This window comes from Cibotium barometz, chromosome 3 (assembly GCF_041138505.1).
Source record: "Cibotium barometz isolate CiBa-2024 chromosome 3, ASM4113850v1, whole genome shotgun sequence".
Classification (NCBI taxonomy): domain Eukaryota; kingdom Viridiplantae; phylum Streptophyta; class Polypodiopsida; order Cyatheales; family Cibotiaceae; genus Cibotium; species Cibotium barometz.
Genome location: NC_141048.1, coordinates 29,106,861 through 29,178,949, shown reverse-complemented (window position 1 = coordinate 29,178,949; position 72,089 = coordinate 29,106,861). Strand labels below are relative to the sequence as shown.

Genomic DNA, 72,089 nt, shown 5'->3' with positions numbered 1-72,089 from the left:
TGTTTTAGCTTGGTCCTCTACTGTAATTGTGATCTGATTATATAACCAGAGTACCCGTCTAAAAAGATATAAGCCTCCTCGCCTGCAACTCTTTCAAGCACATGTTCTGAATACGGCAAGGGGTAATGATCTCTTTTGGTGGCTGCATTAACCTTTTTGAGATCAACGCACACTCTGAGTTTCCCATTCTTCTTTGGTACAATGACTATCCGGAGAAACCCATTCTGAGTGCTTAATAGGGTATATGAATCCACATTTTAAAAGCTTTTCAATTTCCTCTTGTACAATCTTTGCATACTTAGGATTCATTGGGTAGGGACGTTGCTGGACTGGTTTAGCAGTGCTAATCATGGAATTGTGTGTTGCACCACATTGGGTGGAACACCCTTCATATCATGGAATGCCCAAGCAAATATGTCCTTGAATTCTTTAAGAAGCATCTTAAGTGTAGCTTCTTCTGTCTTGGTGAGGTCTTGAGCAATAAAAACTGGTTTAGACTCCTCACCTGGATCTGTTATTTCTATCTCCTTAACTATCACCGGGCCATCGTAGACACCGCTACTCCCATTGGTAGGCGTTCGTTGGGCTTTTGTGTAGACGACTTTACGTTCCCCCGTAGTAAAAGATTTGAAATGCTCGGGTGCGGGGTGTAAGTCTACCGGTTCTTGTTGTGCCATGCTTTTTTCTTTAATTTCCGCTTCCTTTTGTTGCTGAGCTCACTCTCGGTTTTGACACCTTCTCGCAATACGAATTAGTTTCGGCTTCTCTTCGATTTCTAATTGGGCGATGTCATGAGGTTGCGGACTACACCACATGACACCTTGGAGGTATTCTCCCCAATTATCCACTAACTTCCGATGAGCGTCATATGCTCCTACATAACTAAGCCATTCTACAGTGGATCTCTCTTTGTTTATTCTAGCTCGTACATTAGCTCGATAGCGTTGTCGCTTATGTCTCGTCTTCTTCTTACCCAATTTCTGATTTTTATTTATATCAAATTCAGACTCACTTGATTGATCTTCACTTGTGCCCCCCTCACTCTCGGATGAATTGCAAGAGGTTACGGTCCTAGGCCTTGAGCATGTGGCTTCCACACTTGGGTGAATATTTAATTCATACCCCCTATCAGGCTCAGAGTCGTTTCTTCTTGAGATTCAGACTCGGAGTCGCATTGGTTAGTCTTTGCTACTTTCAGTGTCAAGGGAGTTTGCCACTTTCTTGCCATCAGAAGTTAAGTGCATAACACCTATCATGTTTACTGGCACTAATGGTGGCATATCTTTCCCCTCAGGTGTTACCTAACTTGTGCCTCTATTTCCCCATGTGTCTATGGTTGCCGCTAGGTGTACCCAATCTACGTTATCTGATTCAGACATGCCCGGTAGGACATCCGTTATAAGGAGAATCTTCCCCATCATCGGTCTCTTTTTTGCATGTATAGCAATACTTTAATGGGGCTGAGTGAATAGTGGTATCCGATCGATTATCAATGATAACCTTGCTTCCTAAAGAATGCGCGCGACCATTCTCAAGATCAACTCGAATGATAGAGTCCCGAAATTGTAAGACATGGTTTTTCGACCAGTCATGCACCATTTGTGCTTCCCTCATGAAAGGACGTCCTAAGATCATTTGATATGACATAAGATGCTTAGAGAAATCCATTACAATGAAGGTATGCCTTACCTTGTATCCTAGAACCTTGATCTTAAGGTCCCTTAGCATTCCAATAGGTTTAGCTATAGTTCCGTTTGCCATCTTAACCACTACGTTTGTGACTTCTAAGTGAGGTCTTTCCATAGATTCCCAACAGTTTTTAGTCACAATGCTCACTCCAGCACCACCATCAAGGATTCCCTTTAGAGTTAATCCCTTGGTAGTAATGGGGAGGGTTGTATCAGATTCGTCACCTTCAAAGTAATGTCCCAACTTGTTAACACTTTTATCTCCACTCTAATAGTTGGTATCAGAGCACGTTCTCTTGGCTCTCACTAAGGAAATTATTTGGGGTGAAATTTAGCCCAAAGGCTAATTTTAAAGGGTCTTCTAAAAGTCATGGGCTATTTTAGACCTAAAAAATGGTGACTCTTTTAATATATTATCCCAAGATAGCATTTTTGGGTAAATTTTAGAGGAAAAATCACCAAATTTATACTAAAAGTGAGCATATATCTTGAAAATTTTCAAACATTTGCCAAAGTTTCCTACAGACTCTACCGTCTATTAAAGAAAGATTCACCAACCCATCTCTACTTTGACCATAGGATATGCTCCTTATTTTTACCCTGGCTCTCACCCCCTTGTCATCTTTTCCTTGAGTTGCTTTTTTGATTGTCTTAGATTGAACTATCCTCTTAGGTGGAGAAGGTATACCATATAGTGTGGTAGTAACTATGTTAACATAGTTTTTGCACTTTTCTGAGCATTTCGGACGTGTTTTAGGGCTCATTTGCATACTGTAAGATTTTTGCAAGCATCTCAAGGGAGTGTCAGATTCGAATTGTTTTTGATCGATTTTGGATCTTTTGCAGACTAACATCAACATTTGGTGTATAAACATTGCCATTCTCATCTTTCATATTACATCTTCAAGCTCATCTTCAATAGATTCAACACCATTGTCAACATTATCATTGATTTTTGCATTCGTACTAAGTATCATTTCCACACTCTGCACTCTACAATTTTTATACACTGATTTCCATCGTCATTAGTGAGATCTATTGGTATATCAGCTTAATTAAGTGGACATTGATAGTACTTTAGATAGTTGGGGTATTTGCATTATGAGAGAATAGTTATTTGCATACTGAATGATAGGCAATGATGTATTTGATATGCTTTTTGCTGAGGATAGGCTTAATGGAAACAACTACCTATTCTGGTCCTATATGATGCACAATGTATTGGTTGCCAGAGGGCTTTGGAATTTTGTAATTAGCATTGAGGCCTGCCCTATCTTGTCAACACAACATCATAATATAGGTACTTGGGATGGTGATACGAGTTCTAATGTAACTGTGGCATTTGCCTCTACACCTCCCACAACAGAACAAGCTAGATGGGATGGCAGGGATACACAAGCACATGCATTAGTGATACTTTCGGTGAAAAGGAGCATTATTCCTCATATTTTCTTATGTAAAATTGTAAAACATGCTTGGGATGCACTTGTTATGCTTTACCAGTTACGTTAACAAGACATAAGTGTCCTCTTAAGTAGTTAAAGTTTAAGCATATGAAAGGGGGAGATTTAATGGATGAGTTCCTCTCACAAGGATTAAAGATCTCAAGGAGTAGCTAGCATGTATCGACGATGAGGCCTATCCGGACAGTTCTTTGTTGTGTATTGTTCTTGTAGCTCTACTGGATTCATACCAATTTTTTTGCATCTAAACATTGGAGTTAATCTCGTTATCTCAGCAAGCCCCACACGTGTGCTTTATAAAGGGAGATTTGATGGTTGATATATGGTAGTAGAAGCTATGAAGTAAACTCATAGTGATGACAAATGAATTGTGTGTAGAAGTGGCTAGCCATGTATCTTTATAGGCATGTATACACGAGGTGACCATGACATGAAAAACGTAGGTCCGCAGCAGTCATAGTTGGTGCCACCGTCTGTGGTATAGATTCAAACCATAAAGATGTATTGAAGGTTGCGTAGGTGGACCATTATGACATAATGGTCTAGTGTAGCATGTAGCCTATTGGGTAGTGTGCCAAATCTAATCCAAGCTGTCTCTAAACCATCTAGCCTCCTAAGCCGCCTTCCCATGTGAATACTGTGATACCGAGCACTTGAGCTACTCAACCATGGATACTCCTCATCATAATGGGGGTTGCACAAACATGAGCTAGCCGATGCTTGGACAATACAATATAAGGGTAGAGCATTGATATCTAACATTTGGGCATCTAGAGGTTATGAGGTTTGTGGACTACCAACTATGAGCATTTACAAGAAAGTAGTTGCATTTGGCATAGGACTAGCCCACTGTGGGAATTATAGTCACCAAGGGTTTAAAACCTTGCCGATGCTTGGACAATACAATATAAGGGTAGAGCATTGATATCTAACATTTGGGCATCTAGAGGTTATGATGTTTGTGGACTACCAACTATGAGCATTTACAAGAAAGTAGTTGCATTTGGCATAGGACTAGCCCACTATGGGAATTATAGTCACCAAGGGTTTAAAACCTAGTGGCATAAGTGGAGGCATAAGAGTGGTCCAATGCATGGCAGATGTGATTGTAGTTAAGGCATGGGCCTCAAGGGATGGTAAGTTTCAGGGGCTGCTGGTTTTTGTTTTAGTGTTGGCACATTTAAACCCCCCAGGTTAGTAATTATGTCCATTGTTCTTTCTCTCTCTCTTTTTTAAAGTTTCCTTATACCCCGAAACAACCTTTGTATGCACGAATTTCCTCTTAGACACTAAGGCATGTAAATTTCCTCTAAGAAATATTTTTTCTGAAATGTGCCCAAACCAGTGGTTTCCTAAATGGTTTCCTAAATGGCAGAGAAGGTCTCAAAACTTATTTTCCATCATTATCAAATCATGCGGTTTTTTTTTCAGAAAATGTTAAAATGACTAAAATTTTAGAGCCCTCTTTTGAATTGTTATAAAAAGAATATGGAAACAAGTTCTATGAGAGAGTTATAGTATTTTTGGAGTACTACAACTTCGCTTCCCTAACCCTCTCAAAAAGTTTTATGTTTGGTAGCTTAAATAGTGGTCTGAAAATAATTCACAAGCTTATTTTTACAGATTTTAGCGTGTTTTTTGCCTCAATTTTTGATCAACTTTTGAGATGGTTTGTTAGAGGCCATAACAATGGAAATCGGCTTGGTCTACTTAAGGAAATATTGAAAGAGCCCGGAAAGCTCTTGAAGATAAACATTAGAACATATTCACTGGCCTCACCATTTGGGAGATACGGGCTTAAGAAAATGACTTTTTTTCACGACGTGTAACTCGACATGATAGTCACAGTCGTGAAATCTTTGATTTTTTATGCTAAAATTTTTTAATCTTTTGGGTTTAAGATCACTTCCATTGGACTTTAACGGTCAGTCTAGAACATATAATCACCTTAACAACCTAAAAAGATGATTTTTTTCGATGTGATTTTCTCAAGAAAATCTTGGCGTGAATATGTAGGAAGGAGATAGTCGTGTTGTGAAAAACTCGAGATAGTCATGACCATGAAAAACTTAAGTTTTTTACACCATTTTTTTTGATCTTTTAGAGAACTTTAGAAGTTAGTCTCGATCATTTAGTCATCTTCTCATCCCCAATAGATGAAAGTTTTTTGACGTGATTTTCTCAAGAAATTCATGGCATATATATCTAAGAGATAGACTAAGTCTGGCCATTAAAAAAATCTGGCTTCACAACAAAAATATTTTAAAGATAAGAGGATGAGTTTTTCATGGAGTGATTTTTAAAACTTTTTTTCAGTGTGAATTTCTCTAGTTTTTCATGCTAGGATTGATGTGAATATCTCAATTTTTTTTTCAAGGTGTGATTATCTTTGGGTATATATATCACGCATGAATTCTAAAGAGAGAAAATCACACACTTTTTTTGAAGTTTTTATAGTCGTTTTTGAATCCGGGTTTATGTGGAGGGGTGTTTTGAATTTTAAATTAGTGGGTATAAAAAGTTCCTCCCAAAAAGGCAAGTGGGAGGAAAAACTCAACACTTTATGACACCTCTCTTATATTGTTATAAATGTCACCCAAAAGTAGATCCTATCCAACTCACAAGGCGTCTTCTCATTAAATGCACATTAGCCACTAATGAATTGTGAAAAATAGTGATTAAGAGTTAATCTAAGAATAACTCTTTCACTAAATTTTTCTCCTTTTGGAATCATTAAGAGGCTCTAATTAATCACTAATTATTAATTAATTCACACAACTAGATAAATCATTAGATTAAGCTAAGGTATATGTGTATTACTTAATATTTGAGTAAACCAATAATTAAAGATTAATTAAGCTCCTAATTATGGACTCTTCTTTTATAGATAACTATACAAAAACGGCTATTAATTTTATGAGTTTTGTGGGTTCATTTGGTGTATTATTGTATCAAAATACACCTAATCCATTTTTCTAAGCTCACTTTAATCCAAAAACCACTTTTTTTATTTTTTTAAGTTTTTCCACTCTATATCTTCACTGTTGGAAGATGGTTCACCCATGGCCACCCATGGCCATACCCACACTCATTAGAGAAAATTTATTTGGTGCATTAGGAAGCTTGATTTTAGACATGGGATGATATTTGGGACATTTATTGTATTTTCTTATATTTGATAGATTTAGAATTAGAGGAGTATGGTTTTTGTCATGGACATCATAGACTATGGTTTATGTGATTGTATGGATGTAAAAGGGCATTTGACATTTACAAGAGGTAGTAAATGGGTGAAGGAATCAGCTAGAAGAAGGTGCCTCATGCAAGAGGTAGTAAATGGGTGAAGGAATCAGCTAGAAGAAGGTGCCTCATGCAAGAGGGCAAGTGGAGATTCCATAGGTTGGAATCTACCTTACATGGTTGACCACACATGTGGAGTGGATGACACCATTGCTTATGTACTTCAAGGCATCCACCTTGGCCTATTTAAAGGCCCATAATCAATGAATGTATAAACAATATTTTGCTCAAAAACTCGTGTTCTCATGTTGTCTCTAAGCATGTGATTAAAGACTAATCGTTCTTATCAATTGTATGTCATCTTTGATGCTTAGCTTAGGTTTTGATCCACCATAGCTTGTGCACCTCTAGCTTAAGCTGCCAACCGTGTTTTACAAATATTCACTAATCTATCCCTTAATATAAAAAACCAATCCAAATAGGAGATTTAGTAAAAATTAAGATTTTTTTTTTCATGTTAAAAAATCTTTAATGATTAAGATAACTAAAATGGATGCTAATACTCTAATCTACTCAAATACAACAAAATCTTATTGGAAGTGCAAAAATTAACTTATAAAATATATGTTTAAAAGTACCAAAAAAAAGTTAAACTTTCACTAAAATGCTTCCTATTGCTTAATGTGATGTAACTACTGTAATCTAAGCATAGACTAACCTATGTGGATGCTACATAAATCATTACAACCAATATAAATATAATAAAATAAATAAATTAAGCTTAAAAATATTCCTTTCAAAATTAAAAAAGAGAAAAAAACACCACAAATTTCCATCAAACTATCTCTTTTTTTGTGGAAATTGAGTATTAGAGAGTATAGGCAACGGGTTCTACGTAGATTTAGAGAATAAACAATGGAAAAAACTCCCCACCATTGGCACCAAAAATGTTATGGCCCATTTTGGTCACTCCTAGAATCACATTCACAAGAGCTTACATTCATGAGCTACAACCATGAATGAGTTAATAATCGGCACTAAAAGTTTGAAACATTGTAGTACCACTATCGACAAGGTTTGAGCCATGAGGGTGAACTTTGATGTTCATGGTCGTGCTCCCACTCCTTCATTAGAGCTTTCCCCAAAGATAGGGTGTTTTATTACTCTTTTCATGAAGTTTATGGCACTATTCATTGAGCTTGATGATTAATCTAGGGCATGGAGAAATAGTGATTCCTATTTATAGGGAGGATGTTGCTATCTACCCCACGTCTGTGTTTATTTGGCTCATTTCTTCCCAAAGCTCTTGGCTTAAGGTAGATTTGAAGGGGCCTTTCTTTCTAAATAGGGGAGCGCTCTATTGAGTTCTAGTCCTTTGATGGGACCAAAGGTTGTGTGGGTTTGAAAGCGTATGGTTTGATACATTACAATAGTTAACTAGATTATCGTTTCCACAACTATCTCCAGAACGTGGGTTTCTCTTTGCCCATAAGTTTAAATGGATATAGACACGTGTTCTTTGCTCAAGTTTTTTTTAATAAGTTTAAGTTTTTTGGTGTTTTAAACCCTTTTTTTTCAAGCTTACATCTATAGGCTCAAATTTATGGTGGGCTCACATCTCTGGGCTCATAGTTCATGCTTCGTGGGCTTACACATGCCTTTTTTGTATAAAATAGGCTCACACATGTCTAGTGGGGTAGGCTCATGTATTGTGGGCTCACATCTACGGTCTCACACTTATTGACTCACATCTATGGGCTCACACTTATTGAATCACATCTTACGAACTCACACCTTTTGAGCTCATGACTCACATCTACTAGCTGGGCTCATAGAAATAGGCTCAAAGTTTTCTTATTTTATGAAATATACCTATTAAGTCTTGGGCATAGATTACAAGTAGTGCATAGAGCTCCAAGCCTACGATAGGGTTGGTGAGAACTATAATTGTATTTAATACTTTCAATGTTTCTAAGCCACCAATTCCAACAATACATGAAAATTTTTAATGTTCCTAAACTACTAATTCTACCAATACATGAAAATTTATGAAATACATGAATAAAAATTAAATTTCTCACTCTAATCCACACCAAATGGAGCTTGAAGCTTGTGTTTTCACAATGGATAATCACAAATGCTAAACTATTTCTTGATTTAAAATGCAATAAAATCAAATACTTTTGGGCTTTGATTTAATGCAATAACATCAACACCTTTTGGGGTTAGGAAACCGATTCAAATCACCAAGGAAATTAGGGTTTTCCCCTTCCAATTATGAAAATAGAATGGATAATGAAAACAAGCTTTAAGATAAAATACAAACAAATTTAACACATCTAAAGCTCCAAAATCGTATGTTTTTTGAAGTGTGACCTCCTAATCAACATCGAGAAATATTGGGTGATCTCAATGGACAAAATAACGGAGCTAATTCCTAGGCTAGTTCCCCTCGGTGGTGTCAAATATGTTCAAGATAAGAGCTTGCCTTAGCCTTTGATGAATCAAGCATCGTTTGTTTTTGTCTTAAAAGCTCACAAGTATTCTACTGCAAGGGAATGAATTTAATATTGCTTAATGTCAAAATTAACTTGTATACAAATGACTAGCTTTCACACTATGCCAAAAAAAACTTAAAAATAGTGCATTGGCACTAGTTGTAGTCTTAGGAAACTATGTAGATGAAGTTATCACTTTTGCATTGCCATTAAGCTCAGCGTAAGGTTGCTTTTATAAAGTCTAACTCCATATAAAAAATAGGTTTCTACTACCTTACCCGCATAAGTTGGCAAAGCACCTCACGATAGGTCAAGTGGGTGAAACCATGTCAACCTAAGAAGTGGTTAATAGGATCTTTGTGTGATATAAATAGGTTACTAGTTTGTTCTTACTGAGAATCAGTAGATACTGGCACAGGTAATAACCCATCAAACATGTCCAGAGAATTTGCATAGGCATGCTTAATGAATTTCATCATTGGATAGACGAAATTCTCAATAAAATAACATCCCTATTGACTATAATCTTCTTTGTGAGAGGATTCTAGAGCTGATAACCTTTGCTTTCAATACTATAACCAATAAATATTAAAAATGCATTTCACTTCCTTATAGTCAAGCTTAATCTACTTTGTGGTGGTACATGTGCATATGCCAAACACCTAACCTTTTAGGTTTTCTATTGAACCAAACCTCATAAGGAGTGATAGTCTTTAAAGATTTAGTGGGACACCTTTTCACAGCACATAGGTGTAGCACAAAGAACTGCTTCCATCCGAAACTTGTGTGGAAGTGTTTAACCTTTAACCATGCATCTAACCATCTCCATAAGAGTCTTGTTTCTCCTCTCAACATCACCATTTTATTATGGTGTATACAGAGTTATACATTTCAATGCTTAATACATTTTGGTGCCTAAAAATATTTGAATGCATTAGACATGTATTCTCCCCCTTTATCTGAACAAAGAGTTTGAACTTTTAAGCTAGTTTCATTTTTAACCATAGTAATAAAGTGCTAAATGAGAAAATGCCTTTGATTTGTTCTTCATAGGGTAATACCAACTGTACTTGTTATAGTCATCAATGAATGTAACAAAGTATAAGTTTTATCTCAAAGAAGTAGTCCTCACATTGAATCACACACATTATCTGTGTATGAGCTACAATTTATGATCAGTTTTATTTGCTACATTATTTGGGAAAGGTTGGCATGAAAGTTTGCCAAGGATGCATCCTTCACAAATATATCTTGGTGGTGGATCAAGTTGAGGAAGATCCCTTAACATCCCATGTTTTTCACAAAAGCATCCAACCACTAATAGAAGTGTGGGCAAACCTGGCATGCCACAATTGGGTATCTTTCATTACGTTAAAAGTGTCTGCCGCCAGACAAGCAACATCACACTTATTATATATATCCAATTTATACAAACCACCAATGGTTTAAGATCTAGTAAGTATAATCTATTTGTCATGTTCTTTGTTAAAAGGATAATGCATATATCATATACAAATTTAATATTAAGGAAAGCTTGGAACCTTAAACACAGTGAGGATTGAACTAATAAAACAAGCTTGGAACCTTAAACACAGTGAGGATTGAACTAAGAAAACAAGCTATGTAAAGCTTGGAGCTATGGAAACCAAAAAGAATAAGCTATAGAAATCTTGAACATAGTGAGGATTGAACTTAAACACAATAAAGCTTGGCTATGATAGCACTATTAGCTCACAAAATGGAGATGGACTCAGACACATACAACGCTTAAAGATAAAAACACAAAATGGAGATGGACTCAGACACATACAACGCTTAAAGATAAAAACACAACGGTGTAGAGCATGAGAGAGATTGGCGAGCTCAAAGAAGAGAGATGAACCTCTCTACAACAAGTACAAAGAAGAAATTACAAATGAGCAGTAACCCTAAATTATGGATGAGGTTTCTTATATACTAGCTAACCCTAAGGTGCCCATTCAACCCGTTCACACATAAGGTGTCCGTTCAACCTGTACAAAGAAGAAATTACAAATGAGAAGCAACCCTAAATTGTGGATGAGGTTGCTTATATACTAGCTAACCCTAAGGTGTTGATTCAACCCGTTCACACCTAGGTGGCCATGGGAAAAAAACCCGGTGGGAAAAAAATGCCCATGGCATAAGGACATGGCCTCACAATGTAGTAATATCATATATCTAATAATATATAGAAATTCAAAAAGATCTCTTTACCATAAATTTCTCTAATGTTACATGCAAGGCTCCACACAAATTAAAATTCTTGGAAAGTCTTACACTTCATTCTTTATGATGTTAATGAAGCTTGCATGTAAGATCCAGTCTCTCAATAGCTCTCTTGTAAGATTTACACTCTCGTTGTTTGCCAACTCCCTTAGTATATTTAGCTTTCTTCACACAATTCTTTTTTGATTTAAGAATATCTAGAAACCTTAAAAATATGCTATAATGAATAGAGTATGTATTAAAAGGTACCAACAAGGAGCCAAAAGCTTTGTAGAATTCTTAAAACTCACTCCTTATGGTTTGACAATATAAGTAGGTACTCCATAATGGATGCAAAACACCCTTGAGGCTTTTGATAAGTTACATGAACATCAACTCTATTTGAGAAAAGAGAGAAAACTACTTTCTCTGTATTAACAAAGAGTTTAATCATGTACGATCTCCTTAACAAGGCTCCCAAACCATATCTCCTTACAATGTAGTTATGTTGAGGTGTAAAAGAAAATGCCCTCACTTTTAAGGGTTCTTGGTAATTTTCATTAGATACTAACTCACCAATATTAGCATGCACTCTACAAATGTATTAGTAAGGCTTTGTAAAGCTAATCCTTTGCCAATTTTAATAAAAATATGCCCTTGTTATATAAAGATCTAAGAGCCCACCTCGAAATCTTCCTTAATCCTTTCATCTTCTTGTTTTTGTTATTGTAAGAGCATAAAAATTGATGTAATCCTTTGCATGCATTGCCTTTGGGTTAAATCTAATGAAAGACTACCAAAAGATGTAGGGTGAGCCTTACGGAGAACACAAAGTTATTGAGGCTACAACCTATGCAAAAAACAAAGGATCTTGCATAGAATTAGAATGAAGGATGATTTGAGCAATATAATGTGTCATTTAGGGAATAGATATGGAGAATTAAAAAATTGATTGCTACAAACTAGATGATACAATTTTCCTTTCCACCTTTGTGCTCCAGTAGAGGAGCACTGTTGGAGATTTACCCCAGATTTACAAAGATACTAAGACGAAAGGCTATATGCTAAAGACAAGGGTGTTTAAAAGCTAGGAAGGTAAGATAAGTGAATGGGTGGATGGATGGATCTTGATGGAGATTTATAAAGATACTAAGATGGAAGGCTGCATGCTAGAGACAAGGGTGTTCAAAAAGTTGGATACTAAGACAAAAGGCTGTATGCTAGAAAAAAGGGTGTTCAAAAGCTAGGAAGGTAAGATAAGTGAATGGGTGGATGGATGGATCATGAATCTTCCTAATGGGGTCTATATATAGTGCCCATGAGGTGGTTATAAGCTTCCTAATAGGGCCTATATAGTGCTCATGAGTTGGTTAGAAGATTCCTAATGGGATCTCTATATAGTGCCGATGAGGTGGTTAGAATCTTCTAGGTCCATGTGGTCTAAAAGCTTGTAGGTCCATGTGGTCTAAAAGCTTCTAGGTTCATGTGGTTTAAAAGCTTCTAGAAGCTCCCAATGGGATCTATATATAGTGCCAATGAGGTGGTTAGAATCTTCTAGGTCCGTGTGGTCTAAAAGCATCCTAGAATCTTCCCAATGGGATCTATATATAGTGCTGATGAGGTAGAATCTTCTCGGTCCATGTGCTCTAAAAGCTTCTAGGTCCTTCCAAGTCGAAGATTTTAGATCCTTCTAAGTATAGAAGCTTCTAGGCTTATCTAGGTCTAGAAGATTCTAGATTACGCTAGAAGCTTCTAGACTCATATATTTTTAAAAGCTTCTAGAGTACACTAGAAGCTTCTAGGCTCATCTATTTTCAGAAGCTTCCAGATCCTACTAAAAGCTCATCTATTTTCAAAAGCTTCCAGATCCTAGTAAAAGCTTCTAGGCTCATCTAGGCCCCTAAAACAGCCCCATATCTATAGGACAAAGTGTCCTAGGGAAGACCTCCCAAATCTGTAGTGCAATTTGATCAATCATATCAGCACGCACTTGCATGTAGCCTAATTTTGCATGATGCCAAACCTTCCTAATTTGGTTCTTAGTCCAAATTGTTTTTTCTATGTATTCGTTCTACTCCTATATAAAATGGCTTCTCCCAATAAAGGGGGACTAACAATATAGGGTTAGCCATGGTTCTCATTGCACAATTGCATAGTAGAAGGTGGAGCATTGATATCCAACATCCCCTCATCAATGCCCACCTACTATAGGTGAACTATCCTTTTGGTCCAATGCTAAGTCAAAGAAGATGTCACTTCATCACTCTAGAATATATTTTCCTAGGGCCTTTTATGAAGATGTATGCATAGTTTACCTAGTCAAAATAGACAAGCTTAACCTCTTCATGTATGATAAGGTCACGCATAAAATGATATTAGATCTCAATGTCCTTTGTGCGAGCATGGAACAAATGAATGCAACACTGGTGTCACATCGGAATTATGTTGTGGCTACTCCTAGAGTACTCCTATGTTTCTAGCAATCCTCCCCATCTAACATATGGCCTTTTACTCAACTTTTGTAGAAGCACTTGTTGAGCCAAGACATAACTCTCTACTCAATAAGAAGGAAAATGTTGGCTATTTTTTGTTGCTCCAACTTACATCAGCACTCCTAAAAGAAAATATAAACCAATTCGATTCTCATTTCATTAGGAACATACGCATATGTAATACATCAAAACACCTTCAAGTGAGCCACATTTGGTTTTATGCCTATAAACTTTTGTTGTTGTTGCCTCTAGTTTTGATTTCCAAATTAATCATCGTGTCCTTTAGATGACGATGTGCCTCTACCTCTACCTATATATCTGGACCTTCCTACTTGTACTTGTGTTGCGAGCTTCACTCCTACCACCTTTTAAAGCTCCAAATCCTTCTCTTGTAAGGAATCCATAAGCCTTCTTATTATCTGCTTATGTAGCATTTGATTCATGTCCATGAGGTATGCTAAAAGAATTTTGCAATGTGCTCCCCAATTCTCATGGGTCAAGACCAATGGCTTGATCCACAAAGAACACAAACTTGTTAGCAAAAGTTAAGATAATTTTCTTTGCAGCATATACCAACGCTAATCCATCTCTTTCTATGGTGGTGTAATCAATATCGGCATCGCCAATCAGCAAAAAGAGGTACTACTTTCATAGCCTACTCGTACCCATGTATGATCTTGAATAGAGATAAAAAGCCCTTTTGTACTCCTATTCTTTGTAGCTCTCCCTTTTGTTATTGATTTACTCCCCTTATAAAATTAGCACATAAAAGTATAGCTTATCCTATGATTTGAGGAATCTAAACCATTGCTTAGCTTTATTGTCAAGGCATAATCCAAAAGCTCTCATTTTTGTCTATCCTCAATATGTTCAAAATCTTTTATAATTTTGATTGATCATTTCAAAGTTTTGTAATGGGTCACTATTTTCATCAAACTTGGTCATAATCTTCAAAATATGTAGTACTTTCAATCACTTGGCATTCCAAGGCTCTAAACACTTACGTCACTTAAAAGGTCACCCCCCTCACCACATCTCTTATGCCATCCTAAGTATATATGTAGTATTTTCCATAGGGTCATAGCACATAAGTCTAATGGTTGGGGGATTTTCCCCATATGGCATAAGGGCAATAATTTGGGTGGGGTTTTGCAAGGGCACATCATAATATTCTCCAGTACCGTGAATTACATATAACCTCGATGCATGTTGTGGCATCATTGGAGGTTGTTGTTCTCCCCCAAAAGCATTAGTTGTAGGTTCATAAGGGGCATAGCTAGTTGAAATTATGCCCCATGTTGGTAAATGGGTGTTCAAATTTTTGTTGGTCATGGTAAAGTGTGGCATGGGTACATAGAATATGCCGGCAAAGTCTTAGATGATGGTCTTGCCTACTCGTTCTCATTAAATCGTTACTCTAACTTGTGCTTATCTTAGACTCTAGTTATAGGTAGCACCAATGCTAGATATTTTGTGGTTGGGTTCGTAATATGACACTAACGCTAGATATTTTTGGGGTTGGGTTCATGATACGACTTGAGATGGGAATTGAATGGAGCCTTCATGTAATCATGTTATAAGTTGATTTTGGGTCACCCCCCTTAATAGCATTTATATTATGTCATTCTATTGCAGGAGTGTTGATCTTGTGCTAGGGTCAATAGGTCACATTTGTTCATCTTCTAGGTAAAATCAGAGAGGCTTGATGGTTTGTCTAAACATTTGAATTTATGACATACATAAATTGTTAGATATTTACTCAATTACAAAGAAAATTTTCTAAACCATACTATCAATCTTGCATTAGAATGTGGTATCTTTCATGTATAGATTCACAATATGTCCATGTTATACAACATCAATTGAATTGGCATGAAACATAGATCAACAGTGACCTAGAGGATGATTCTATGCTTGTACAATAAGAGTTATATCGTTTATTGACAAGACTAAGCTTTGCTTGATACCCGACCTTTTGCCTATGGAGGTTTGCTAAGGAACAAGGCATTCAAACAATGTAGTGCAAGATAACCATTGAATAAGGTGGCATCTCAACTAATTAATTTCCACTCATGCTAACAAATTTGACACTTCCTTTTAGTCATTTGATATGATTGTTTAGGGATTGATTTGAACTTGACACCAATGTTTGCAAGTTATATCTCATCAAAGGAGTTTATGGGAACTTGACACAAACATTTGCAAGTAATATCTCATCAAAGGAGTTTGCAAGATTAAGTTCCTTGTTGTGAAGATTGAATTCCATGTAGGAAACATCTTATAATACAAAACATTAGTGTTTGATGTTATGGCCTTTGTAATAGCCGAAGTCACCATTGATTACCTTTTGGTTAAGAAGTGGTACAATTTTGATGTTATAGCCATGTGAGATCAAAAGTACATAACATCATCAATTGCCCTCTAGTTGACAAGGATTGGTACATGAGTTCAAAAGTACAACATTATTCAAATTCTACTTGAGAAGGATTAGCACATAAGATCCTTTTTTATAAAACCATCACTCTCAAAGATGGAGGAGGATCATAGGAAATCCCTCAAAATAAACACACTAGGATTTGTTTGTGGTTGCGGGGTGATAACATACTTGTTTGTGTAGTTTAGAGGCTTTTTTAAAATTGGATTGTTTGACATGTGGCTCATTCAACTAGAAGTCCTAAGGCACACTTACATGTTTGGTTTGTGGTGATCTTGATGGGATCGAGAACCCTTGTCTCAACTTGAGATAAAACCAAGGAATTGTGGTATGGGACCCAATAACTTGGACTTTCTATTTTTGCAAGTTATGACCTTGTTTATGCACACACACTCAAGTGAGAAAATGTGGACAAACAACAATCGATGGAATATGAGTGAATATTCACTAGCAAATATTAAACTACAATTCTCGCCAAGGGTAAGCAATTCAAGCTAGGATCCTCACAAAAAGAGGAGTGTGTAAAGTGTCATAAAAAGGTGTTCTATAGGTTTGTGTTAGTAAAGTGCCGATGCGCACATGCCATTGAACATAATGTTTTTGACCATAATTATGCATTGTTTTCATATGAAACAAAGTTAGTTCAAGAGAGTGAGAGATTGAGACCAGATTCTTTGTAATATTTGGAACGTGAAGTACATCTACAAGGTACACCTTACCATCCTACATAGACAATGGAACATTTCTAGCATGGGCAATTAAATGAGTAGTATCATCCCATGTCAAAATTTGGCTTTTCAAGATTTTTCATATCCCTAAACCACTCGCCATGACTGGTCATCTCGTTTGAAGCACCTAAATCCACATACCATACATCATCATTATATGCAGATACATCATTTGCTAGCACAACATTAAGCACATGCTGCATAACAAACAACCTTTCACTTTCCTGGGAAAAATCCCATTCCCACATTGAAAAATTTAATGCATTTAATCTAGAATCTACCTTTTTCAACCTATAAAAAAATTAAAAATGGTTTGCTTTATCAAGTGATGCTAGATCAAACCTAGCTTGATCTTAGAAATAGAAAGGTTTCAAGATTTTTTAGATCCACCACTTATATATTTTACAATTGTAGAGGATTTTCAGATCCACCACTTGGCCATTCTACAGTCCATAAGAACCCAAGATCAGATTCTACCATTTGGTCAATCTAGACCCCCAATTAAAAACAATGGTACAAGAGATTGTATATTGAGAGTCCCCTTAGAGTAGGATGCACTCTTCAATTTAAGACTTCATTGTAATGAACAAGACTAAATGAACAAGAATTTTAAAAATTGACATGGTGAAGGTATCCTTATATACACAACCACTACAAATTAACATTATTAAGGATAGAAAGAGTCTCCTTGGAGTAGGATGCACTTTGTCAAAATTACGATTATAATATTTCATTTTGATGAAGCTTATTCTACTAAAGAAATAATAAAACTTTTGCATTAACAACCAAAAGATAAAAGGAGTCCCCTTAAAGTAGGATGCACTTTGTGGATGCATAAGAGGAGTCTACTTAGACTAGGATGCACTCGTAGCATACCAGCTCCTCATCTCATCAAAAACAACATCCCTGCTTTCCCTCAACTCACGTGTAGCAGGGTTATAACACCTGTATCCCTTTTGCTCAAGGAAATATCCAATAAACACACATTTTTAAGCTTTTGGATCCAGCTTAGTTTTCAACTCATCTGGCACATGCACATATGCAATGCATCCAAAGACTTTCAGATGAGACAAATCAGGTTTTCTGCCAATAAACGTCTCCTCTGGAGTTACATCATGTATGGCTATAGTTGGAGTCCTGTTCATGATGTAAACTACTGTAGAAACAGTCTCACCCTAACAGCTATATGCGCGGCATATTCTTCTCTCCTATCAATGCTTGTGCAATCTCAGTAATGTGCCTGTTTTTCCGCTCAGCAACTCCATTTTGCTACGGAGTGTATCTACATGTGAACTGTCTCTGAATACCATTCTTCTTCAAAAATTCAGAGAACTCATTGGAGAAGTACTCTCCCCCTCCATCTGACCTCCATGGAAACTCTCTTAGAGGGGAAGAATATAGTAGAGAAGTGAATACCTTTGACATTTTAAGGATTTGTTAAGGATTAATGGGTCTTTGACTTTTAGTTGATTGATCTATTGGCTTACTAGCATATTAACCAAGGTGACAAGGTTGGGTGCCACGATCTTATGTAGATGTAGATATAGTGTTGTCGAAGTCACTCTGGAAAATGGATTAGTGATAAGAAAATCATGATAAACTCTTTTCATATAGGGGATTGACTTAGGGATAGTCCAAATGAAGTTTAGTCACCAGAGAAAGTTTAGTTCTTGGGTTAATTGGAAATCAAGACAAGATCATGGGGTTTTAAAGGGGGAATTGATTTGGGGAATGAAAATTTTTAAACGAGGAATTGATTTGGGAAATGAAATTTTTTAAACGAGGAATTGATTTGGGAAATGAAATTTACTTGTGACTATAAGCATGAGGCATTGAAAATAAGACCATGTTTAAGAACAATATGTAGTTGGAACCATAAAATTTCAATGACTTGGATTAATCTATTATGTGCCATGATGATTTGAGAATCCTAGGCTTGGATTCTTTACTAGTATTGTACGTTGCTCATATGAGAACTAGTCAAGAAATGGATCAATACCATAGCACGGTTAAGCTCTAGAATTGGATATTAAGCTTTTACAATATGGGATAATCTAATGAAGGGAGGATCTTATGTTTCTAATGCTCTTGAATGGAGTTGATTGATCGCTCAGAGAGTGTGAGAACACCAATGAGAGAATTATGGGCATACTTGGATGAAATTTTCCTTAAGGACATATAAACTTCAACTTGGTTATTAGACCCTAAAGATTTGGTTAGCCATCAAAAGTTTCCAAATAGAGACTCTAATATTATTTGGTTTTGACTTTGGATAATCAAAGGAATTTTTCAAACTATCAACAACCTTCATGTAATTTATTAAGGAATCAATCTTGGCTTGACAAAAAAAAAAAAAACACACACACACACACACACACACACACACACACACACTTACCTGAGAGAAGTCAAAATTGGGCACCAAAATCAAGTCTAGGCCATTTCGATTAAATAAATTCCAACTTTTTCAAGAGCAAACGTGTTTTTCTAAAGTTCCCTTTTAGTATCTAATTATTAAAATGGTTGAAAAAGTCAATTTCTATTTTGCATACAATATTGTTTCTATTTAAGGAAAGTTATCAGCTGCACATGCCCTTCCTCTCGAACATGCACAAGGACTCGTATTTCTCCTCGTCTTGTGTCCCTTTGCTACATACGGAATGACTCTCCCCGTTTGTCTCCCTTTCTCTCTGCATCCCATGCCTGTGTCTCCCCTCCTCGTCTCTATCCCTTTCTCTCTACATCCCATGCTTGTGTCTCCCTCTCTCTGCTCTATAGTCTCTCTCTCTCTCTCTCTCTCTCTCTCTCTCTCTCTCTCTCTCTCTATATATATATATATATATATATATATATATATATATATATATATATATGGCATGCTTCTCCTAGTTGCTCTCTACTAAGCCAGTGAAGACGAATCACGAAACCACCTACTGAAGCTGTAAGAATTCGTGTCTTTTTCAGCACCTTTGTTCCTAAAGAAATTGGAGATATTGTTTACACCAGATCAAATTGCTCTAACTCCTCTTGGCCCTAGGGGTTTTCAAGGGTGCTCTACAAGCTGGTGAAGACAGATTTTGATTTAATCAAGTCTACAGTGAGATCGAAGCTCTTTATCAAATCTACAGCAAGTGACTTTGGTAAAACAGAGATTAAGCATTCAATGTTTGGTCAAATCTTGTATTTCTTATCTTAATCCTCTACTAGACTGATTGCTATTGATGGCCTTGAAAGGATTTGAGCTCATTTGAACTCTAAGGCCTCAGATCTAGACTCCCCGCATACTCTATTTTCTGTACATAAAACAAAGGATTAATTTACTAATCAATGATTAATTAATACTAATCACTATTTTTTGGTACAATTGAAGATTCAAATTAACCATTAGGTATCTGATACCAATCTCTATAACTTCAGATTGTAATTCAGAGATGGTTTGACACTCCAACCATTCCGTACAGATTTGTTACCCTTGGTTTAATGTATTTTCTGATAAAATTATGCTGATAAATTTGTGGTAATCATCATCTTGCATTTAACCCACACAAATTCAAGTTATTCACAGCCAAAGTTACATTTGAAAATATGCATAAGAATGAATGCTATATACATTATGTATTGGACACATTACATCATTGTTGTAAAAATGGGATCAGACACTATCCTTGTCCAAAATAAGACAAGAGGCAAGACCTCTCGCATAGATTTGGGTTTGTATTACATAATGACACAAGATAAACATCAAAAGCTCAAAAGAACTATCAGCAATACATTAAAACATGTTGAAGATCCAGGTGTGTTAGGAGTATTCACTTGAAAGGAGGTGTTGAAATATACAAGTGAATAAAGTGTATGCACAAACAAACCCTTGGCAAGAGAAAGAAAATCTATAAATGTGAGAAAACCTGTGAAAAGGTGAGAAATATCTACTAAGAGAGAATAAAGGATAGCGTGAAAAGATTTAGAAGATAAGATATTCTGGGAGAGGTAGAGAGAATCAAGCAAAAGAGGTGAATGAATCAAAGAGAAATCAGTGAGATTAGATGCTTGGATGTAAACTCTATAAATTGAAGCATTGGCCTAATAAGAATTTGTTGATTTTTGATTATCTATGCTTACATTGAGCTATCAATTAATTACTCATTAATCATATCTTAATTATCATCTAATCTCTTTGTCAATGATGTTGATTCTAGCATTTGATCCACCATAACCCACGCATGCTTGCATTTTAATACTAACATCTTTCAAAGAAAGATCTAGTCCCTTAATAGTAATGAGTTTTAGATAAGGTGGTGATTTGTTATATGATGCCAAACTTGCACTTTTTAAAAATTTAATTTACTGGCCTCTTAGTTAAATAACGGTTGCATAATTATCTCAAGTGGCTGCAAATACAATACAATACAATACTTTTATTGCACTAAGTTGGGTAGCCTTGAAGTACACAGTATGGCAAGTGCAAAATAGGATGTATAACAAAAAGGACAAATGGTGCATAGCATTTGCATCACCATCACCATCACTAGGAGCTCGTAAATCTTGATACTTATTTGCAGCTTGGATAGGCCTTTGTCTTTACATTATGCTCACAACATAGATTTCCATTGAGATTTCTCCGATTTCTCCTATCATTTACTTCTACATCTGAACTCAAAAATGGTTGAGTACCCACTACAAGAAGATAGGCAAATCCATCCATGGCAAATGCTTCATATCATAGCAAGCCCTTGAGATCCTTCATGGGCCCAAACATCCTCTTGCTAGTACCCACTTCATAGAGAGACAAAGGATCACTAAAAGTGTAGCCCAGTTGCTTTACATGCTACTCATCATTCCAAAGCTGTGAAGTACAAACTACAAAGATTTGCCATTTTACATAACCATGTGTAAAAAATGGAAAACATGAACAACTTCCTGCTAAGTCATTGGGTACAGAAACAAAGCATTGCGTAACACCATACAAAGTCTAAACCACATGAACCACACCCCTCAAAGAGAAGAACAAAACTCCTAAGACTATTGAGAAACCCTCAAATAAACCATTTGTGTGTAGCCATTGAAGAGGCCCTTCTCTAAGCTATTTAGCCCCAGCTGCACAAACAGTTTTTTCTCATCATCTGTGATAATGGGATTGGTCGTGCGTGCAGGATCATACCTACTCTGGTGAGTTAATGAAGGGGCAGCCACAGGTGGCAATTCCCAATAAAGGCCTAAGACAGACTCTACTTGCTTGGAATTTTCAAGATGCTCCTTTTGGGTGATATGCACAAAGCTATGGTTGAAGTTGTCCCTCATTTGCCCCTTCACACCCCACCATGCATCACCAGGTCCACATAACTCATGCACATCCACTGCCTTCTCCCACAGCTCTCTTCTAGCCATCCTCACCCGAGCTTCATCGCTGTCCTTGGAGCAACTATGCCCCCCACCTATTCACATGGATGTACAAAACCAAGAAGTTCATCTTAGCATGCCTTATTACATGTGTTGAACGTATCATCAAAAATCCAGTTTTGAAACCATTTCCTATCATCATGAGGAAGAGCGTTAATTATACTACCTTTTATATGAGGCTGGTCACAAATCTGGCGAAACGAGTAGTGATCACCAGTACCAGTATCATAATTATCCTCAAACACCAAGTGTTGAAAGCCTGCCTGCAATGCCTGCTGAAATCTGCACCTTCACAAAACATTTGAAATTGAGATATCCCATAGCCATACCAGCTCCATCAGGACAGGCCAATAAACCTCACATACAAAACAACAAGAAGAACAAGCTACAGCCTTGTCCATCTCTTGCAGTGTCCAAAGCAATTACATTTTGTCTTCCAACTGTTTTAGGATGCACAATCAAGGATAGGAATGCACCACCCTGAGGTAACCAACTGGTCTAAGAGTGTGAGGCAAGGAACATAATGAGCAAGGAAGCAAACAAAGACCAGAAGTGTGGGAACAGCAGCCCACAGAATAACAACCAAAAGGTGGCTTAGTCCTCCCTACGGACACCTCCTTGTGGAACATGCTCCAACTAATACTCCCTATGGAAACCTTAAAGCACAACCTGCGATACAATGAAGAAAACACTCCCTCCTCCAAAGCTCTCCCATGAAACCTCGTTTTCTGGCACAATGTCCAATGGTGAAGACATCCACTGACATGTCTCTGTGTGGTGCCACCTGTGAAGAAATCACCTCTGTAGCTAAAGAAAGGAAAAATTCTTTGGCCAACTCTCCCTATGGCTGTGAAAAATCCTCCAGATCTGCCTTTTGATGTAAGTGGGATGACATTGCCACTAGAATTGGGCTTATCCTTTGCGACCTGACCAAGGCCTTCGTGGGCACAATCCTTGCCCTTCAGCTTCATAGTAGTCATCCTAGCAGGACAGTCTAGCATCTTGCATCTGCAAGGCATACAAGTTTTACCCATGAGTTTTCTGGGGAAGAATGACATCCATCATCAAAGGAGTAAATGAAGTTTTGGGCTTCAACTGGCAGCAGGGGGTTCTCTTCCACATAAGAAGATGGAAGTGGCTCCAACATTGCCTCAAGAGGTTCAGAGGTTCGGGAACGACAGAGATGGTGTGTGAAAGGATTCCACAAATAGGTCAGTGGTGGTGACTCAGGTATTTCCAAGTGGATTTAGCAGCATTTACCATGTAGTTTCCACACCATGTACCCCCTCTTAGCTCCTGGCTGTGAAACCAACCCTAGGGAGCTAGAGTGCCCCCTGAGCATAGCCTGAGGTAGAGACTTCGTGAAGAGGTCCGTCGCATTGTCCTCCATCGAACAATAAAGTAGCAAGATGTCACCAGCCAAGATCTTCTCACGTACAAAGTGATACTGTATCTCTATGTGCTTGGTCCGGGCATGGAAGACCGGGTTCCGAGCAATAGCTATACAACTCTGGTTATCACACTGGATGACTGTGGGCTCCTTCTATGGAAACCCAATCTCGCCTAGCAGCCTTCGAAGCCACACAACCTCGCAAGCAGCACCACAAGCAGCCCGGTACTCTGCCTCTGTCGAAGATAGGGCAATAGTTGGCTGCCTCTTACTGCTCCAAGAAACTGCTCCTGAGCCGAGGGTAAAATTGTAACCTGAAGTAGATCTCCTCGTTTCTGGATCTCCTCCCCAATCTGAGTCACTCCAACCTTGGAGTCTGACTCCATCCCCTCTTGTGTAGAAGAGTCCTAGATCCTTCGTATTCTGCAGATACCGCAAGATCCGCAATCCTGCGTCCCAATGAGACTTCAATGGTGTCTGCATAAAAGAGCTCAATAGCCCCACGGACAAGCTCAAGTCCAATCTAGTGTTCAGCAACCAGATCAATGAACCAACCAACTTCCGATGCTGCGAGGCATCAACTCGCTCACAAGGATCATTAACAGTTAACTTTGTATTTGGGTCCATCGGCGAGGTAATAGACTTGCACTTCTCCATCCCAAAGGCCTCAAGCAACTCATGAACATACCGCTGCTGAGAGACGAAAAACCCCCTCTGGGTCTGCCGGATCTCCAATCCCAAAAAGAAGTGGAGTAAGCCTAGGTCCGTCATCTCAAACTCCTGTGACAAGGCAGCCTTCGTCACGCTAATGTGCTCCACATGACTGCCGGTGAGAATGAGATCATCGACATAAAGGATGATAATCGTAACCATGCCACATTCCCGAAATAGATATAGGTTGGGATCTGCAACCGATCTCTGAAAACTAGTCCGAACAAAGAAGGAATCAATCTTCTTATTCCAAGCCCTGGGAGCCTGTTTAAGACTATTCAAGGCCTTACGTAACCTGTAAATCATCCCTTCTGATCCTGGAACAACAAAGCCTGGAGGTTGCTCAACATACACCTCCTCCTGTAGGTCACCATTAAGGAACGCAGATTTTACATCCATTTGATACAAAGGCCACCTCTGAGAAGAAGCAAGGGCAAGAACGGTCCGAATCGTGGTCATCTTTGCTGTCGGTGCAAAGGTATCCTCGTAGTCGATGCCTGGTTGCTGAGCCTAACCTTTAGCCACGAGTTTGGCTTTGTGTTTGTCCACCGACCCATCTGACGCATATTTGGTCTTAAAGACCCATTTGACACCAATGACTGACCGTTTCGACGGCCTCGGTACCAACTCCCATGTGTTGTTCTTCTCGATGGCATCAAGTTCCACTTGCTTGCTTTCCTCCAAGTATCCTGCGAAAGGGCTTCCTTAACGAAAGTGGGCTCCTTGCCCCGCATGATACGAGACATCAAAGCATAGTTTACCTAAAGAAGCTCCGCTGTATTGCTTTTGTCACGGACTCTGTGCGATCTTCGAGGGCCATCCTCTGTGGTCCCCTCGGAGAGTAGCTCCATGACACCTGACTCCCGAAGGGTGTCCATCAACCACCTGGGTACTCGAACAGATCTTGGAGCCTCCTGCTACTGCGGGGACTCTACTCCAGCTGCGGGCTCAACCTCCTGTACTGACTGTGGTTGACCAACTGGAACAATGGTCTGGGAATCATCATCAGACTCCTTTGGATCTCCAAGAAGTGGCGGCTCCTCGACAGTGGATACTGGAACATGCTCATCAAAGACCACATCCCAGCTGACAACAATCTCATTCCTCTCTGGATCATACAATCTGTACCCCTTGGAAAGAGAATTATACGCCACAAATATAAGCTTACGGGATTTGGAGTCAAGCTTCCCCCTCTGCTTCTTCGGAATATGTACGTACGCATCGCTCCCAAAAACACGGAAGGGAGAGACATCAGGTTTCCTGCCAAAGTATGCCTCAAACGGAGTCATATTACGTACTGAAGTCGTTGGAGACCGGTTGAGGGTATGGACAGCCGTTGCCACAACCTCTCTCCAAAGTGGACGAGGAAGATCACAATGCTCCAGCATGGTCCTCGCCATCTCCACCATAGTCCTGTTTTTGCGTTCTACAACTCCATTCTCTGAAGGCGATCCTGTATTGGCTAGTTCCTGATCTGCACAAAATCTGATCTTGCGTTCTACAACTCCATTCACCTCCTTTGTCAGCCCTGAGAGTCTTTACCTGCAATCCACACTCTTTTTCCACCATCACGCACCAATCCTTGAACCGTGCAAAAGCTTGGTCCTTCTGTGAAAGAAAGTAGACCCACGTGAATCTGGTACAGTCATCAACAAGCAGCATGAAATAGAGAGATCTTCCCAATGATGGTGTCTGCTGAGGTCCAGACAAGTCAATGTGAATCAACTCCAATGGTTTTGAAGCCTGCCAAGAAGCCTGCTTCAGAAAGGATTCCCTGTGCTACTTACCACGTATGCAAGAACTGCAACATCCTTGCTTGCTGCCAACATCTGGCAAGCCAACCACCATCTAGTCCCGGAAAGCTCGCCGCAGTGCATCCACATTTAAGTGGTCAAAACGAAAGTGCCACAGATCTCCGACCTGAGAACCTGTCAATGAGGAGAGTGCAGAGAGCTTGTAGATACCATTCTCCACACCGCCTTCCCAAACAACCTGGCCAGTCTCACGGTCCCGTAGAGCAACTGAATGCTCCTCAAATTCCACCCGAAAGCCAATCTTGCATACTTCATGCACTGACATAAGATGAAAACCAAGAGCAGGGACGTAAAAAAATACGGGAGGAATGCTTACCCCCCTTGCCGTCGAGAATAATCTCCATCCGGCCCTCATTGTGTATCGGAATGGTGGAGTTGTCGCCAATGAATATGCGACCTGACTGCCGTTTCAGATCCAGAAAGAAGTCTCGAGAAAGAGTCATGTGCCTGGAAGCACCACTATCAAGAATCCACTCCCGGGTATCCTTTGCGGTGAAGCCAACTGCCTCCTCGCTCGAAGACGATGAAGCATCTGAGTCCATCATCTCTAAGTGCACAAATGCTGGAGTCTTTGCACCTGAGACTGAAGAATCAACACTCTTCCCAATCCGCTTAGGACACTTCCTCCAATAGTGGCCTTTCTTGCCACAATCATTGCAGAACCTCTCGGCCTTCAGTTTCTCTCGATCTGTGCCAGGCTTTTGCAAAATTACGATTTTGAGATTGCCTATATAAAGAGCAAGAATAATGTGGTGGGGCCGATGCTTAAATGTTCGCTATCGACTATTTCCCAAGTACACAAAGATTGAGTTCTGGAAATTCAAGAGGAATATACGTTAAATAAGGAGGTGCCACGAATGGTGCAGGAATTACAACACGGTTCTTAGAAAAGAGTTGCCTCGCTTCTGGCTACAAAGATCTATAGAGTCTACATGGTGCCTATAGGCATCATCAAAAATTAAAAGCAAAGGCTGATCTAAGAAATGCATTCTTCAGCACAACGATGGGGCAGTTGGGAATTTCAACACCTTTGATAAGATAAGAGCTTCTAATTGAGAGGAACGTGAGGAAATTACATGCTTCTGTCCCGCAAGATGTATGTATGCAGTGGATTCGTATTTCTATGGATTTCACTATATGGGTCTTCCACACACACAAAGAAAGGTTGCGATAGCTTACATGTTGTGGTGGATAGGTTGACAAGGGTGGCACATTTCATCTCTACAAAGGTCAAGGATACGACATCTATCGTTTTTGCGAGGCAATTTTGGGATCCTACCTTGAAGTTACATGGTGTACCATAACATATTGTAAGTGATCAAGAATGCCAAATGCATGATGAGTTCATTTTGCAAACAATTTGTTTGAGATCATGCAAACCAAGTTGATGCCAAGCATCGCTACCATCCTGAGATCAAAGGCCCAAACAAAGGGCGTGAATAAGTGGGTGGAAACTTAGTTTGAGATAGCATTTCCATGATGCTCAAAGTGTGTGGGATGAAGGCTCAGCCCGAACCTCCGCTGTGAGGAGGGTTCGTGAATCGTTCCTCTTGGTCCAAGACCATGGGCACAAGCTCCTCCCATGTAATGGTGCTGAGCTTGCCACTAGTGATCAAAGCGGAGTAGAGAGCGGAATACTGAGAAGGCAAGTGGGAAAGCAAAGTAATGGCCATATCTTCTGTTGATATCTCCTTCCCAGCCTGGAGCACTTCTTGCTTAAGGGTCTGCAGCTTGTTAATATGCTCCCGTATCGTCGACGACATTGCAGGGTTCATAACCCGCATCTGTACGTCCAAGAAAATCCTCTTCATGGGCGATACCTTATTATAAAGAGAAGCCAAGTGCTACCATATGCCTTTGGCCAGCATCATATGCTTTACGTGATTGATTACTTGCGGTGTGCAGTTGAGGAAGAAAAATGAACGGACCCTGGCGTTGACACGATCCCACATCTGTGCCTGTGCCTCACGGTCCTTTCTGGTTGACTGTAACTCCCCTTCCTCTGCTTCCGGCCGTGGAACCCCGACAACGATGAAATCAGGAAGGTCATATGACTCCACCACAGACTCCATCATAACCTTCCATATGCCGTAATTGTTCCCGACCAATTGACGGTTCACCGAGAACGTGGGGAGTGTTGGGATCTTCACATGCTTCTCAGCCATCTCTAACAAATCTGCCATTGCGGGGATGTAACTGGAAAGGGTGGGTGGGTGGGGAAAAAAACTTACACTTACAAGTGGCTGTCCAGCAACTCAGCCCGCCGTCCTCTTGCTTCTTCTCTTCCCGAACAATCCACCAATCAGCAACGCAATAGTCCCCCTCTTGCTCAGAAAACTCCCAAGATCTATCAAGAGCCTAGGGCTCTGATACCATGTCAAAATACGCAACGGAGATGATAACCAAATCTGAGACCACAAGAGCAAGTAGAGTGCAGAAAATAGACAGCACAAGAGAAGGAGAGAGAGAGGCGTGTAACTCTGCTCTATATACACAAGATCCCGAAGTGATACAAGATACAATGGAATGGGGGCCATGGGGCCATTTTATATGGCCCCAAGTACCCAGTCGGCCTGTGCAAAAGCTGCCGACAGCCTCACGACTGGTGTCATCCAGTCAGCCAGCACAAGAGAGGTCCACAAACTGTGCAACCCAGTCGGCCAGCTCCCAGAAATAAACACGTGCATACTAGTGCAGTTGGCCAGCTACTGGGTCATCCTGCCATCATAGGGCAGCCACCCATACCATGGAAAAATAGGGAGAAACGGGGAAAAAATACGGGGAGTGAGGAAAAATGAGAAAACACCTACAAAGGGCGGGCACACCCACAACAGAGGCCCTGGTGTCTGGTAAAGACAGGAGATGACTTCTAACAAGATATTCATTTACGACTAATGCTGGCATCTTTCTCTCTCTTCCTGAGATAGATATTCATTTAGGACAGACATAGATCTATTCATAGATCTTCATTGTAACCATTCATTTAATATAACTACATTGCATTGCATTGACACCATTGTCTATCTCTTAAATATAATTAAGTGCAATTTAGTTAAGCCTAAGGTTGTTTTACTACGATCAATCCCTCGCATGTCACATTGGTATCAGAGCTTTATAGGGTAAGTTGCCTTAGTTCATGTTCATTCCTTAAGTCATTTAGTAAGCCAACACGTTAGTCGCTTCCGCTCAGTTAAATCCAATTCTCAAGATCTTGCAGCCCATCCTTAGGGTTTTTCCCTAAGGCATGCATCAGTAACCCATCCATCTGCATTCTTGCATAGCATATAGGGTTGCACATGGCTTGCATCAGCATAGTAGTCATCCTAGCAGGACAGTCTAGCATCTTGCATCTGCAAGGCATACAAGTTTTACCCATGAGTTTTCTAGGGAAGAATGACATCCATCATCAAAGGAGTAAATGGAGTTTTGGGCTTCAACTGGCAGCAGGGGGTTCTCTTCCACATAAGAAGATGGAAGTGGCTCCAACATTGCCTCAGGAGGTTCAAAGGTTCAAGAACGACAGAGATGGTGTGTGAAAGGATTCCACAGACAGGTCAGTGGTGACTCAGGTATTTCCAAGTGGATTTAGCAGCATTTACCATGTAGTTTCCACAGTGGAGAAGTAGGTGTACCACCCAGCAACAGTCTAGCAGAGGGGAATGTCACGTGCACACCCTATTGGTGTACAACTGACATGGCATTGTAGGCATTCATAAACATTTAGCAAAGCATTCTTCGCATTAAGCAAAGGCATTCAAGCATTATCCAGGCATTTATAGCAGTTAACACATGTACCCAAGCATAGATCATTGGCATAAGCATCCTAAGCACTCGGCATCCCAGTTGACCAATCCTTTGGTGGCTTAGGTGTCTAGTCGGCCCTGCCAAGACCAGCAATTGACCATGCCCTTCATCAGCTGACTCAGCATCTACCTCAGTCGTGGGCATATTAGCAGCAGCCTACAGCATCTACATCAGTTGTGGGCATATTAGCAGCAGCCGATAGCATCTACATCAGCTGACCAACAGCATAAATCAATATATAAAGTAACGCATCATTCATGCTAGGGATATCTCAGGATCTCTAGTCTCCTCATCGTTTCCAGCCTATGGAGCAAAGGGGATCAGCCACACGGTCAGCCTACAGTCAGTAGACAGCATTCAGATAGCATACAGTTCATCTCTTGCTTCCTACATAGAGGAAAACCAACATTCCAGGGTGGACCTCAGCATTGGAGAAGGGAACATTCAGTCAGCATCAGCATTCAGCTTATCTCTCTCTTCCCGAGATAGATATTCATCTAGGATAGACATAGATCTTCATTGTAACCATTCATTTTTTATAGCTACATTGCATTGCATTGACACCATTGTCTATCTCTTAAGTATAATTAAGTGCAATGTAGTAACTAGCTAAGCCTAAGGTTGTTTTACTACGATCAATCCCTCGCATGTCACACACACCTTTTGATGTGTGCTCCTTCATTGGGATTTGTGTAGCTTACTAATCCCACACAGACAATTTGCACACACTTCGATAGTCCTTACGGACTTGCTAAAAGGAGTCAAGGCTCGAAGGCAAAAGTTATAAATGGCCTTGTCTGCCCTTAAGGCCTTCCAAGCACTCAAGCATGCCCTCATTGAGGCGTCGCGTTTGAAGTTAGCCTCATGGAATGATGCTTTTGAGATAGTCACTGATGCGAGTAACGTGTCACTGGTGAGATTTTGCACGAAGGACATCCCATTGTTTACATGAGTTGCAAATTGAATTCCGCACTAGACCAATGTTGCCACCAGGTCATTGCTTCGCCGGAGAGGTGAGGCGCTACCAAGTTGGCTCAATCTTGAGGATTTGGAAGCTTAGCCAAAGAAAAGTATGCCACAATTTGATGAATAAATTGCATAACTGCACCATGATCATGCTTACCATCATACTTACTAAAATTTGGTTGAGCTTGTATGGTGGTGGAGGAACTTAGACCTTGTTGCGTCAGGGTAGGGAGAATTAACAACATGTGTGCTTGAATAGATGTTATCAAAATTATTGGTTCTGGAGATGCATACCGTCTTGATCAAGTCTTTGTTGGTGTTCTCGGGCTACTTGGTCTGCCTGTTGTTGGTCTTCTTCAGCCTGGAGTTTGGCGTCCTCAACCCTTCCTTCATCATCACGTCGGGCTTCTTTGGCCCTTCGTTCTTTAGCCTTTTTGGCTGATTCTTTTTTCTTTGTTGCTCCATGATGAGGAACAATCTTTCAAGTTCTGAGAGTTCTTTTGGTTTTCAACAGCTTCTTTGGATTTTTCAACCTCCTCTTTAGCCTTTTTTTTCTTTGGCTTTTTCTTCTTCCTCTTCTTCTTTAGCCTCAATTTGTTGCCTAAGCAATCTGTTTTGTTCCAAGATTGCTTTTACGAAATCTTCACTGAATTGCGGAAGCGTTTTAACTTTTTGTGGTGGTGTCTTCTTTCTTGATCTCTCTTTCCATGTCTTCTTTGTGGCTTTTTGAAGAAGTCTCTCTTGATGTCATGTGCATCACAGATGCCATGGACATTCTCAGGACTAGGTCCAGAAGATGCAAACAGATAAAGACCATGAACCAGTAGAAGATAGGTAGAACCAGAATGATCAGAGCTTCAGGTGTATCATCTGAAGTGGACGTGGAGCAGGACAAGTGGGATCATGGAAGGCAGCAGACAGCTGAAGCGCATGATCCAGATAAGTGCAGTCGGCTGGCTGCAGAAGTGAGTCGGCTGCAGGACAGGAGGTGTCGGCTGCCCATAACATGGTCGGCTGAACCAGCAGATAAGGGGGCAGCAGCATGCACAGGAGGATATCCAGTCGGCTGTGCTTAAAAAAGGCATTAATGAAGTATGAACTGGCCGATCAGCAGTCGGCCAGCTCCCCATGTAGTCCAAGGGCTATAAATAGCCCCTCTTGCTCAAGGTTTTATTCATTCAGCCCACTAGGGGTTTGAGTCATTAGGAGTCCTAGTCTAGGGCAGAATTTTGGGTGTTTTACCACCTTTTCAAGAAGGCAGCCAAGGGCTGCAGATATGTACCCTTTTTGTACCATAGTATATACTGAATTTCCAGCACTTCTCACACTCTCTCTCTACTCTCTCTCTACTTGCGTTTTTGCATCAAATGGTGCGTTTTTGCATTAGAAGGTTTCCAAGAGTGTTTAGGGCTGAAAGAAGACTACCTAGAGCTTCCGCATGTTACATTGGTATCAGAGCATCAGGCTCAGCCAAGCTAAACACTGATTCAGTCCCATATGATGGTGTACAGGTCCAAGGTACAGGAAAGTACACGGATTCGAAGCCCAAGGCGGGAACACAGATCGAGAAGAACTCCCAGGAGGTTTGTTGGTGGTGTTCCACAGTGCCAAATGGGGATGGCAGTTCCGTGAGCCAGATAGGTTCTCAGGTAACGGTCCCAAGGGAGGTTGATCCTCCAAGGGTGATGTGAGAGTGCCAGACTCAGTTCCAGGAATGAAGACCAAGACTGTGTTCAGAGTCAGGGCAGGAATGGATTGTGGACTAGAGGAAGACCAGATGCATAGATCTTCATCAGAGACAGAGTGGTTTGGAGAACAGGCCGGGTTTTCAGAGAAAAGGGTTTGCCAGGGATGGATGATGCAGAGGGACTTCGGGACAGGATTGGGATGATGACAGTCATCCAAGAGCAGGTTGGATTCCCGTCATCAAGTTTCGCAGAGGGGGATGTCATGTGCATCACAGATGCCATGGACATTCTCAGGACTAGGTCCAGAAGAGGCAAACAGATAAAGACCATGAACCAGTAGAAGATAGGTAGAACCAGAATGATCAGAGCTTCAGGTGTATCATCTGAAGTGGACGTGGAGCAGGACAAGTGGGATCATGGAAGGCAGCAGACAGCTGAAGCGCATGATCCAGATAAGTGCAGTCGGCTGGCTGCAGAAGTGAGTCGGCTGCAGGACAGGAGGTGTCGGCTGCCCATAACATGGTCGGCTGAACCAGCAGATAAGGGGGCAGCAGCATGCGCAGGAGGATATCCAGTCGGCTGTGCTTAAAAAAGGCATTAATGAAGTATGAACTGGCCGACCAGCAGTCGGCCAATTCCCCATGTAGTCCAAGGGCTATAAATAGTCCCTCTTGCTCAAGGTTTTATTCATTCAGCCCACTAGGGGTTTGAGTCATTAGGAGTCCTAGTCTAGGGCAGAATTTTGGGTGTTTTACCACCTTTTCAAGAAGGCAGCCAAGGGCTGCAGATATGTACCCTTTTTGTACCATAGTATATACTGAATTTCCAGCACTTCTCACTCTCTCTCTACCTGCGTTTTTGCATCAGATGGTGCGTTTTTGCATCAGAAGGTTTCCAAGAGTGTTTAGGGCTGCAAGAAGACTACCCAGAGCTTCCGCATGTTACACTTGACATTGTGGAGGCGTAGGTAGTTTTTCCTGACCACAATCATACCATCCACGAAATGCTCACTTTTGGTAGCTAAGTTGGGTCACAACCTGTAGCTCTGATACCAATGTAGCATGCAATAGGTTGATCGTCGTAACACACAACAAAGCCTTCTTTAAACTCGTGAGTTTATGCAATCCTTTTCTTTGAGAGAGATCAGTGGAGAGAGAGAAGATGAGAGTCGACACCAGATTGGGTCCCAATTACGCACTGAAGGCCCCCCCTGAAGTAGGAGTATTTGCTTGTATTTTTAGGAGAACTTTGTACAATGATAATGAATGATGACTAAGGACTACCCAACGCAAGGACAAGGAAGACCGAATGTAGGCTGAACTATATGCAGTCCAAGACATGTTGAATATCTCTTCAATGACCACTATGCAAGCCTAGAACTGCTGAGGGATGCACATATGCTCGCTGAATGCTGAAGACGATCTTCATTGAGGCCTTGGGGACTGTAGCACAACGAAATGCTGAATGCTTGATGTTTGCACAAGAAGCCGGAGGCTCTAGGCACACATTTCTGCTCTTGAATGCTTGAAGACTGAAATGATGATTGATAATTTATGCAAGGAGTGAGCCCATGTTTATATAGGGACATTACCTATTGGTCGGTTTGCTTCAAAGGCTGTCGGCCTGTTTTGGACAAGAGAAAAAGCTATTAAATAGCATTAAATGCAATGTTTTCACAGGTGTCCAAACTACTACCCGACTGTCTAATGCTGGCTGAGTGGCTGTTTGAGGCCCTATATAGGCTGCCGACTGGATGCTTGATGCACTGATGGTGTTTTAGACACCAAACCCAAGGCATAGCCCATTATGGGCTGCCTTATGGGCTGGCCCATGCTACATGCTTATGCTGTAAATGCTTCTGATGCAAGACCTAATGCTAGGCTGACTTCTACATGCTCCTACATGAATGTATCTACTGAAACCTCTAGCCCCTACATAGAAGGGGAAGCTATCTCTTGGTGGAGACATTGGGCCCAGGCAAATTCCCACTTTGGGGTTGCTGCCTATGAATGGGACTAGTTTGTCATGGACCTCAAGAAGCAGTTTCTACCGCCTCACTATCTTGAGCGGCTCGAGGATGAGTACTGGGGATTGCACCAGAATGCGTAGACAATCCTCCGATTTGCCAATAAGTCACTGACTTGGCTTTATAGTTGCAAAAATCAGAAGAGGACAAGAAAGGACAATTCCTTTATGGTTTAGACACGCAAGGACGATACCGGCAACTTCCTCGACTCGCCTTCATGAAAGGGTGAATTTTAGTAACTATAATGGTAAAGTTGACCCCACAACTCCGTACTCATGGATTCATCAATTTGAGACTTATTTTGCTGGTGGTAGGAAGTCAGATGTGAAAAAAGTTGTATTAGCTAGCCCCTACATAGAAGGGGAAGCTATCTCTTGGTGGAGACATTGGGCCCAGGCAAATTCCCACTTTGGGGTTGCTGCCTATGGATGGGACTAGTTTGTCATGGACCTCAAGAAGCAGTTTCTACCGCCTCACTATCTTGAGCGGCTCGAGGATGAGTACTAGGGATTGCACCAGAATGCATAGACAATCCTCCGATTTGCCAATAAGTCATTGACTTGGCTTTATAGTTGCAAAAATCAGAAGAGGACAAGAAAGGACAATTCCTTTATGGTTTAGACACGCAGATCCAATGGAATGTGCGTATGTTTGAGTCACAGACTTTTGATTGGGCACTTTCGCTTGTGCAAATTACCAAGATGAAATACAACGGTGGAAAACTGAAGACCTCCTAGCCTAGAGTAGCCAAGGCAGCAGTTGCCAATGGCAAGGGCTAGAACTATAACTAATCAGGGTCTACCCTACGAGCCTCTGGCTGCAAGAACTCGAACAATGCACCTCATCTTACTCTAGACCAGAAGGCTCGGGCCAGCAAGACACATGGTAAGCTGGGCCTCAAGGAGCACGACTAATATAAGGAGAAGGAGTGATGTTTCTTTTGTCATACAAAAGGACATACTTCTAGAGCATGCTCTAGGAAGACCCCTCCATAGACCACCACCACTCTAGCCTCGACAGCTTCTGTGGTGAGCCAGCCTCCCACAACAACCCCCCACGTTGTCTCTAGTTCTCTAGCTCCCAATCCTACAGTTGGCGCCATTGTCAATCAAGATCTCGAATATAAACATAAGAGCAACTATGCCTAGGAGTATGAACGAAATGACTTGCTCAAGACATTTGGCTATATAGGTGGCTAGAGAGTCATCGTCCTATTTGATAGCGACAGTTTAGAGGACGTAGGAGTGGAACAAGCCGCTCGCCAAGCTCATTTTCCTTTGACTTCAGTGGATAAGCAAGTGGAGGGATTTACCTTAGACATGACCTCGAGCATCAAGTTTGAAGCTCATTGTGCTAAGTTAGTCATTTAGGGCACATAATTTGTGCGAGATTTTATGGTTGCTCCTTTTGTAGGCGCATACATTATCTTAGGTATCGAGTGGTTTCACAAGTTTACCCCAAACATTGAGTGGGAGCAACACACTTTTTGAATATGTCCAAGGCTCCTATGATCATAAAATGTGAGCTAGGGATATAGACGAGTGGGCCTATGGACGTGGTGGCATGATTAGTATTCTGGCAAGCACTACTTTCTTCGATCATGCACTCGTCATTCTATTCCTAGAGGCAAGACAAACATTTGAGCACCCGTATCCTAGACAGCCTCATTCAGGACTCTGAGATATGTAGAAGGATAGAGAAGATCTGGGAGAGTCTGGATTTTCACTAAAGTTCAGCCACCGCAGGCGCCTTGGACGCATGAGGCCTTGGAGAGATCAGCAGTTTATTGCAAGAGACAACACAGTGCAGATCGGTTGGCTTCAGAGAGCGAGACAAAACCCTAAAATGCAGAAATCAAAAAAACAGCATGATGAACAAGCTCTGATACCATGTTGGTATCCACAAGATCTTCAAGCTATGGAGGGTGGAAGATTTCCATGATGTGATTGTGTAGGAGAGATGGGGGTACAAGAAGAGACAGGAAACTCAATCCATGATAATGGTGGAGAGAGAGAGATGTGATAAACCACGAGAGAGATGTTGCACAACTCAAATGATATTGTTATAAGAACCTCCCAAGTACATGCTTTTATAGGCATCAAGCTCATCTTTTGACCTAGGGCTTAATAAGGGCTGTTCACACCTCTAGAGGGTGTTCACACCAACTCTGAAATCCCAACAGGGCCAGCAATCAGCCCCTGACACCGGCATTCTGCACATCATCTTAGACAGTTCATTATGGACTTACAGCCCTACAAGTCAGTCCGTATCTTCGTCCAACAATAAACCTATGGCTGGGGAGCATTTGTGAGGGTTATTGGGACCCAATCCTGTGTACTGTACTCTTCTATCTTTATCTCTTCAGTTTGTGAATGATCTCTGCTTATCAAGTAAAAGGTTCCTTAAGCTTCTTCCACATGTAATTGTGTAAGAGGAGACTTGTGCGTATCAATTCTTTTTTTTTTTCAGTTCCCATCTGGAAGCTATACATTTGAGGACAGCTGCAGTCTTAGTGGGGGAGAGATCTGAAGGGCACACCCATCTATGTTTGTGAATACAGCTGTTTTCTCTTGTAACATGCACAACTGAATGCATACATTCCACCTAAATACAAAACTGTTTGGCTTTAATACAGCTGTTTTCTCTTGTAACATGCACAACTGAATGCATACATTCCACCTTATAATAAAAAAAGTGGTCCCATCAACTTTCCACAAAGGATAGAACTATACCTAGAGTCTATCTATTAAACAAAAGCTGAAACAACATGCTGTCTGTCTTTCTGATAATGGAAGCAAAAGAAAGACGATAACTAGTTATATTTCACAAGTTGAAGCCAATGCAAAATATCGCACCTTCTCAATTCATTCTGGTGATCATCAAAGAACAGGAAAACTTTTGAGTAATCTTTGATGCCATACTCTTCCATCACGCCTTGCCACTTTATGCTTCCAAAATCTATGAAGCTTTTACCAGCATAGTATTTGCAGTTGGCATCGACATAAGCGGGCCCCTTCTGTAAGTACTTCTCCGGGTGGCGGGGTGTTATGGAAATGATTGGCTTATGAGGCATGGCCTGCCTTAAAACCCAAGTTGAGTGGCCTTTGAAAGCCCCACTTTCAATCATAAGATCTGGTTGAAGCCATCTGGCCATGAACCAGAGACCAAATGAGTGGTCAAAGCCCATGCCAAACCGGTTGTTCTTTATGGGTCGGGTTTTGTAGATGGGCACAAAGTCTTCGATACCCCGGAGAAGGTCATCCCGTGTCCAAGCAACCTTATTTCCATTTCTCGACCTGCAAGACAACAGGGAAAACAATGTATTGTCAGCCGATTGTGTGAATGTGGTTTTAAGAGATGAAAGCAAGGGGAGACACCCACATCAAGAGCTTACTGAGCTTCATGGTGGGCAGTACAGTGGAAAGTAGGTGCAAAACAGATGAAAAGCAAAAGGGAGGCAGCTGCATCAAACGCGATTTGAACGGAAAAAGCCAAAACAAAAAAGCAGAAGGCAGAAGGCAAAGTTTGGAATGAAGGGGAAGGTACCTACACCAAGGAACTCCCAGAATGCCAAAGTCTGAGCTGGCCACTTGCTTTTGTAGAAGCGACCCACTTGAGCCTCGCTTGAAGAGCAGCTCATTCCACTCTAGCAGAAAGCCCAAAAGCAAGAAAAGCAGCAGTATGAAGGCACAACACGTGCCGGTTCCCAGCTTTCCACCTGCTTTCTGCCCCCCCTTCCATGACCTTGAGAAACTAGATGCCATAGCTCTCGCTTGCAAAAATGGCGGGCTTTTGAAAGATCTGTAAGATTTTCATGAACTGGATTTGCCGTAGACCTCACTGTTCATTCTCAGCACTGTCGAAAAAGTTGGCCTCGTTTCATTACACACATTGAGGACGCCCTTCAATGGGGCGTTGAGCGCCTTGCCAGGCCTTATATTTGGTCTCTCTCTAAAAGGCTCGCAACAAGAGTCGTGTCATCTCCATGTGAACGCTTCGTTCCCAAGGTTAATTAAACAAGGATTAAGGATGTGATTTTGCTTTTAGGATCAACTATTGCTTTGATCTCTACATGCAAGGGCCAATTGAATATGGCACCAAGATGTTTTCTGCATTTCCATTAAATATATTCTGTGTGAGATTTTCAAGAATAAAAGTGTTTTTCTAAGGTTTCATTTTAGTATATAATTGAAATGAAAATGATGACCCCCCATATGCTTTCTATTTGCATGCATTCACCCATATCCTTTCTATTTAAGGTTTCACAATTCTCTATAGAAGGCCTCAAAGGGCATTCAACGAGTGGAGGGAGGGAGGGAGAGAGAGGAGGAGGAGATGGAAGGGTGGAGGAGGAGGGAGAGAGAGGAGGAGGAGATGGAAGGGTGGGTGGAAATCATGTAACTAAGGTTGTATCACATGTTAAGCTCTTTTTGCTACTACTATACTCTCTTCCAAGCATCCATCTCTAGGGAAATGCGTCCTAGTGCATTATCCCTTCATATGCTACCACAATGGAAGACCTAATAAGAGATTACTCTCTTGATGAGAGTCATACTTGGAAGCTCACAATCCCACTCTTTAGTTCCTTTAGTTCTTGAAATCGATTTCTTTATTACGCTCAAGCTAATCTCTCACAACTCACTAATCTTATACTTCACAACACTCAAGATAGACGCTTTGAGAAAGAGGGTTTACTCTTTCACTCTTGAGAAATCATTTGCATGATTTCCACACATAAACATATAGCTTCACAATATAACGTCACAAACACAAAACCCATAAGTAATATTTTAAATGACAGCTAGAGAACTCCCAAGCATCATGGAGCTTGCAAGTCAATAAAAGCAGAGCAAGAATTAACAATAAGGGGTCAGATTAAGCTTAAGCTTGTAAAAGTCCATAAAATTTTAACATATATATAAACTAATAAGATATATTAAGGACACTTCACATATGTATTTGGCCCATAACTCTCTTCTACCTTAGTGTAATCTCTAATTCTCTCATTCACTAATAATATTTAAAAAAGTGTAATTATGTAGGAAAAGTGATGGCAAGCTTGTGGATCATTCTTATAAACATCTTATAGTCCCAAAAACCATTGTTGCTAAGTTGATTGCTCAACTATGCATATGCCCTCCAAGATGACAAGTTCATGACTTTGTCAATGGCATTCACCGAGTTATCACTTACCATCTCTCTTACATCTAGTCCCTTATATGTAGGGTTAGGGATGATGTGAAATACCATCTCTCTTACACCTAGTCCCTTATATGTAGGGTTAGGGATGATGTTAAACACCTCAAAGCAAGAATCGCACTTACTTGAGTGTGATTCCCAAGATCTCTACCATCTCTCTTACATCTAGTTATGTAGGGTTAGGGATGATGTGAAATACCATCTCTCTTACACCTAGTCCCTTATATGTAGGGTTAGGGATGATGTGAAACACCTCAAAGCAAGAATCACACTTACTTGAGTGTGATTCCCAAGATCTACGCACACATAAGTATATTTGTGAAGCAATTCAAGTTCATGATCTTAACAAAACCGTAAGAACAAAGGTGGGCTCTCACCACCTATAAGCCATCCCCAAGATATAGACCACACGACCTTGCCTCATAGTCTATATTTAGTTTGCATCTCAAAGGCATGAATGTCCCATACCATACACCCCCAATCCTCATAACTGTTGAAATATACAAGTGAATAGGGTGTGTGCGGGAACAAGCCCTTGGCAAGAGGCTGTAAAAGAGGATCTGTAAATGTGAGAGAACCTGTGAAAAGGTGAGAAGTATCTACTGGGAGAGAATAAAGGGTAGCATGAGGAGATTTACGAGGTGTGGAGATATTATGGGAAGAGGTGGAGAGAATCAAGCAAAAGAGGTGGAGTGAATCAAGGAGAAATTAGTGGGATTAGATGCTTGGATGTAAACTCTATAAATTGAGGCATTGGCCTAATGAGAATTTGCTGGTTTTTTATTATCCATGCCTACATTAAGCTATCAGTTAATTTCTCACTAATCACATCTTAATTATCATCTAATCTCTTTGTTAACGATGTTGATTCTAGCATTTGATCCACCATAGCTCATCACATTGCTGCAAATTTAACATGGTATCAGAGCCTAGCCTAGATCCATCAAATTTATGAGCCCATTATCTAACTAATTAGGATTAGTAGATGATTAAGAAATAATCACTTTTTTAGTTGTTTTCAAGTAGCTCTCTGCACCCCCAGCCAGTGGAGGGGCTTAATCTCCCTCCAGGAGCAACATTAGGGCAAGTCCTTCTAGGCATGCACAGCCAGCCTCCCAGCCAAGCAAATCGGCGCAACAAACCGCCCTCTACAGCTCACGAAATTTGCAATTCTGCAGGCGCATTTTTTAGAAGAAAATTTGATATTTTTGCTGCTCCAGATTAAATTGCTCTAATCCTCTTGGCCCTAGGGGATTTCAAGGGTGCTCTATAAGCTGGTGAAGACAGATTTTGATTTGATCAAGTCTACAGTGAGATCCAAGCTTTTCATCAAATCTGCAGGTGACTTTGGTAAAACAAAGATTAAGCATTCAATGTTTGGCCAAATCTTGTGTTTCTTGGCTTAATCCTCTACTAGACTAATTGCTATTGATGGCCTTGAAAGGATTTAAGCTCATTTGAACTCTAAGGCCTCAGATCTGGACTCCCCGCATACTATGTTTTCTGCATACAAAACAGAGGATTAATTTGCTAATCAGTGATTAATCAGTGCTAATCACTGTATCTTGGTACAATTGAGGGTTTAAATTAACCAATTCGGATATGGTTTGATACTCCAACCATTCCGTACCTCTTATGTAATTAGTCTTAACCTTTTTGCTTAGTGCTTATGTTGCCTTCACCATGGCTCTAATTCCCATCTATGATCCACCATGAAGACTAACATCATCTTTCACACTACCTTCGCATGTCGGATTACTTGGCATTAATTTACCCATCTTGCAATCCCCATTACCCATGCAACATTTGTACCTCTAACACCACCCCCTCTAATTGAACACGGAGAGAAGTGGCCTGAGACCTTGAATTGGGGCTTTGATACCATCTTTGAAACCAAGAGTTACCACCACTGCCCACGATGTGTCATGGTTCACACACCAAGGAAGAAATTGATGGTTGGCCAACATATGTGCCTAGAATGCCCCTTCTATAAGGGCCACTCTAGCACCCCTAGAGGCACACACATCTACATGGGCTTGCAGAGGCTCTAGCATGCTAAGGTAGCTCCCCAAAAGGCTAACCACCCCTCTAATCTTCCATAAAAGATAATATGGGGGAGTCAAAGATAGGAGGTGTCCCTTTGGGCTATATATACCCTTTGGGCTATATATATCCTTTGGAATATATATAGATAGGAGGTGTCCCTTTGGGCTATATATTCCCTTTCATCTTCCACACTGCTTTGCATGTGGGATTACTTGGCATCCCTTTTCCCATCTTGCAATTCCCACTACCCATGTGAGATTTGAAGTCTGCATTTTTGAATGGCCATCTCAAGGAGGAGGTTTATGTTGGGAAGCCACCCTGGTTTGAGATACCCAAATCAAAAAATAAAGTGTGCAGACTTTGGAGGTATTGTACGGGTTGAACAGGCCCCTCAGCAGGCATACGAGTTGTGGGGCCTATTTGAGGGTGTCTAAACAATCTGAGATGGCCATGGGAGCTGCTAGTTTCCATGGGACTATTTTATAGTCTAATATGGGGCCAGATGGTTAGTTGGTTATTTTTGACCAAGTCGTGGGTTGGTGATGTGGTCGACCTACGTCTATGTTGACCCTAGATACTATATATAGACTAGTTTGGCAGCCTTAGTTTAATAATTTAGTTCATTGTGTTCAACTCTTGCAAGCAAGACATCCTTCATCCAGAGAACCATTAAATCTCCTTACCTGTGATTTGGATCGTGCGTTTTGACATCTACATCATTGACTCAAAAATCTAAGGTTTGGGTTGACTAGATTTTAGCATTTTATAGTCAAAAACCTTGATAACATAAAATCATTATAAAAGATCATAAAACCTATTAAAAAACTTCAAATATCATAAAATCCTCATAAAAAGAACCTCATCAAGCCATTCTGATGTATGATCAAGTGCTTATACATTTGTAATCAGGTCGAATCATTACTTAGTCTTATTCTAACTGACCTTGAATATGAGACTTTGTATCATGCTCCAACATTAGGAAGTGGTACTGAACCACATGTAGAGTTGTCCTCCCTAATTACGCTAAATACTAGTTTAGAAGAAAACCAAGAAACCTTCATAACAAAGGAAACTATATCAATATTATAGGGTATAAACCTTATAGAACTTTTGTAGGTGAGAATGGAGCCTAGTAAGTGGGAGGTTTTCATAGGTGAATCATCACGAAGGGTTGAAAGAGCTCAATTAGCTCGCCAAACTAAAGAGAGGAAAGCGATAGGTAATCATTAGATGAATCATCAAGAAGGGCTGAAAGAGCTCAAGTAGCTTGCCAAACTGGAGAGATATGAGCTATTAGTGATAATGTAGGGGAACAAGTTAAACTCACCAAACTAGAGAGATGAGCTATTACTGAGAATGTAGGGGAACAAGTTCAAGAAGCCCATTCAACTAGAGAGAGACGAGTTGTTAGTGAGAATGTAGGGGAACAAGTTCAAACTAAAGGACAAGTGAAACCTATGTGCTATAGTGCTATGGTTCCAATCTAATTGACCATAACGGGGTGTTCTTGGATGGTCACTTTAGGCAATGACTGGGTATGTATGAACCAAAGATCCTGGATAACCCAAAAGTTATCATCGTGCTTTTGTAAAGGGAAATTTATATATCCCTAAGACTCCTCGTATTCGATTGTTCTTAGCATGCCAACAGAAACATGAGGACCACATAGAGTCCTTGAGAATTCAAGATCTTACACGGAGTTTGTTGTGACTCAATCTCCAAATAGAATGGACTGATTCTTCCTGAGGAGAGTTGCAGTCAATTAATGTGATATAGGTCAGTATGAGGATGCCCGTGGTTGGTAACCTCTTTAACATTACCGCCACACAAAAGGAGATGGATCGAAACCACAATTTTCCAGCACACCCCTAGTTTAGTAGGTCTTAGCATCCTATCAATAATCAAATGGCATATGCAGATGAGAACAGTAACACATACATCCCAAGAACAGTTGAATGAAGTGATAGGGATGGAAAGGTCTAGGTAGGGGGGATTTTATTCATCAGACATAGACCTAGAGCATAAAACTTTAAGGCTAAGCAAAGTGAGGACCTCTCTTGAGAAACACATCGAGGCCAGGATGCATAACAACAAGAGGATAATTATCTTTCTATTCCACAAAGGAAATGACTCGCAGACCCAAAGCTGAAGTCAGGCTTTCCTCCATGTTAAATCCCATACGGGAGGAACATTTAGCTTCCATGGGGATGAGAACCATTAGGAGACAGCCTTTAGAAAGAACCAGATTGGTAACCCTAGGTGAGCCAGTAGTACCAATCCAATTAGGATAGGGTGCCACAAGAGTTGAAAGCCACAAATATAGAGCCTCAAGTGAACGAGCATCTCTAGAAGCACATATGGATACCCAATGTCACACTCAAGCTTTGGACCTCTGGAGTAACTAAGAGAAGCATCTTTTGGGGTGCCAACCTATGGTTATGTGAGACCATCCTATACTCAGGTACCTCCTAGAGTGGAATCTAGGCACATGACTGCAATGGCTCTCAAGCCAATGATAGAACTGACATAAACTAAGCTTAGAACTCATATAATCAAGGATATGAAAAGAAATATAGATGCCATTCTAGCATTAATCAGATCCACTAGGGGGATTGAGAGAGGAAATGGAGTATGGCCATCCTAGGATAAGACCCTCTCTCATAGCTAAGGTGATTTTAAAGTTCCATGGAATGGGAGATCCCTTATAGCCATATGACTGCTTTCAAGAAAGCCTATATTATAGAAAGGGTGATCGATCCTTGAATAAAGATAGATAATTTTGGCTTAACCTTAGAAAATAACACTTTGATTGGGCTTCAAATGCTAGAAGATTCACAAAAAGAAACCATGGAAGACTTGGGAGCTAGTGTTTATAGCAAGATTCTCTACTAAGATGCTGTCAAGAATATCTCAATGTCTTAACTCTATTAATTCAAGTAGCTTGAACATAAACTAGTGAGAGACTACATCAATTGTCGATAGGTGTCCTACTGAGGAAAAACCAAGCCAAAGAACTAGGGTAATTTTGTTGTTCTTGGAAGGATTGAGAAGCAAGCAACTTCATGATGTGTTGTATGCCAAAAGGCATCGAACGCTAGTGGAGTGTTGCTTGGATGCCATAGACTTTCATGACAACTTTATTGTCATCCCATCCATAGATAGTCTAAGGTCATAATCATTGACCAAAATCGAGCCTAGTATTAAGAGCCATGATTTAAAGAAGGCTGAGGCACCCAAAAGTGGTAAAGACATAGCAAACACTAAAATTAAAGAATTGGAAGGAGTATTTGAAAAAGAAACTCATTACAAATTTTGCCTTCATACATCAGCCTTAGAGTAGGAGTAAATGACCATAGCCTTCGATAAGGCTAAAGATTAAGTGAGATCCTTGAGAGCAATCTTCTCTACCCTTGTGACTATCACTATGGCTGAGTACTTAAAAAGGAAACTAAAAGCTTGGGATGAAGTCCATCAATGGATGAAAAAACAACCTAAATCATTAGAGGACGTGAATGAGGGACGACTAGGAAAATGAGGAAAACCCACTAAAAGTATACCAAGACATGCCTATCTACATAGTGCATATTCTAGCACTATGCATGTCACCATCGTTCCTATTCTAGAACTATTAAGAAAGAAGTTGACAAACTTATTTTAGTAGGTTTCAGATATTAGATTGAGTACACGTCAATACTATAGGCTATGCTTAAACCTAGAAAAGTGTAAACTCATGGTTAGGCATGGTAGACATGTGGTGTCCAAAAATGTGATAATAATGGAAAAAGAGAAGAACTCAAGAGGCCTGAAATCCCAAAGGGCCATCCAATGTTTTATGGGACATATGGGGTATTATAGAAGATTCATATTTATATATACAAAAATGCTTAGACCTCTATGTGCCCTGCTGGTATGCTTCATATGGATAGATGAATAAGCATTCCACAAGCTAAAACAAGCTATAATCTCGGTTCCAATTTTGAGAGCACCAAGATGCGATATTATCTTCCATGTGCACGTTGACATATATTGCCTTATGTCATAGGATGCATATTAACTTAACCACCACTAAGAGAAAAGAACATGGAATTTCCAGTCTGCTATGCCAGTAGGAAGTTGGACAAGCTAGGGAGAAGAATTATATGTGAAGAATTATCAATGTTTTAAGTTGTGAAGAAGCTTTGCCATTATCTTTTGGGCAAACAAGTTTGTGTTTTATGTTGACCATCAAGCCTTACTCTATCTAGTGAACAAACTGTGTATCATGGGTCTTGCCAAGGGGGAGCTATGAAATTTCTAAAATCTTAAGCCATGATCCCAATGGAGAAATCAATGTCATTAAAAAGAAAGAGATAACTTGTGAAGGTAGTAGCCTCTTACAAGCTCATCTTGGGGCAATTCTATAAAGAAAAGAGAAGAGATGATATCTTAAGACTGTGTGTGTGAGGATGAGTACACAAATTTACTTAAATAAGCTTATGTAGAAGTCGTTGGAGAACACTTTGGAAGGGAAATCACCACTCAAAAATTCCTCTATGCTAGGTTGTGGTGTGGCCAACACTCTTTAGAGATGCCGTGGTCAAAAGATGTGATGAGTGCCATCGCCCCCAACAAAGAGATAGAATGCCTTTATAAAACAAATCATGTATGTTAGACTGTTTGATAAATGTAGAATGGATTTTGTTGAACCCTTTTGCCCTATTTCTAAAAGCATGCAAGAGTGATTTATCATCGTGCTACATATTATGTCACCAAATGGGTTGAGGGGCTAAGGCCATAGTCAAGTTCGATGCCATGACGACTGCCAAATTCCTCTATGAGAATATCGTCACAAGGTTTAGATGTTCCCTTGAACCCATAGGTGACTAAGGTACTCATTTCTTAAATGATATGGTGGATTTTTTTTTGGAAGAATTAATGGTTATCCATAGTAAAAGTCTTCCCCATAATATCTATAAACAAATGGACAAGCAGAGAGCATAAACAAAGTCTTATGCATGGTGCTCTCAAAAATAGTTGATACTTCTAGAAAGAATAGAGTGGGAACATGAAACTTTCATCAATATTATATGGGCATAGTGAACCACCTACAATAGGGACTACACCTTATAATTTGGTCTTTGAACTTGATGCAATTCTTCTTGTGGAATTCATGGTCCCAACCTTGAGGGTGCCCAAACATATGGAATGGACTAGTCATGAGTTGTTTGAATGAACCATTCAACTTGACAGACTAGATGAGGCCTGGTTACACTCTTTGGTGAGCATGTATGCTAAAAACAAGAGAATAAAAATATGGTTTAATTTGAACATCAAAACCAAGAGGTTTAAGGTGGGGGATGGTCCTTTTCTATAGCCTCAAGAAAAACAAAAGAAAACACAAATAAGACGATTGGTCCTTTCAAGATCTATGAAATAACTATGGAAGGAGAAATTTGCTTAGAAACATTAAATGGAGTCCAAATGGAAGGATTTCTCAATAGTAGTAAACTTAGAAAGTTCTACAGACCTCTCACTTACGAGCAACTTGAAGCCATCCACCTATCTGAGGAAACATGAAAGAAGGAAAGTTGAAAAAAAGAAACAAGCTTGATGAGAAGCCAAGACTCATGAGAAAAAATGGAGCGGCATCTTGCTTGTCCACATGGCTATAATAAAAAATGATTATGGAGGAGAAGTAAAGCCTACAAGGATTTGCTTGGACTTCCCAACAAGTGCAAAAAGTATCGCCAAACTTGCTCTATTAGATATAGGAGCAGGATGGAAATTAATGTCCTATGAGACTTGGATCTTATTCGTCAAACTAGTCCTTGAGCCTACAAACACATCAATGTAAATCATTTCAAGATTGTACACTGAATGTGAAGTTGTTGTAAAGCTTGATTTCCACATAAACTCTTATCCCATGGAAGGTAGTTTCTTTGTCATGACTATAGGGACTATGCAAGAAGAAATCGTCCTTGGAAGAGGGTGGATTGCCAAACATGATTGCAGCATTGACTGGAGGATAAGGACCGCAACTATCAATTTTGAGCATCAAACCACGAATGTTTTTCCCAGAAAAGGAAACCAGGACAAGTCTCCTTAGAAATCCCAAAATTGCTCGCCTTATTACAAATTGGTTTAGTCGAGCACTTCTCCACAAGCTCTCCCTTCCCAACTTTATCAAGAGCAGAGGCCCAAAAGCTTATTACAAACATGACAAGTCTCCTTAGAAATCCCAAAACTGCTCGCCTTATTACAAACTGGTTTAGTCGAGCACTTCTCCACAAGCTCTCCCTTCCCAACTTTATCAAGAGCAGAGGCCCGAAAGCTTATTACAAACATGACAAGTCTCCTTGGAGATCCAAAAACTACTCACCTTATTTCAAATAGGTCCAGTTGAGTAATTGTCCAAGCTCTCCAAAGACTCATCTCGAAACAACCACAACCCTTCCCAACTTTATCTAGAGCAAAGGCCCACAAGCTAAGGCTGAAATTAAGGAGGTGAAAACTAAGCCAAATCCAAGGAGGAATCATAGAAGAAACATAAAAATAGTTAAGGACACTCCAACCCCTATCGTCCACTTCATCACTAATCCCCAACAAAGGTAAACTCTGGCAAGTATGGGTACAAAAAGTCTCACTCATTCTATCTAATATACCTTATACTTCCCCTAAAACCAAGGTCAGAAAACCAAAACAAGAGTGGATCCCAAAAGCTAGTATACCAAGCCTACAACATAAATAGTATATGACAAGCTAGAATGGATCCTAATAATAAGGAGATAGAGAAACACCAAACCCAAGAATGATCTAGCCACACAAGTGTGGATAACTACAAAAGGCTCCTTAAAAGCCTAAGGATTGGGTCCCAAAAATAAAGCAATGCAAAGTTACCAACAACAAAGCACATGAACTAGAATACATGAAGCATCATCATCATGCTTAGAGTGAATAGACCAATAGGTCACACTAAAGCACTTGTATGGAAACCTAAAAATAGACCTACAAAGGCAAGGAGCTATGGAATGAGGGAGAAAGAGAACAACTCCAAAGATAAATTTAAAACCTCCTTTTGACCTCCACCGCCTTGAATGAGATTCCTAAGATTCTAGCAAAAGAGACAATTCACGAGCAAACCTTACCTCTTAGTAGTACCAAGACCCCTAAGTCTTTAATTCTTACATGGGTGAAAACCTTGTTTGTAAAGAGAATTCTATCGATTACATGTGAAATCACATAACAAAAGAAGTTATTGCTTACCTAATAGCATATTAGACATTGTCATCCATTTGTACATATGGTAATTGTGAGCCTCTACTATGGCAGGTGGTTACTCAGGACATTCACTGATCACGGGGGGATGCACTCCTAGATTGCTTTGCTGGTACTGGGTCCATGGCTAGAGCATGCAAGACACTACAACGACATTGCATCAATGTGGAGAGTGACAAAGTGTGCCTTAGTTCATGTCTACAACCACTTGCCGCTATGCAGGATGATTTGGGTAACCAATTTTTCAGGGGTGAGGTCAATGAGATTGTTCGAAAAGAGAAAGGCTTTCCTTCCAGCCTCTCATCGCTAGTGCTCCCCATCCTATAATGTACCTGAGTGGCTCTTAGAGTAAAGGTTTTACTTAAGGGTTTTCTATAAGTAGTGCGTGAGTGTGACACACTTCTTCACTCCTTCAAGCCTAACCACATCCTGCATAGGCAACTCAACCTAGCAATTATGCTTTTCTCTCTACAAGTAACTTGACTTTAAAGATATTGTGTATGAAATAGCATGCTATGCTTAGGGTTTACACTTGGGCACTTTTTGCCTTTTGCAATGTGGCTCTCAACTCTTATCTCTTGGCGCATTTTGGCCTTTGGAAACTTGACATTTCAGCATATGTCTTTACTTTTTGCAAAGGGAGAGGCTTCTATTTATAGGAAAAAGTGAGCTTCTAACCAAGCATATGTCTTTACTTTTTGCAAAGGGAGAGGCTTCTATTTATAGGAAAAAGTGAGCTTCTAACCAAGCAAACTGATTCTAGAATTTTCTAGATCAGTTTGGTCAATTTTTGACCATTTTTGGGTCAGTTTAGTTCACTTTTTGGATCCAGTTTTGAATTAGGAGAGAGGAGAGATAAAATATCTAATTTTATTGATTTAAAATTCAAAAGCTATGATGGGAAAAAGGTGCCTACTTCATGAGGGGGAATCCCCACTCTGAGGTGTCAAAAATTCATTTTTTTAGTATTTCCTTTGGTCCTTAGTCCACTCTCCATCTTATGTGAGTATTTACTCATTTTTGGGGGGATTTTCTTTATTTCTTCAATTTACCTCCTCCCTACATTTGGATTAATCTTATTGGTCCGTAGGAACCTTAATTTAAAATTTTTAAAAAATCTGGACACTTAGGATAAGGCCTTTTGAATAGATTATAATTTATTTCTAATGCACCTTCTGAAATTCTTTTTGAACTTCTGTTTCGGGGGAATTTATTTTAATAAGATGAGATATTTTTCCATCCAAAAATATTTAAAAACTGAATCACCTCTCTCTAGAAGATTTTCTCTCTCTAGGCCAAAACAGGTAGAAATAAGATCTTTTATATTTTTGAAGTGGGATTTGATTACAGGGGAGGATACTAGACTTCTTGAGAGGCTGGGGAGGAATCTTACATTCTCTCCCACTTGAAAAACATGAGATGTCCTCATCTCGCAAACTGGGGGTAATCCCGTAAGTTCGGCTTCTTTCTCCCATATGGCATCTTCAAAAGGATAGAACTTCCATTTAACCAATATTTCTCTCAGAATTCTATTCCTGAGAACCGTCTCTTAAACATCAAGGATTTCTTCAGGTTGGAGTTCCATCTGCCCTTGGGTTGAAGAAGTTAAGATTTCATCAAGCACATGATTCGGGATTGGTACACACTTTTTAAGTAGGCTGACATGAAATACATTATATACTTTGAGATGAGGAGGCAGAAGAATTTCATAGGCTAAGTAACCTACTTTCTTTGTAATTAAATATGGCCCACAATATCTCGGGGATAACTTCTTGTACTTCCCATGAGATAGAGAACTTCTTTTGGGGCGTACTCGAATGAAGACCATATCTACTTCTTCGAATTTTCTATCTGTCCTCTTCTTATCTGCATATACTGTTTCTGTCTATCGTCAAGCATCTGCCTGGACTTCTCGACCCCTAATCAATGGGTCGGACCAAGTTAATGGAGTTAAGCAATCTTGTCCATACAAAGCTTTGAAAGGGTTCATTCCAATACTTCGGTGTAGTATTGTAGGCAAACTCGACTAGGTGGTGCAGATAACTTAGCCACTTCTTGGGTTCCCTGCCCATAGCATGACCGAAGTATATCTTCGATTACTTGGTTTACCCTTTCTGTTTGACCGTCGGTCTTGGGGTGGTAAGTTGTGCTGAGATCCAAGAAAGTTCCTCTACTGCTTCAAAAAATGCAGTCCAGAATCTTGACGTGAATTTGGGGTCTCGATCACTTACTATTCTTCTAGGTAGGCCATGCAATCTGAAGATTTCCTTGAGGAACACTCTGGCCACATCCACTGCAGTGTAGGTTTCTTTTACTCGAATCAGATGGGCAACTTTGGTTAGTCTATCAACTACCACAAAGATGAAGTTGTAACCTGATTGCACTGAAGGTAATCCAGTAATAAAATCCATACTGATGTATTCGCACTTCATCTGGGGGATGTCTAATGGATGTAACTTCCCAGGCATTTTTACTCTCTTGGCCTTGACTTTCTGACATGTCAGACATTGACGTACATGATTAAGTACATCCTTTTTTAGTCCAGGCCAAAAGAAGCTTTTCTTCATTAGGTTGTAGGTTTTGATGAAACCTGGATGTCCTGCAATAAGGCTGTCATGGGATTCATTCATAATTTGACCCTTAGTTCCCTCATCATTGTTGGGAATGCATAGCCTGTGATTATAATACATAATTCCATCATCTAGGATGTACACTTGAACTCGGTTCAACTCTTGTGGAGTTTTGCTTTCTTGCATAAGTAGGGTAGCAATAGGGCCAAAGAATCTATCCTGCATGATCTTCTCTCTTGCTTCAATAATCAAAGGATTTGACACTACAGTAATTGCAAGCAAGGAGGCTTTTCTGCTGAGGGCATTTGATCTTCTCTCTTGCTTCAATAATCAAAGGATTTGACACTACAGTAATTGCAAGCAAGGAGGCTTTTCTGCTGAGGGCATTTGCTACCACATTTTCTTTGCCTGGGTGGTACTTGATTTCAAAATCAAATTCCTGCAGGGTCTGCATCCACCTTCTTTAGCACATGTCGAGATCCTTCTGAGTGAAGATCCACTTTAAGCTCTGCTGATCTGTCATCAAAGTGAATCTTTGACCCAGTAGGTAATGTCCCATAACTTCAGGGCATATACTACTGAAAGTAGTTCCAGGTCGTGGACAACATAATTCCTCTCATGCGTTCTGAGTTTTTGGGATTCATAGACCACTGCATGACCTTCCTGCATGAGTGCACCTCTCAGGGCAACTTCAGAACGGGATTGGTTACCAAGGCGGTCTTCATCTTATCAAAAGCACTCTGGTACCTGGCAGACCATTGAAACGGGGTATTCTTCTTGAGAAGATTAGTCAGGGGGAAGCTATGAGAGCATACTTTGGTATAAAAATTCTATACCAACCAGTCAATCCCAAGAATCCCCTGACTTCTTTCACTGTCTTTGGTTCAGGCCAATCTATGACTGCTTGGACTTTTGCGAAATCTGGAGAAATTCCATCTTTGGATACCAAGAAGCCCAAGTATCCAACATGGTCGACAGAGAAAGTGCATTTACTCTTTTTTGCAAAGAGGTGGTGCTTCCTAAGAATCTCAAGAACTTTTCTGACATGAGCTTCATGGTCAGCTGTATTCTTTGAGTAAATCAGAATATCATCAAAGAAAACAAGAACAAAATCATCCAAGTGTTCTCTGAGAATGTCCTGCATTAGGCGATTGAATGTAGCTGGGGCATTTGTCAATCCAAACGGCATGACAGTGAAATCATAATGCCTATAACAAGTATTGATGGTTGTCTTCGGGATATCTTGCTCATTAATCCTGATCTAATAATACCCTGATTTGAGATCTATCTTTGTGAAGATCTGGGCTCCACTTAGCCTGTCCAGAAGCTCATCAATTCTGGGGATAGGATACTTATTCTTAACTGTCAGCTGATTGAGACCTTTGTAGTCCACATAGAGTCTTAGCGTTCCATCTTTCTTTTTTTTAAAAGAGAACTGGCGCACCCCAAGGTGAAACGCTGGGTCTTACAAACCCTTGTTCTAACAGCTGTCTAAGCTGTTTCTTGAGTTCGATGGCTTCAGGAACTGGCATTTTGTACATTTGCAGGACTACTGGGGCTGAGCTCCGAGGGTCAATTCTATCTCATGATCTACTTCCCGAATCAGAGGCTTCTCAATTAATTCTGCTGGGAATAAATCATCATAATCACTTAACCATTCAAGTTCTTTAGCTTTTAACTTTGAGTCTACTAGATTCATTTTGACAACATAAATGAACTGCTTCTTTCTAAGTCCTTTTAGTAACTGCTTCTTTCTAAGTCCTTTTAGTAACTTAGAAGCTTTTACTAGTTGCAGACTTGGGGATCCTGAAATTCCGGTTCCTTGAACTTTATTTCCGTGAAGGTCACGGAAGGAAATGGTTCCATTATGACAGTGAGTGTCAGCTTGATTTTTATGGAGCCGATCCATTCTAAGGATCCCATCGAAAACTCCCAAAGGTATAACTCTGAACTGACAGTCAGTTAAATTCCCATCTAGATTGAACTGAATACGATCTGTCTTAAGGTGAGTGAAAAGAATCTTCCCATTGGCCAATTCAACTTGCATAGGTTTTCCTAATTTCTGTTCTAAGACTAGCTTACGCAAGCATCCTGGGGAAATAAAAGAATGAGTACTGCCTGAATCAATCAAAAGCTTAAAAGGCTTACCCTGATACTCAGCTGGAGTATGGATGACTGAGAATTGGCGATTTGGCCCTTGGTTTTCAATTGCAGCATAAATCTGTCCTCTTTCCTTTTCCACTACCTCAGCTATTGTGACTGCTCTGGCTGCTCTGCAGGCGGAACTCTTTCTCTTTGGTTGCCCTAGTTCTGGGAAGGAGTTCTGAGGCTACTTTGGGATGAGCTGGAGTTCTCCTGGGATTTCCCTGATTTTGATGAGATGGACCTTGATTTGACTAATACGAAGGGATTGGTTTGTGCACTCTGGGTCCTTGACTTCCCTATCACCTGACATGGCAGGAGTCGGGCAGTCTTTCAGCTGGTGACCAAAACCCTGGCATCCAAAACACCGGTTCTCACTTCTGAGCTCGTCCCTCTGAATCCTTGAAAGAGGTGGGGCTCCTGAGAAAGTGTTCTGGGGGAAGGGTCTTCCTTTACTTCTGAATCTCCCAGTATCCTGATTCTGATTTGGGCCTTGCTGCCTCTTTGGGGCTGGAAAGTTTGAAGTACTTCCCGGGGCTTGGAATACCTTAACTACAAAAGGCTTTAGCAAAGTCCTTTGCCATTCTTACTACTTCGGTCATTGAGACAGGTTTGGCATTCTTTACTAAGGTGTCCAATGGCTTGTTCATTCCTCGAATGAACCTGGCTATCAGCTGCTCTTTATCCAATTGTAGGGATTATTTGTGGAGAAGGGCAAAGGCTTGGTGGTACTCTTTAATTATCCGGCTATCTTGCTTCAGTTCTAAGAATTCATTCATTTTGGTTTCCAGGAAGCCCAAAGGACAGAACCTTTTCCTGAGGTATGCTTTAAGATCTGACCAGGTCTGGGTATTTCTGTTGAGACGGTTAGTCTCGCAGTGATTCCTCCATATGCGACCCTGGCTGTTTCCACAATCTTTAATCTGGCGAGAGCCATCTTGCTTCTCTCATTGTAGCCAGTTACATCAAAGTATTCTTCCATAGCCTCAATCCACTTTTCCACTACTTCACCTAACTGCTCTCCTTCGCCCTTGGAGGGACCAGGTTGGGATCTGTGCAATGCTTTTCGAACATTCGGATCTAACTCTTTGCTCGTCAATCATCGGTTAGAGGATCCGGTTGCCTTGCACGGGCCACGCGTCTCATGACTCTGACAAAACAAGATTTTTGTCAGCTTAACTTTGACAATAGATTTATGATTATTTAATTTTTGAGATTTATCTTTAAACAGATAATTATTTCATCATACTTCTTGAACAAGATTAACCATATTCACAATCATGAAAGCAAGTTGGATTTTTTTTTAATTTACAAAACCTCATTTATTATCAAAAGTTTTTGATATATACATAGAGCATCACAGCTCCAATGTCACTGTCTCAATCACGTACGCATAAAGAAGCAAAACTGCAAAGGAAAAATGCCATGGTACACACGATTCATTACCAATAGAGGTGCTGTAATTCTACTTCTAGAGATAAAGCGGCTAAGAAGCCTAAAAACTCGGCATGAAATTCTGAAGTTCATGGGTGAATGATTAAAGAGTTGTACATGATGAACAAACCCTAGCCTTATCAGAATCATGGCTAAGGAAATATTTTGCCTGAGCCTCTAATGCTGATTGGTATTGATATTAATACATCGTCCTCCAAAGAACCACATATACCGACATCGCTCTACAGGATCAGGAAAGTAAAGACTCTCAAAATGACGTGCTAGTCTCACTCTGCTTACTCGGGTGTCTCGTAGCAGAGTTGATGAGGTGCTCGAATGCAAAGGCTATCATATCCTGACTCTGGGAGAGTTCAGGAATGACAGATAGATTCGGGGTATCCATCTATAAATTTCCAATTCAACTTCTGAGTTTTGATTTTTTGAAGTTCAAGTGAAAACATTATTTCCCAGATTTACTTTAAAATTTTAAGTAATTTCTATTAATGTTACGTAAATTTACAACAGCGCTCTGATACCAACTGTGCCACATTGGATTCTCGGTAGCTGGCAGCGGAAGCAGCTTCCTCATGCGCGGGCAGGGTTTCCCACTTGGAGCCTCCCCCTCGAATGTCTGGGCACGAGACTAAGCTGCTGGTGATTCCGAAAACCGAAACCGGGAAAATTTTCCATGCCCGAAAAACGGGGACGATTCCACCGAATTTTTCTAACGAAGTCAAGATACTGAACTAACCTTCATCTGAATAAACCAGATAGAAGGGAAACTATTACAGACTAAAGTTGAAGGGATCAATGCTTTTTTCCTGATTGAATCAGGCACAGTCATTGATCTATTCATTAGAGAAGTTCTCGGGCTTTTATTTAACTACTCGAGTTCTAAATGTATTCGTATTAATTAATTTTTTTATTAAAACTCTATTGATTCCAACCCCATGTGGCCCATGGGTTAGCCACCGCCCAACCACTGGAATTGGGAGAACAACCAGACAAGAACTCACTCACCCATAATTGAATGCCTTTCGGAACTTTTGCTTTAGAATACAGATACGCGAACACTCCTCTTTAAACTTTAACTTATAAAATAATCCATTGACAAACAATTATTGGTTACAGCAGATGTCATAACTCAAAATTTTCATTCAATCCTTGTTTCTCACAAAAAAAATAGTATCACTCTGGACTTTCCGTTGAGACCAGCTGGTCAGCAACGAGATCTAGTAACAGATTACAATAAACATTGGTCCATCATATAATATATATCTCCCCACGACATACGCATGGGTGTCCTAAGCATCGCGAGCCCGTGCATCGCCTGGTTTGAACCCTCCAGGATCCTCCTTAGGTGTCGTGGCACTTCACTTAGGGACCGCTTCGTCGGCCCTCGCCCATCGTACCAGAAGCACACCATTTTTCACCATACCAAGGCTGGTCAAGACCTGGGCAGGTTTTTGCCACGTGAGCTGTTCTTTGAACACTCCCCACTAGTTGTTACAACCAAACTTCCCTTAGAAAAACACATATACCAAATGCTCCCTCCAGCATTCTTGCGTAAGACAGTCCTTTAAGAAAACAGGGTTTCTATGCAAGTTTTTATTTTTGATTTTCTTTTGAATATAATGAGTATATCTTAAATCCGTATCCCAATACTTCTAGATCGCAGGTCTGAATTCTAACAGAATTTCATGAATTCTGTAACCTTGATCCTCAGATCTGAATCAAAGGGTCTTAACTTGATTTTAGATTCGGTGGGTGATTTGAGTGAATTTTCCTGAACTGGTCACATCGTCTTTTCTTGAAACTGACGAAGGAGTTATGTCTTGGTCATAGTCTGATTTAGGGTTTGAGTCTGGAAAGGTTCTCCCTGAACTATCTTTCTCGAAGGGTATTATTTCATTCATTGAGTATTTGCTTAACTGAATTCAAAACTAATCACAAATTCCTATGAGGAATAAATTAATCATTTATCTAAAATTCTGACTTCGATAGTTTTTCTGAGTTTTCTCATTACCATCCTAGAGAATATGAAACGGTAGAATTTTCTCTCACAGACCACCATAGGCTAAGATCAATAAAGTGTTGATTGAAGAGCCGTCAGAAGATGTTGATATGGTTCAAGAAATAGAACTTAGCGGAGAGTATTATGAGGATACAACTGAGGTTACACCGGAATACTACATCCTACAGAATAATATGCCAGTACCTGTGTTTCAAACCACTGTACAATGGAAGGCCAAGGACATGAACGCAAATTCGAGAAGGGGCCCGCTACAATGCTTTGGCTTTGCGGAGGGCCACATCGAGTAGCCGATTGCCCAAAAAAGAATAAGAAAATGGGTTAGGGGAGTCCATCCATTCCCTTACTGTGGTAGAATACGAGACACCTACATATAGGAAGAGCCATCTATCTCCAAAGAACCTAGAGATATAGGGAGTCTCGCGACTGTGCTATCCACGCCTGTTCAAATGCCATTGGGGCAACTATTACGCAATTCACCAACCCTATAGACAGACATAAATAAATGGGTGGAGGGCGGCGGCGGTCTAAGGCCAGTGGTCTAAGGCCAGCCGATACTATAGATGAGACTCTTTCACCCTTGGCAGAAAGAACCTTGAAGCATACAAGGGAAACCCGAGTCGTTAGATACCAGTTAACCAACCGGGATGCTACTATGAAAGCAAAGACACAAACGCTACCATCCCAATTTTTCATCATAATGGATACCAGGCATTGGCTATCTTGGATGGTGGGGCGGGGGTTAGCATCATTAACAAACGTTGCTGGTAAAATTGGGAGAAACTTGATCTAAAAAAAGCAGATTTAATCTCGTTAAAATGGTTGATGGAACATTTTCAAGACCCATTGGGCTCTTGGAAAATGTTAAATTCAGACTTTTTACGTTTTGCTATCGTCATACATTTGTGGTCATGGACTTCCCGCGCCAACTTGATACATATGACATAATATTGGGGAGACCTTTCATGAGGGAATCCAAATTGGTGCATGATTGGGCCTTGGATCACGTGTATGTACGTAGGGATTCGCAAATCTTGAAGATTGATCTAAGAGCATGGAAAGCACACCCCATGGGAGGGTAGTTGTTTGGTAAAACGATTCGGTCACAACGGAACAAACCATGTCCATACAGATATGCCAACCTGTAGAGGGGGAATCCAAGAATGAGGAGGAAACAAGAATGTATGCGTCACTACCTCCTCCGGATTTCAGTGAAAACTGGATGCATGTGTAGGCTACCATTGATGTAATACAGCCTAGGGGAACCCAATATTTGGAATCTAGAACCGTCCCTATGACCTCTATTTGCATGGTTAATTGGCAAACAATGGATAAGGAATTAGGAAGAGAAACAAGGTACTGTGGCACAAAGCCGTACCAGTGCTCAATGCTTCAGAGATGATGGTGGAGACAGAAATAATATATAGCCTGATGAAATGCCCTGTTATGAAGAAGACCTATGAACGTCCAGTGGCTAAGATACCTTGAGGCTACTAAGGTACATGATGAATTCTCAAAGGATTGGGGTGAGGAGTTGAGTAAGATATCGTTGGAGGGGAGGCATAAAGAGAAGGTCATCCTTCAATTGCTAGACGCACCCAAGCTTACAAAAACAGGAGGTCAAAAATATAATAAAGCCCTAGTAGAGGCAGAACGTGAGGCAAAAAAGATCATGGCTAAAGCCAAAAGTGACAATGAGGACAAGCCAGACTTGCTTTCTGTACCCGACCATTTCAAGAACTACACTATTGAGACGAATGCGAGACTGCTGACAGCTACTAGGGTGAAAGAGGATGGGTTGTCCGCATCATACGATGGCCTGGCAGAAGTCAAGGAGGTGGATATTGCGAGACCGGGGGAAGAAGCTCGGCTCGTATACATTGCTAATGTTTTGACTTCGGCTGCAGAGGAAGAGCTCATTGCTCTCCTTAAGGAATTTAAAGATTGTTTCGCCTGGAATTACAAGGAGATGAAAGGGGTACCACCTGTGAGGTGTTACAACATATGATTCCAATCATGGAAGGTTCGAGACCAACCAAGCAGAAACCATACCAGATGAATCCTAAGTATGCGGCAATTGTAAAGGAGGAACTTGATAAGCTTATTGCTTATAGATTTCATCTATGAAATCAAACATATGGATTAGTTGTCACCAATCATGATAGTGTCTAAAAAGACTGGAAAACTTAGGGTATGTGTTGATCTTAAAAAGGTTAATGCAGCCACTAGGAAAGACCATTACCCTTTACCTTATATAGAACATGTTTTGGAAAGAGTGACTGGGAGAGAAGTGTACAGCTTCTTGGATGGTTTCTTTGGCTACAATCAGGTGTCCATAGCACCAGAGGATCAACACAAGACAGCTTGTGTGGGGGACATATGCATACAAAGTTATGCCATTCGGCCTCACAAATGTCCCAGTAACCTTTCAACGGTTGATGTGTATAGCTTTCAAGGACTACTTACAAAAGTGGTTGGAACTATTCATTAACGATCTATGTGCACACTCTCGATGGGTAGACCATTTGACTTGCTTAAGGAAAGTGTTCGAGCGGTGTCGATCATATCGTATTTTGCTGAACCCCTTGAAGTGTCAGTTTTGGGTCAAGCATGGTGTGATATTGGGACACATTGTCTCAAAGAATGGTATATCCACTGACAATAGTAAGGTCAAACTAATATTGGAGCTACCACCACCTACCAATTACAAAGGAGTGTAACGGTTTATGGGTCATGTGCGGTATTATCAACGCTTCATAATTTTTTGTGCTGAAATAGCTAGACCTTTATACAAGCTTCTCATTGTCTTTGAGTGGACTCAAGAGTGTCAGGAAGCTTATGATCATCTAAAGCAAGCATTGGCTAGCGCACCAATTCTACGACCCTCGATCTTCTATTTCACGTGTATATTGATGCATTAAATTTTGCAATTGGTTGCGTATTAGCCCAGCTGGTGAGTTTAAATTGGACTATCCAGTTTGCTTCGCTAGTCGTCGCTCGTCAGTTAAATGATGCAGAAGTGAATTACACCACCACAGAGAGAGAAGGATTGGCCATGGTTTATGCCGTCAAGAAATACCGACATTACCTCTTGGCCAACAAGTTTATATTTTTCATGGACCATCAAGCCTTACTATACCTAGTAAATAAACCTTGCACCACGGGGAGAATCACACGATGGCTGCTATTGTTGTTGGAATTCGACTTTACAGTCACGACCGATGAGAAAGGGAACATAGCATGTGTTAGCCGATCACATGTCAAGAATTCCAAATGGGGAACCAGCACTGGTGTTGATGATAATCTTCCTGATGCCTGTTTATTTAAGTTAGACATGGTACCCAAATGGAGTGAAGAAATCTCAGAGTATCTAGCTTATGGATTTCCACAGGAAATACCTTTGAACAAAGACAAGATGCAGTGGCTTATCAAGCTTGCTACACCTTATCAAATGATTGCAAGAGAGCTTTATAAGCTAGGAAAAGATAACATCCTTAGAAGATGCGTTAGAGAGGATGAGTTCATCACCATATTGGAAGAAGCTCATTTAGGGATAGCTGGCAGGCATTTTGTTGGAGAAATCATAGCTCAAAACATTCTTTAAGCAGGACTATGGTGGCCTACGTTATTCGAAGATGCCATAGAATTTGTCAAAAGATGCGAAGAATGTCAATGTTTTGCTACCCCCCCACAACAAAGGGACAAGATGCTGCTAACCCCCATCATTGTAAGACAACCATTTGAGAAATGGGGGATAGATTTTGTGGGACCTATTAGTCCAGTGGCACATCCATCCTCCCAAGCCCGATATGTAATCGTAGTAGCCACTGACTATTTCACAAAGTGGGCAGAAGCTAGAGCCTCAAAGAGAGCTGATGCATGGACAACAGCAAGATTTATATATAAGCAAATCATCTCGAGGTTCGGATGTCCATTTTTAGAATTAGTCAGTGATCACGGCTCACACTTTATCAATGAGGTGATTGATCATTTACTTGCACGGTTCCTAGTAATCCATCGAAAATCATCACCATATTACCCACAGGCCAATGGTCAAGCAGAGAGTATAAACAAGATTTTGTGTACTATCTTGACAAAAACATTGGAAGCAAATCGAACAGACTGGGAGAATAAACTAATAGCAGCCCTCTAGGCCTATCGCACATCATATAAGGTAGCCCGATAGGATATACTCCCTTTCGTCTAGCTTATGGGATTGAAGCAGTTATGCCCATGGAATACCTAGTCCCAAGCTTAAGGATTGCCATACAAGAGCGTCTAACAGAGAATGCATTAGCCCAAAGACTAATTGACTTGGAAAAGCTGGATGAGACCAGGTTGATGGCATCACATGGGCTCATGGTTGAAAAACTACGCAAGAAATTGGTTCGACAAAAACCTTAAGCAAAAAGAACTAGAAACGGGGGATCTTGTCCTCATGTATGGTATCAGTAGTGCCAGGAAAAAGAAACTTAAGTACTGAGGTCTCGGACCGTTCCAAGTGTCGAAAATCACACCTCAGGGATCTATCCGAATCGAAACAATTGACGGCATCCAAATGGAGGGTTATGTCAATGGAAGTAAACTAAAAACATATTTTAGACCACTGACCCAAGAGATGCTCTTGCAATAACATCTCTTAAAACAACAAAAACAGCTTGCAAAAGAAAAAATCCAGCAAGCGTAAGAAGAAGCTAAGGCTAGGGAGGCCAAGGCCAAACAATTAATGCACAAAAGATTGATACATGTTAACATGGCATCTGTGACCCTTTTGGACAAAGGGGAACTGAATATTAAACCAGCGCGACTCAAGGTGGGATTTACTATAGCCTAAGAGCCATGTAATAAGTATTGCAATAATCGATATAGGGTCAAGTCATAACTTGATTGCCTATGAGACTTGGGTAGCATTAGATAAACCAAATCTTGAACCCACTGATGCACAAGTTCATAGCATTCACAACCACAAAAGCCGAAGGGTATTTTAATGTTAATATTTCCATCAAAAATAATTCCTTGGTTGGAAAGGTGTTTGTCATGCCTGCAGGTTGTTCCATGGAAGAAGAGATGATTCTAGGACAATCCTAGATCTGTACCAATAAATGCAATATCCAATGGAAAGAGAGAACAACATTGCTAAGCACAGGCGAGAAGGTCATGTCCATATCCTTTTGGAACTCAACAAACAAAGGGAAGCACGTCATATCTGATAAACAAACGAGTACAGAGGCAACACCTCAGAAAACAACACCAGCACCCGTTCCGAGAAGCTCATGCACACAATACCCAACATCCAAGGGTATGCAGAAGTGGGTGCCTAAGAACCTACTTAGGGGTCAGCCAGTCAAGAAGGACACCATAAATAGTATAAAAACCCAAAGAAGAACCCGCACACAATTCAAAAGTCTCACCTTGCCAACACAAACCAAGTGGAAGGATTCCAAGCACCCGAAGAAAATCCAAGGATTCCATAAGCAATGGGTCCGGAAGGACTTATTGCAAGCACAAGGCTACTATCGAGGCAATGCAGCAATATGGGTACCTAAACCCAATCCAGTGGGTCAATAGCATAAACAGTTTGAATCATCAACAAAAGGATGGTAAGGGTGTGCAACATCAACTCCCATCCCAAGCTAGCACCACCCTAACTCTTGTGTGGAGTAAGAAGAAAAATCAGCCAATTGGGATGAGGAGGGCCAAAGCAACAAAAGTACCCACCCTAGCTACAAAGCCAAACAAGGAATCCAAAGAGAAAGGCAAGAAAGTTCATCAGCAGGACACGTAGCTAAAAGCCCAGAATTTTAGCAGGGAGACAGAAGCCCTCCACAACCAGAAACAATGACAACATTGTTCAGTTGGGTGGAAGGAGCAATAAAAAACTCCCACATGGAACTAAAAAGACTGCATCAACGAATGCCCAACAGAGCCCAGGTGAAACCTTGGTTCTCATGGCAATAAACAAACATGTATCCAATTTTCACACAAATGGGTATAAGGTAAGCTCTGTATCATTAACTCATCATGTGCATGATTGATTGCTTGAGCATAACAAAAAAATGAGAAAAATTCGATCTTAAGCACTCCGATGTGAAGCTGAAAAAAATGGTTTCACACCGTGAAAAGGTCCGATGTTCTGCATTCGATTGTGTGCACATCATCGTGCTCCCATCCTCCTTACAATCTTCTCAACCATTCCCTTCAAGGTGGGAGATTGACTCTTATTTTCTTTTCTTTTCTTGTTTGTTTTTGTTGTTGTTTGTGAAGAATCATAGGCATCAATTATATTACGGAAAACATCATTAAAACATTTCTCACTCTTTCACGATCGCATCACATATGCACAAGAAAACTCATACAAGTATAAAAATGCTAGATGTAGATTCACGAACAACGAATTTTAGTTACACGATAGGTCTACACTTTCATGAGTTTGCTTTTCACGGGTTTGTAATTTCACGATCCCACCATTCCACGGGTCTGCAATTTCACGATCCCACCATTTCACGACTCAGCCATCTCACGGACCACCATTTCACGGGTTTGCATTCTCACGGCTAGCTATTTCACGGCCCACCATTTCACGGGTTTACATTTTCACGGACAATCATTTCACGGCCCACCATTTCACGGGTTTGTATTTTCACGGACAATCATTTCACGGCCCACCATTTCATGGCCCACCATTTCACGAGCCAACAATTTCACGACTCAACCATTTCACAGGTCTGCGTTTTCACGGACATCCATTTCACGGCCAACCATTTCACGACCCACCATTTCACGGGTCTGCATTTTCACGGACAACTGTTTCATGACCTAACCATTTCATAGGTCTGCACTTTCACGGGTCAACCCTCTTTGCACCCTGCTGATTCACGCCATATGCTGCTACTAACATAAAATTACTTCTACACTAACGAACTCTCAAACCTATTCCACATCAATATATATATATATATATATATATATATATATATATAAACATATGTATATACAAAAAGAAAAAAGAAAAAAGCAAAAAGGAAAAGATGGTATCAAGCCCCACTAGTTATGAGACTGATATCTCGTGATTGTACAGATGTCAGCTCAGAGTCCGAAGTACATGAAACTCCGGTCGCATCACAAGCTACAAGTGCTACTTAGGGGATCCCTGCCCAGCCGGAGAAAAAGGACAATATATAAACCAAAGCTGAATTTCTTGGGTCCCTATTTCCAAGCCTTCTAGGGGACCATCATCACAACGAAACGCATACGCCCCATGGAAAAGTATCTCTCCACTACCACAACCCCCCGAGTGCTAAAGATACTGGAGGAAGCAAAAAGTTGGAAAAAATCAGACTAAGTGCAATGGCCCAAATTCTTCCCCCCGAACAATCGACAGAATTATGTGCAGAGTACCTGAAAACCTACAACAAGGGAACCAAGAGAGGGAGAATCACAAAGGCCGATGGCACCACTCAAGAACTCCTCATCACTAATAAGGACTTGATAAGGGAGGCTCTACACCTTCCAGCTGCAACTAGACACCATTCACACACAACATTGACAAGATGCCAATGGAGGACATGCACAAGAAGATAGCATACAATTTGAATGGTGCTGAGTATAAAAGTATTAAAGATGAGGCAACAGAAAAAGCTTGTAGAGTTGTAAGATTCCTCCCTCCAGCTTTTGAGGTGTACAGGTGTAAGAACCTCCCCTTCTGATCTTGTAATTATTCCCCTCTCTGAAATAGAAGAAAGATCCTATTTTACCCTGTTTTGGCTTGGAGAGAGAAAATGTCTAGAGAGAGGTAATCCAAAATTGAGATATTTTTGGATATAAAAATCCTCCTTGTGTCTAAAATGGTTTCCCTTGAAATAAAAATTCAAAAAGAACTTTCCAATGTGCAATTCGAATTAATTGAAAATGTGTATAAAGGACCTTAGCCTAAGGGTCTAGATTTTTAGAAATTTTTGGATTATGGTCCAATTAAGGTTCCTATGGGCCAATAGGATCAATCCAAGTGTGGGGAGGAGATAAATCCAATGACGGTTTATTAGTTAAAAACTATGAGATATTACTAAAAAAATGAGATATTTTGGTATAATGATACATTTTTGACACCTTTGTAATAAGGAGGGGGGAGACTTCGAGAAGGCACCTATTTCACACATGTGGTGGAGTTTTTAACTCAAAAAAATTGTGATATTTTTATCTCTCCTCTCTCTTGGATCAAACCAAATCAAAAGGGAGCCAAACTAGGTCCAAATCTTGTTCAAAGCAATGAAAGATCCTTGCCCCCTCCGCGCAACGAATTTCGGGGCTGCTAGCAGCGGAAGTAGCACTTCTTGTGCAGGGCAGAGCCTCTCACTTGGGGCAGAGGGCCCACGGATATCCGGACAAGAGACTAATCCCTCGGTTCTTCCAAAACCGAACCCGAAAAAACTTCCCTCACCCAGCACAGACATAGGTGATTCCTCTAGGATAATCTTATTCTAGCATAGTCAAGGTCATCACTAACCAAACTGATCCGACTAAACTTGTAAGTCTCATGGTCAGATCAAGGAAAAAACTTGCACTTGGATCATAGAGTACAACGCTTTTTTCCTCATTAAGAGGCACAACTGTTGATTCTTTTCCATAGAACAAGGGTTATTCGGGATTTACTTCAACTATCGTAATTTAACAGAATTGAGTCTCATTATAGGGATCCATCAGTCTAGCCTAACCCCATCCAGTCCCATGGGTTAGCCAACCGCCCAACCACTGTAGTGATAGGATCCATTTAGGAATTTGGTTATGTTTTTCCTCGGGTACCAGTAGGGAAAACAATTCCCTAGCCGGTGCTTCAAGCAAACTTCAAGATAGTCACACCACTTACACACCCAATATAAAATTGCCTGTTTCACAGATTCAGCTGTCTTTAAAACAATCTTTTAATGAAACCATAGTATCAATGATCATAATCCTCCAAAATATCCAGGTTGAATTCTAATTTCCAATCATTCCTTCATCGGTATACCTATGGCATCATTGGCAACCAGAACGCTCACCACCTGTTCACTAGGGGCCTTTTCAATAGTTCCTAGCTCATAGTACCCGGTAATATAATCATATAAGAAAATTCACATGGACTCTCTGTTTGAAGATCAGCAAGATCAACCAACAGATCCATATAAAAGAGCCATGGACTCATTCGTTGAGGACCAGTAAGGACAATCAACCACATCCATGCCCGAGTTCAGAAAACAACTCTAACACCTTGTTTCATTTTCTTCCTTAATGCATGCGTGGGTATGGTCAGCACCCTCTAGGCTCCTTCATAGGTCACCTAGTGCTTCACTCATAGGCCGCTTTCTTGGTCCCTCATCCACCGTACCAGAAGCTCACCATTTAAATCGAACCGAGGTTGGTCAAGACCTCGGTCCTTGGTACGTGAGACTCCGTTGACTCTTCATCAGCTGTTGCAACTTTATCACTTAGGTCTCCACGACCTCATTCACACTCATTCACAAGATGGTCAAAATGCTTCACCAACATTCTTGACATAAAACAATCATTTAAAAACAGGTCATAAATATAGTTTCTAACGAACTCTCATCTTTCCACATTGTTTCACATCATTTCTCGTTATTCTACATTCTTCTAAATCAATTCACTTTTCTTATTCCACATCCAGTCATATCTATTCCCATCATCCTTCATCCATTCTCATCCAATCATACCATATTACATCTCATCACATCTATCCACATCCAGTCATATCTATTCCCATCATCCTTCATCCATTCTCATCCAATCATACCATATTACATCTCATCACATCTATCCACATCACATCACATTCATCCACATCACATCTCATTCATCCACATCACATCGCATCACATCCAATTACATCTATTCAGATCCTCCACATCGCATCACATCCATCCTCATCACATCTCATCCATTCACATCTACCCATATCCACATCACATCACATCTCATGCATTCATATCTACCCCGATCCACATCACATCTCATCACATCCATTCACATCACATCTCATCCATTCACATCTACCCCGATCCACATCACATCACATCTCATCCATTCAAATCTACCCCGATCCACATCACATCCATTCACATCACATCTCATCCATTCACATCTACCCCGATCCACATCACATCACATCACATCTCGTCCATTCACATCTACCCCGATTCATATCACATCACATCCGTTCACATCACATCTCATTCATTCACATCTTATCACATTATATTCACATCCATTTATATCATATCATATCATATCATATCCGTTCACATCTACCCCAATTCACATCACATCACATCACATCCATTCACATCACATCTCGTCCATTCACATCTAGCCCGATTCACATCACATCACATCCGTTCACATCACATCTCATCCATTCACGTCTTATCACATTATATTCACATCCATTTATATCTCATCATCTCATATTCACATCACATCACATCCATTCAAATATCATCACATCACATTCACATCACATCTCGTCCATTCAAATATCATCACATTCACATCCATTCACATCACATCTCGTCCATTCACATCTACCCCGATTCACATCACATCACATCAGTTCACATCATATCTCATCCATTTACGTCTCATCACATTATATTTACATCCATTTATATCTCATCATATCATATTCACATCACATCACATCCATTCAGATATCATCATTTCACATTCACATCCATTCACATCTCATCGCATTATATTCACATCCACATCTATTTACATCGCATCACATCTTCTCCACATCTCATCACATCCACTCACATCTCCTCAGATCACATTCACATCTTATCACATCCACATCCACATCCATTTATATCTCCTCACATCACATTCACATCTTATCACATCCACTTTTAGTACACTTTTCTACTTTCGATACTAATGGGACTTTTCTAAGTTTCTGCCAATTGCTTGGCCTAGTTAAAGGTACTTTTTCGCGATGGATATTTTCATATTCTTTCTCAAATTTCTCAAGTGAAATATATTCAATATTCTTCTTTTTGAGTAAAAGATTCATGGGATTTACAAAAATCAATTCTACCCATATTTTTCAATAAATTTAATAATGCTCAAAATTCCACTTTTGATAAAAACTCATAATTTGAATTATGCCAAAAATTTCTCTTTTACCATTTAATTTCTTGGATCTCAATTATCATGGGAATTGCTCTTTTTGCATAAAAATAAATTTATCAAAAATTACTCTTTTACCATTTAAATACTTGATTCTCAAATACTTGATTCTCAAATATCATGGGAATTTCTCTTTTTGCATAAAAATAAATTTTCCAAAAATTACTCTTTTACCATTTAATACTTGATTCTCAAATATCATGGGAATTCCTCTTTTTGCATAAAAATAAATTTACCAAAAATTACTCCTTTCTCTTAATCAATTAATTAAGCATAATTATAAAAAAATTATTTCTCATGAATATGATGAAAATCATTCTTTTTGCATAGGATGTCCAATCCTAGTATTTCTCATGAATATGATGAAAATCATTCTTTTTGCATAGGATGTCCAATCCTAGAATATGGTAGGAAGTCCTCTTTTAGCATTATGCATAAAAATAAGATATGTGTTAATTTTTAAAAATTTTACCATAGCTTTGCTACTATTACAGATAATATTCAATTTTTCTAGAAAAGAATAGGACTTTGTAATATAATTATAATAGAAGAACTATCCTTAAACTTAAATCCAAATTATGGAATTAAATTGTAAATTTACCATAATTTTACATAAAAGCATAAAAATACTCCTCTAGCTTACCAAGCTTAGAGTTTGGATTTGAATTAAGAATTTATCAATGAGAAGAATTCTTTTTTTAAAGAATTAGCCATAGGAATGACTATTCTTTTGGGAGAGAGAGAGATATACATAAAAAGCATTCAAAATAAGCATAAAGATTAACTTTTTTGTGATTAATCATTGCATTAGAAACTTCTCAAGCTTGAGAGGGGTTGAGAAGTGAAATCATTTTATAATATTAACAAAAACCATGAAATTTCTTCTTACCTCTAGGTTTGGCTTGCTTCTTTATCTAGAAGAAGTGAAGCCCCCAACCAATCAATTGGTTTAGTGAGTTGAGAAGAAAGCTCCTGAAGAGAGAGAGAAGCTCCAATCTCTCCAAAAGTAGATGATTTTTAAGGGATAATAGAAAATATGATTATTTTAATGTAATACTGGTATGGTATAGCTCACAGATTTTTTTGACAAAAGACTAAGGATCTATTTATAGGTGAGGAGGCCACTAACCAAGTCCAACTGGGTTCTAGAAATTTTCAGGTTCAGTTTGACTTGATTTGGACAAGATTTGGACCAGTTTGGCTCCCTTTTTTATTTGGTTTGATCCAGGAGAGAGGAGAGATAAAAATATCATAAATTTTTTGAATTAAAAACCCTTCCACATGTGTGAAATAGGCGCCTACTTCAAGAGTCCCCCTCTCCTTACCAAGGTGTCAAAAATGCATCATTATTCCAAAATATCTCATTTTTTTAAAGTAATATCTCATAGTTTTTAACTAATAAACCTTGTACTCAGTCAACTATTCATCTTATGTGAGCATTTACTCATTTTTGGGTATTTTCTTTTATTCTTTGGATTTATCTCATCCCAACACTTGGATTAATCCTATTGGCCCATAGGAACCTTAATTGGACCATAATCCAAAAATTTCTGAAAATGTAGACCCTTAGGCTAAGGTGCCTTATACCATTTACAATTAATTCCTAATGCACATTGGAAAGTTCATTTTGAACTTCTGTTTAAAGGGAATCTATTTTAGACACTAGGAGGATTTTTATATCCAAAGATATCTAAATTTTGGATTATCTCTCTCTAGGCCAAAACAGGGTAAAACAAGATCTTTCTTTTATTTCAGAGAGGGGAATAATTACAAGAGCATAAGAGGAGGTTCTTACACCTTTACACCTCAAAAGTTGGAGGGAGGAATCTTACATCCTACCCCACTTAAAAAACGCGAGATGTCCTCATCTCGCAGCAGGTGGAGTATAATCTCTTTCATCTTCTTTCTCTTCAATCACTTCGAGCATTATTGCCTTGGAAGTGGACAGCCGATTTGGGAATATCTCCCTTTGACTTCCCCTATTCTGAGACGGAGGTCTTACATTACTTTGGATTGAAACTGAGGGTTGGTTAGAGGGTCTACCTCTGGGATTTTCCTAATTTTGACTGAAAGGAACTTGATTACTCTAGAAGGAAGGAGTTGGAGTCTGGAATCTTGGTCCCTGACTTCCCTGCCCTGCAAGCCTTGATCAAAAAGGAGTTGGGCAATCCATACTGTGATGTCCAAATCCTTGACAGTTATAGCATTTCACTTCTTTGTTCAAGGGTGGAACTTCTAAAGTTGAATTCCAGGGGATTGAGTTCCTGGAAAAGGACCTTTCTTCCATTCTGGAACTTCCCATAGCCTGAGATTGACCTTGTTGTCTCTTAGTCGGTGGGAAGTTGGAATCACCTTGTGGAGCTAGAAATCTTTTGAAAGATGATGGTGCTGGTTTTCGCAGGACCTTGACATCAAAGGCCTTGGCGAAATCCTTTGCCATCCGCACTGCTTCGGCCATGGAAACTGTCTTGGCATTCTTCATTAGGACATTCAAAGGTTCGTTCAGTCCCCGAATGAACCTGGCCACCATCAGTTGTTCTTCATCCACCAGTGGTGTTGTGAGTACTTGAGGAGGAGACAGAACGCTTAGTGATACACTTCAATAGTTCTACTCCCCTGGGTTAATTCTAAGAATTCATTCATCTTGGTTTCTAAAAAGCCGGGAGGAGAGAATCTCTTCCTTAGGTAAATCTTGAGATCATTCCATGTTTGGGTGTTCCGAATATCCAGACGATTCATCTCACAGTGGTTTCTCCATGCCACTCTAGCTGTTTCTACTATCTTCAGCCTTACAAGAGCCATTTTACTTTTGTCGTTGTACCTGGTGACATCGAAGTATTCTTCCATTGCTTCGATCCACTTCTCCACAGCCGGGTCGAGCTCTTCGTCATCGAGTTGGAGATTAACATTCCTACCACGACGACCTCGATCCATGATCTATCAATACGAAAATTCTTGTTAAGTCCCTTTTTTCCAAATTAACCAAGATGCTCAGGTGAAAAGATCACTTTATAATTCAATTCCGACTTTAGATCCAACTGAATTCTGGGGTTCCTTATAGTCTGGTCAACCCACGCAGAATCCTGGAATAAAGATCCCTTCTACAAGAAGAACACATAGAACTCATTATCAGAGGGAGGTTTTAGAACATATCATTCATATCCTTAACACAATAATGGTCCATCATACCGAAAATTTCATCTGAACATTCCTCTATGAGGATTTCAATTATGTAGGTTCTCAATTTGTCAACCCTTAATTAGATTCACTGGGTCAAAGATTAACAGCAACAATCTGTCAGCACAATCCACTAATCTCATAGTGATTTGCTGAAGTCATAATCGTCATTCCAATTACTAACATTATCACTGGGATTCGTCCCATTCATCTTCATCATTCATCTTCATTGTGGCTTTGTTCAACTTATCTTCCTTCAACCAAAATTCAGGAATCATCATCTTTCAATCAGAATCCAAATCAACTCATCAATTCTCAACCAAAATTCTAAAATCATATCAACCAGCATTCGAATTCATCCTCTGGATATCATTTTTGCTTATAACTTTAAGGTCTTAGATATACTCGTATATAATGCCAAGAGCTGCAGATATACCCACGATATATACGGGTAGTCACACGGTCCTTGGAGTTATAAGGTAAATACCA

At 40.2% G+C, this 72,089-nt stretch overlaps 1 protein-coding gene across 2 annotated transcripts; it reads right to left on the bottom strand.

The window, feature by feature from the left end:
* Positions 1–21,619: 21,619 nt before the first annotated feature.
* Positions 21,620–38,471, bottom strand: LOC147639908 (DNA-directed RNA polymerase subunit beta). Of its 2 annotated transcripts, none has more exons than XM_086775232.1 (4): positions 38,112–38,471; positions 37,421–37,861; positions 22,333–22,454; positions 21,620–22,201 (listed from the first exon to the last, which is right to left on the bottom strand). In XM_086775232.1, the coding sequence occupies exons 1-4, from the start codon at positions 38,327–38,329 to the stop codon at positions 21,789–21,791; spliced, it is 1,194 nt and encodes a 397-aa protein (XP_086631358.1). In that variant the 5' UTR covers positions 38,330–38,471; the 3' UTR covers positions 21,620–21,788. The 2 variants fall into 2 exon arrangements, with proteins under 2 accessions (XP_086631358.1, XP_086631360.1); XM_086775234.1 differs by having other exon boundaries at positions 22,333–22,448; positions 38,112–38,470.
* Positions 38,472–72,089: the final 33,618 nt, after the last annotated feature.

Coding starts and splice junctions, on each gene's coding strand:
- LOC147639908 (XM_086775232.1), bottom strand. CDS start 38,329: ATGGCATCTAGTTTCTCAAGGTCATGGAAGGGGGGGCAGAAAGCAGGT. Junction 37,862..38,111: donor CTGGGAGTTCCTTGGTGTAG/GTACCTTCCCCT, acceptor GTTGTCTTGCAG/GTCGAGAAATGGAAATAAGG. Junction 22,202..22,332: donor TGACCAGCCTCATATAAAAG/GTAGTATAATTA, acceptor CCATGTGAATAG/GTGGGGGGCATAGTTGCTCC.